Source organism: Hevea brasiliensis, chromosome 16 (genome assembly GCF_030052815.1).
Source record: "Hevea brasiliensis isolate MT/VB/25A 57/8 chromosome 16, ASM3005281v1, whole genome shotgun sequence".
Classification (NCBI taxonomy): Eukaryota; Viridiplantae; Streptophyta; class Magnoliopsida; order Malpighiales; family Euphorbiaceae; genus Hevea; species Hevea brasiliensis.
In genome coordinates this window covers 58,127,371-58,197,579 of record NC_079508.1, presented here as the reverse complement: position 1 = coordinate 58,197,579, position 70,209 = coordinate 58,127,371, and the positions used below count along the sequence as shown (strand labels likewise).

Below are 70,209 nucleotides of genomic sequence, written 5' to 3'. Positions count from 1 at the left end.
GTTCGACAACACCACATTTCTTGAATATATTGAGATCAGTAATTGCAATGATCTTGTATCTTTACCTGATGGCTTGCACAAGCTCATCAATCTCCATGAGATTAGTATAATCAACTTACCAGCTCTTGTTTTCTTCCCATGGGGAGGGTTGCCCACCACGTATTTGAAAAATTTTCGGGTCGAAGGCTGTGAGAAACTTCAGTCCCTTCCTGATAGTGTGCACAACCTCACAACTCTTCAAGAACTAGTTATTCATGATTGTCCATGCATTGAATCCCTTCCAGAAGAAGGCTTGCCTATCAAACTAAATTCACTTTGGGTTTGCAATCTCAAATTATCAAAGTCACTTTTTGCATGGGGTTTACACAGACTCACTTCTCTTAGATCACTCTGTATCGAAGGCGGTTGTCCGGATGTGGTGTCATTCCCAAATGATGAGACAGGAATGTTGCTGCCTTCCTCTCTGGTTGATTTGGCCATTAAAGACTTACCAAATCTGAAATACCTCTCCACCAATGGGTTTCAAAACCTTGCCACACTTCAAGTTCTGTGTGTTCGGAATTGCCCCAAGCTAGCGTTCTTTCCTAAGAAGGGTCTGCCTCTCTCACTTTTGCAGTTGTATATCTTTGATTGTCCTTTGCTAAAACAGAGGTGTCAAAAGGATAAAGGGCAAGAGTGGACCAAGATAGCCCACATTCCACGCGTTCAGATAGATTGGAGATCTGCCTTCGAGCCAGGTAAATCAATTTGAAAATAAACTCAAAGCAATTATCTACTGTTTATGGATTAATGAAGTTTCATATAATGTGTTTGTTATGCTATACATGTAGAGGATGAAGCCCGATCCTGAGCTCTAAAGAATAAAGGGACGCAAGAATGCCTGGCACAATTGTAGAACTAACTTTTCATTGAACCGCCTCTAAAATATGATGCATTGCAACTGACAAGCCAATCCAGTCCCAAAGCAGAGTTTCAAATTTTGTTTTGCTGATTGACTTTGTCTTTGAATACTTGTTTTTTATACAAGCAACAAGGGAAGGAAGGTTTGTTCGTTTTGAATAGTTTTCATTTTTTGCTTAATCATTTTAGATCCTACTTGTATCACTGGCTTGTGATGAATGGTCTGTTGTTTCTCTCAGACAATTTGATTTTTCTGGCCAGGTGACCTTTAAACGGAAAACTAAACGGGACAATGATTTTTCTGGATGTCTATTGACATTGGCATGCATAATCACTGGAAATCCACACTTCTTCCAATTGGTAAGTGAGAATGGTTAATTTCTCGGTTTTTTTTATCTGCGTTGCTTTACTTTTTATTTCTTTCAGTTCAGACTGTTAGACAATGCAAATCCTTTTGTTCACCTTAGCGCTCTGGTCTGCATTCTATGGAGAATAATTCATATCATCATAGTAACTTTTATGAAAATGAAGTATACACACTAGCATTCATTGAGGGAGATGGTGAGAACCACCCTTCCTTCCTTGTCATAGATGGGTTCATAAACTTAATATAAAGCTCAAAATCTTGGTTATGTTGTAAATAACTAGCGTACGGGTAGAACACTCAATAACCAATAGACAAGACATGAGATGCAATGTCCTTTCTGATACAATTGCAATATCGTCTGATGTAGATGCGATTTTAACTTTTTTGAACATTATTGTTATCACAATAAGATCTGAAATGATCCTGAATTCCAAATGTGTGTACTAAAACCTAATTATTTGTTTAATATTTTTCTTTTTAGGTAGTCCATAAGTGGTGGCTTGGCTGATGAATGAACCTAGATTAGAATTATCACCACATGTGTGTTGAGCCAGTGAGAAATGTATCACGTTGGTTTACTGAAGTAGAATTGCAGGTAAAAGCGTAATATAGTTCATTTTATTTTAGGCAAGCTGCAAGGTTATGATTACATGTCCTTAATATTTTCTGTCAGTATCAATTTAAGGGGGAGGTTGAGATGCCATCTAGCGCTTGCAGCAGAATGGTGTGGCAAAACTCTTTCACCTTCTTGTTGATGATTAAGACTTTCAAAGGTACATTGATTGATTGTCCAAGAACTGAAGATTTCATCCATATGGAAGATTTTATAACAGGATGAAAGGAACCCCATCTTAGCTCCTTGTCATCACACCGCATGTGAAATTTCAGAAGATGCAGTTAATGGTCCCATATTTTCTTTGCTTGAATCTCAAACTTGTCAATTATCTATTGCAGTGCCTGCATATTTTCTTTCTTTGAAATTTGTTGACAAGAAAATATTTGCTATGATGAGAAACATTTACCTTTCTAACTTTCTAAACTAATATTGAACTTTGCTGAGTTCAAAGCTATCATTTTATCTTCTTTGAATACTTCTGAATCAACTTGTCCTTTTACCCATTCAATAATCTATACATTTGGTGGAATGATTTTAATTTAACTTATTTTCTTGTCTTTCAGGAGGACTCTTGCAGTGACTATTATGTTAATAGAAGCAATATGAGAGAATTTCCCCAAGTCATCAACTTTTCAAGACATTCTAACAATCTTCCTTAACTCCATTAAGCAGCTCCTAGCTCAGATATGAATAGGTTTATCATATACAATTGGTTCATGCCACTCATTAGAGCTTAAGTCATTCAAATAGCAGGGCAGTCCATATATTGATTCATGATCAAGAAGAGATGTACTAGCAATAGTAAAAAGATGGTGGCAACAACACAATGTACCCCCGTATTATATGTACATGAGTTTGTTGTGTTGTCACATCCCCTGACCAAGATTTTTTTTTTTTTTTTATAAGAAGAACCCTGACCAAGATTTTGGCGATAACATGGAATTCTATGCATAATTGAGGAGTTGATGCATACATTGGTCCACTCACATTGTCATGGCCCGGGGGCCTGACTCGATCATGGTTCTAACCAATAATTGTTGTGCATGAGCAAAATAAACCATTCTTATGTGTATATATATACACTATTGCAGGCATCACAAATCTTTTAATAAAATATAAATAAATATTATAATTTTTTAAATCTTTTGATATTTTAAATAAGGATAAATTACAATTTAACACTGGAATTTTCATAAAAACTATAACTTAGTCTTTATATTTTTAAAATAAGCAATTTAATTCTTAAAATTTGACAAAACTTATAAATTAGTCTCTATTGTTAGAATTTCAATTAAATTACAGTTAATTCTAGCGAAAATGACTAAAATATTTTTTACTCTATTTTCAGTTTAATCTCTGAGATTTTATTTTATTGACAACTTAGTTCTTGAGATTTGGTTAAACCTACAAATTAGTCCCTGCACTTTTAAAATCAAATAATTTAATTCTTGACATTTTAATAAACTTACATGTTGATCCCTACTGTTATAATTATAATTAATTTCTTATTAAATTTAGTAAAAATATCAAAATATTTTTAACTTTATTTTCAATAAAAAATTTAGTCCTTAAAATTTTATTTTAATAATAATTTGGGTCTATATTTATATTTTTTTTTCTTTTGTTATATATAACAATAGAATATGAAAAGAACATAAATAAAATTTTATAAAATTATAAAGGTTTATTTATAAATAGTTAAAATATTTAAGAAAAAATTTATAAAATACATAGATTATTTTGTAATTAATTAAAATTTTTAAGGACCTTAAAGTAATTAATCCATATTTTAATAATTTAAATTTTAAATTTTATAATTTAATAGGACCCACATTTTAAAAATATAGGACTAAATTATTAATAAAAGAAAACTTTAGGAACAAAATTATTAAGAAAATAAAATTTTAAGAACTAAATTATTTTCTTATTAAAAATAAAGATAGGGACATTTTGATATTTTTACTAAAATTCATGGTAACTTAATAAAATTCTAACAGTGATGACTAAGTTATAGTTTTTTTTCAAATTTTAAAAATCATATTATTTAATTTTGAAAATATAAATAATAATTATAAGTTTTATCAACTCTAAAAAATAAATTATAATTTACTCTTTAAATAAATTAAAAATAAAACAGTATATTATATATATATATATATATATATATATATAATTCAAATTAAAAAAAAATATAGTGTCGTGAGAAAAGGTAACCTATGAATGGATATCTTGAGTGCTTTAATTTCACATACTTTATTCAATAAAAAAATTAATTACTAAATTCTAAATAACAACGAAACATATATATATATATATATATATATATATATATATATATATATATATATATACCTATGAATGGATATCTTGAGTGCTTTAATTTCACATACTTTATTCAATAAAAAAATTAATTACTAAATTCTAAATAACAACGAAACATATATATATATATATATATATATATATATATATATATATATATATATATATATATATATATATATACGCGCACATATATATATATATAATTATGATAAAAATGTCAAGCAATTAAAATTATATAGAGATATCACTATTTTTAGTATATATATGAGAACTATAACAAAAACAATAGCACTATATTTTTTACTTTTTGATTTTAATTATATGTTTGAATTTAACCTCTTTTCAAAAAGAAATTATATTTAGAAAATAATAGATAAAGCTAAACTTATATTTATAATGACAATAAAAATATTTATTTTATGCAAAAGCTTTTTTTTTTTTTTATGTTGTCTATAAAATTGATTCTCAAACATGTAGTTCATTCATTACTTAAATGAACAAAAATTTCACTTAATAAAATAAAAATATTTAGATGAGATATAATTCAAGAGTTTTTTATAATTTATATTAGTATTAACAAGAGTCATAATCTATTAAATAACTTTAATACAACAGAAAAACTAACATGACATAATTAATAAAAGAGAAGATGGGTTAAGTAACTTTTATATATATATATATATATATATATATATATATATATATATATATATATATATGGGCTAAAAAGAGTAGCCTGTTGGCTTGTTATATAAAAGAAAATGTTATTATTATTATTGTACATTGAGAAAACAAGAGATGCCAAAGGCCTGTTCTCGTGATGACCGAATCGAATAAGGACAAGAGAAAATTGTTCTTATAAAAAAAGAGAAAATTGTTTAACAGCTATCCACTTTAGATAGGACAAATCTATCGTTTTTATCGGGTTTAATCATTATCTGATTATCAACTGTCTAGTGCATAATTCTAACAAAAACCATAATTGACACAGATATGGAGGAAGGGGGCAAGGAAATGCAGCGAATTCTCAGTATGAAAGGAGGAGTAGGAGAGGAGAGCTACGCCAATAACTCGAAATCACAGGTCAGTTCAGTTCTAATGTATGCCCCTAGCTAGCCAGGAACCCTCAAGAATATCCCTCATTTGGAAGCCACTTTGTGCTCCAATTCCAAAGCATGCAGCTCTTTTCGCTTCTAGGATTAAAAGCCTGTAGGACTAGGATCTGCAATCCCCAGTCCCACATATAACAATAAACTAAGTCTGTCGTTTGGAACAAATTTCTTGGTGCACAAACTTATATAGTAAAGGAGGCATGATAGTAGTCTGCAGTTTGAATTCTGGGTTGTAAGTGTGTCGAGACTGCTGATAGATTTTAATATCTCCAACAATAAGAATTTCAAATGGTTTAACCTGGTTTTGTTTCAGGGATGTGAAATGAAATTCTATTATACTTTTCTTTTTGTTTTTCATCCCTTTTTTTTTTTTAGAACTAAGTGGAAATTTTCTTGATTGTTATGTAAATTTTCGTTTTTGGTAGAGTGCATATCTATCCAAGACAGTGCCGCTACTAGATCAAGCAGTGCTAGATTTCTGTGATGCCGACTTCACTGAGTGTGTTACTATAGCAGACCTCGGATGTTCTTCAGGGCCAAACAGTTTGTTTGCCATTTCTCAGATCACAAGCATCATCCACAAAAGGTTCTCTCAACTAGGTAGATCCCCGCCGGAATTTTGTGTGTTTTTGAATGATCTCCCAGGAAATGATTTCAACACTGTTTTCAAGTCCTTGCCAGTTTTCCATGAGAAAATGAGGGCAGAGAATGGGCAAGATTTTGGACCTTGTTATGTTTCTGGGACTCCGGGTTCTTTTTATGGGAGGCTTTTTCCTCCAGGTACCCTGCATTTTGTGCACTCTGCTTCTAGTCTTCATTGGCTTTCACAGGTTTGCTTCTAACCATTAAATTTCTCTTAGTTTTTTTGTTACTTTGTCAACCATATTTGCTAAATTTCTCATAAATTGCAAAACCTCAAATTAGAGACATGGTATCAATTGATATCAGTAGCTGAAAAGTAAGTTGTCTGCAAATAATCGGATTTGATTTCTTCATATTCAAACTGAATTCTATGAGAAGTGAGAATTAATGTGCCCACTCATTATACTAACTGCGGAAAATATCATCTGGTAAGGTCTGCTGATTCTGTTTTTATCCCTGATGATTCTTTAAGGTGCCTCCAGAATTGAGTGACAAAATGAATCCGCTAATAAATAAAGGAACGATATTCATTTCAAAGACAAGTCCTCCTGATGTGATAAACGCATATAAGGCACAATTTCAGAGGGATTTCTCTTCATTTCTCGAGGCACGATCAATAGAAGTAGTTCCAGGAGGACGTATGGTATTGATGTTCAGGGGAAGAAGACTTGCAGACCCCTCACCTGATGAAAGCTGTTTACTGTGGGATTATTTAGGACAGGCATTCCAAGATTTAGTTTCAAAGGTATGTGTTTAATTGTTGCCCCTCTCCCTTTCCTTATTTTCCAGGCAAAGTTACATAGATCAAGTTGATTAAGGCTGCAATGTTAGCCTATTTCAGGGAATTATTGAAGAAGAAAAATTGGACACATATAATACACCATACTATGAACCGTATACAGAAGATATCAAAGCTGAGATAGAAAAAGAAGGATCCTTTGCTCTTGATCGCCTTGCAACCATTATACTTCCTTGGGATGGGTGTAATGGAGGAGTGAAGTGTGACAGGGCAACAACAGCAAGAAACATGGGAAAGGCCATCAGAGCAGTGAATGAGTCGATGATTCGAAATCATTTCGGGGAAGAAATTGTGGATTGTTTATTTGAAAGGTTCACTGAAATAATGGCAAATGATACAAAGGAAGTAGAGCATGTCAGTGTTGTTGTTTCAGTAATCCGAAAAGCAATTTGATTATTGCAGCTTCTCCATGTAAAATCTTATGGTTTATTTGAAAAAGTTTAAAACAAGCATAAAGGGGAATTAATTAAAACAATATTTGAACCAGAAGTTGAAGTGTTGCCTAGATGTTTACTTAGCAGCCAGAACTTCTCTACAAGTTGAATTTTTGGTGACTCCATGTTTTAGTTTAGAAAATTAATCGGCAAAAATTTCGGTTAGTATCAAACCTTCAAACCCATTCTCTAGCCAGGATGCCTCTTTCAACCCAAGGCAAGTGGCAAGTCCACTGAAAAATCGTGGTCAAGTACTTAATTATAAAAACTCTTTTAGATTATATATATATACACACACACACCACACATAAATTTTCATTCTTATAGTTTAAAAAAAAACAAATTTACTCCATTTAATATGGTGGAAATTTCATATTTTAAGTAATAGATAAATAACTTGATTGAACCGGACTGCCCACAATTCATAATTGGGTTGAACCGGACCTATTGGTTGGATCAAGTAAACGTCATCGCCAACAGCCTTAGCTTCACCTAACCCACACCTCCCTTTCCTGTCTTTCTGCTTCCCCAACAAAAAGCGGTCTCAAAATGCTTACCAAACCACAATTTACAGACCACGCACACCAGAAGACCCCAGTTGCAATCGGAAGCCAACCCCATGGCTTCCACCGCAAACGCATTCTCTCGCTCTCTCTCCGCCACCAATTCTTCCATCTCCAAGCCTAAAGCTTTGTCCGACTACTATCTGCGTTTTAAAAACCCTAACGCTATATCTTTGCGTTCGAAAACGGTAGGGATCCCGGTGCTGAGTTTCGGCGGAATTAGGTCGCCGAGGATATCTGCCAGTTCTGCTCAGGTTATGGATCAGTCTGTTGGTGAAGCAAGTTCTATAGCGCCTACCGTTGTTGAAGTCGATTTGGGCAACCGGAGCTACCCGATCTACATCGGATCAGGACTTCTTGGTCAACCCGAACTACTCCAAAGGTATTGATTGTAAGGCTGTTTTTTTTTTCCGTCATTGTTTTAATTGTTCTGTTCATTTCTATTTGATCAGCCATGTCCATGGAAAGAGAGTACTTGTGGTAACTAACAACACAGTAGGACCATTATACTTGGATAAAGTGGTTGATGCATTAACAAGAGGGAACCCAAATGTTTCAGTGGATAGTGTGATTTTGCCTGATGGTGAGAAGTACAAGAATATGGTAGGTCTCATGAAAATTTAATTTCAGCTCTTTCCTTTTGGCCTTTTCTTGTGCAAAAATTATACAATTGATATTGTATGGCTCATGGTGATAGGAAACTCTTATGAAAGTCTTTGACAAAGCCATTGAATCAAGATTGGATAGACGGTGTACATTTGTTGCACTTGGAGGAGGTGTTATTGGTGACATGTGTGGATTTGCCGCTGCTGCTTTTCTTCGTGGTGTTAATTTCATTCAGATTCCTACCACTGTTATGGCACAGGTCCGTTTGCTACACAAAACCCATTGTTTTAAATTTGTGTGTTTTGATAAGTCTCTCGTGTTCTTTCTTCTTGTAAACTGTTTTCCTTCCAGGTGGATTCTTCTGTTGGAGGAAAGACTGGGATAAATCACACCCTTGGGAAGAACCTTATTGGAGCATTTTATCAGCCTCAGTGTGTACTCATAGACACTGACACACTAAACACACTGCCAGATAGGGAACTGGCATCAGGCCTTGCAGAGGTCATAAAGTATGGGCTTATACGAGATGCCAGTTTTTTTGAGTGGCAGGAAAAGAATATGCCAAAATTGATGGGAAGGTATTAGATATTCATCAAAAGAAACTTCATTAGTTTTTTCAAACCAAGCAAATTGGCATACTGTGCTTTCTAATTCAACAGTTATATAAGATCAAACAATCTTGTTAGATATGAAACCAAAGGAACAACTTGAAATGGAATTCATATTGTTGATTCTTATTTCTGCCTAGAGGAATATATATATATATATATATACACCCTTTTCTAATGTAATGATTTCCTCTTTAATAAAATTTTGAAACCATCTTAAAGAAAATTAACATAAAAATCTTGTTTTAATGTGACTCGACTCATGAATGGTGCCTTTTCTTAATTTTTCTGTTGGTACATTTCAGGGATCCAAGTGCAATGGCTTATGCTATAAAGCGTTCATGTGAAAATAAGGCCGAGGTTGTATCCTTGGATGAGAAGGAAAGCGGATTGAGGGCAACATTGAACTTAGGTCACACATTTGGCCATGTAAGTTGTGTACTTGTGGAGTTGGTATTGTTGTTGTTATTTTGTGTGTGTATATGTGTGTGCGTGCGCATGGGCACATATGTAGAGAGAGAAGGATGAAGAACCGTTTTCCTGGGTAATATCTGTCAGTATTATGGGATGCATCAAATAGCTTAGGTTGTTACTCCTTTATTATCATCTAAACAGCAAGGAATAGAGGAAGTACAATATTAGACAATAGCTTGGCAGTGTTTTTTGAATTTTGTTGCCAATTAGGGCACAAACCTAGCTAATAAAGTTATTCTGTCTCTCTCTCACTCACTCACTCACTCTCTTTTGAATTCATAAATACAACCCCCGTTCTCTCCCTCTCCTCTGCTTTTTATTATCCTCCTTTTTCTTGAGCTTAAATTTTGTTTGTGTGCATGCCGTGTATGGGGGTCTTGTGTTACCAAATTAATTCATTCATCATCTCGAAATAATTCAATGATTATTAATTTAATGTGTGGCATGTGTTTTTAGGCAATAGAAACTGGCTTTGGATATGGGCAGTGGCTTCATGGAGAAGCTGTTGCTGCTGGCACGGTATCATATTTGCTACAAATACAAATATCTTTTGTTAATCCTTTTACTGTATACCATCCTCCATGTGTTGATCTTGTTTGTGTGATGATGTGAAGGTCATGGCTGTTGATATGTCGTACCGCCTTGGTTGGATTGATGATTCTATCGTGAAACGAGTACACAACATTCTACAACAGGCTAAGTTACCCACCGCCCCACCAGAAACTATGACTGTGGAAATGTTCAAGTCTGTCATGGCGGTAAGAGAGATAAATGCTGCTGGTCTTTAAAGCTCAACTTGTTTTCTCTCATCATTGAGGTGTCTGTATTCTTCTCTTATGGCAGGTTGATAAGAAGGTAGCTGATGGGCTGCTAAGGCTTATCCTGCTGAAAGGTCCTCTTGGTACTTGTGTATTCACTGGTGATTATGATAGGAAGGCCCTCGATGATACGCTCCGTGCATTTTGCAAGTCATGATTCCTGTTCTGGATATTTTTGTTCCTAGCTCTATGCAATTGTTGTCTTTGTTGTGTGACTTTATATTTTGATGGTCTTACCAATATTCTTTACTTTGGACACTTTAGCTGGCAAAAGATGGTTATCGAGTTTGTAATTCAGGAATTATATCACAGTCAAAATTCTCTTCTTTTCATTAAATCGGCTGTCCATGGGGCCATGGGGATATTCATGTGGCCTCTTATTGCCCTAGAAATCATCCAAGGATATGGGTGTGCAATCGGTTTGGTTTGGAATTGAACCAAACTGACAAAACCGAAAATTAAAATTCAAGAAAAATTAAGACCAAATCAAATTGAAGCATATGTAAAATTGAATAGAATAAAATTGAAATTTTTTGATTTGGTTCATCAGTTTGCCCATTTCTCTCCCACGACAGACAGAAGCAACGTAATCCCTAACAATTCAAGGAAATTTGTTGCCCATTTACTCATCTCAACGACATAGAATAATTGATTCAAATAAATCAACATTAAGCCACAATTAACAAAATAAAACCTAATAATTTTAACAAAACAATACAAAACCCATCCAATCAAGCAAATTAACAAAACCTAATTATTCAAGCAAAATCCAATAAATTCAACAATCAACCACCAAGATTTCAACAATCAAATTTCATCCAAGCAAAATCTTCAACAATTAACCAATAATCATTCAAAAATCAACCAATAGTCAACCAAAACACATCCAAACAAGGCTTTCTTGTTCAATCAAAATCTTCAACAATTAACCATAACATTCAACACTCAAAGTCTCCAATTATCCCAGGTAAAAAAGAAATAGTAGGCAGAGAATGAAAGAAGTGGTGTTGAAGTATTGAACCTAGACCAGAGGTGAATCGCAGAAAGCACAATCTTGCTACCCGGAGGTGAATTGTAGAAGGAGAAGCAAAATCTCCAGAGCCCAGAGGCGAATCGCAGGAGCATACTCAAAAGCTAGAGGCAAACCCACAAAGTGAAGACCGAGAAAGCCATGTCAATGATAATGAAGCTTCGAGATGAACCTAAGCGGCGGCATCTCGTCTCTAGACTCTGGCTCTGCGTGACTTCGAAGGGAGTCCACTTCCACAGAGACAATGGCTTGGCTTCCAGCGATGAAGAGAGGATCGGTCTCTAAGGGTCTTATTGATTCATTGATTCATGATGCAAGAGGGCGGAATAAAACAATGCTGTGTGCTCAATGGGCGTGAAAGGAAATGATCAGGATGGGAGAGAGGCAACGCGGCGCTGTTGTACTGAGTAAAAAATGAAGTTAACGGTGCAGCTTCAAGGTTGTTTTCTTATTAATTTCGGTTAATTAACCGAACCAAACTTAAAATCAAAATTTTTTAAAATTAATAATCGAATCGAAGCAAATTTACCAATTAACCGAAATAAAATAACAGAATTAGTTTGATTTAGTTGAAACCGAAAACTGCTAACCCCAAACTCTAACAGCCTATTTCATAAACGAAACCTTGTGTTCCATTGCACGGTATTTCATGGCATCCTAAGTGTCAATACCTTATTTACATTGTAATTTTATCACTATTCAGCTAACTAAATAGAAAATCAAATATTTGATCGAGTTCAATTTCTTTTTAACCTTTCAAATTTATATTTAGCTAATTCTCTCTCCTCTTCCTTTTTGCACCTAGGGTCGCGGACCCTTTTCACTGTCATTTTTATTGGCCTTCCTGTGCTCCTCTGAGTAGGGAAAGGTCAATCTTCTTGCCTAGTTTGTGGGTTTACTCTTCCGACCACAAGATGGTTGTATACGGTTCTTTTGTTTGTGTGGTTAAGGCACATATGAGCTTTCGAGAAATTTTATTCTTTGATCTACTTGTTTCTGTTGTTGGTTTTTTTGTGGTTGTCTTTGTGCTTCCAGGTTATCTTTGCAAGTATGGCAACTCAAGGGATGCGTATTAGGCCATTTATAAGGCTTATGGTCCCTCACGGCTAGATGAGATTAAGACTTCCTCAAGCCCTGCCTATTGCTGCCTATCGCCTTTAGTCCTCTGGCTCCTTCTTGGCCTCTGCTCTTCAGTGCATTTGGAAGGGGTTCTTAATTCTTGCCTGGGAAGATTGTTTTTATTTGGAGTCTCTGCTTAGCTATGGTGGATCTGCTTGTTTCCATTAGGCAGTGACTTTCCCTGCATTTGAGCTTCTTAGTTGACAGAATGTCTTCCTCGGTCTTTTAGTGAATCAATGCTACTACAGCGTCTATGCTTTTACTTGGTAGGAACTCCTCTTTCGGGTCAAACACTCGTTTGTCTTAGGGTTTTGATGCGGCCTGTGGGCTTGCTCTTTTTTTTTTTTTTTTCCTTGCTATGTGTTTAGGCTTAGATTATTTATTTATTTATTTACCATGAACCTTGTACTGTGTTTTTGGACTTTATAATACATTGCTAGCTTTATCAATGAAACTCAATATTTTCCCGGGCCAGGGAATCGATTATGATTTATAAGATGTAATAGTAACCGACGTGTTCATTACCAATCTAGTTCTGAAAACAGTGACCATTGTTTTATGGAGAGAATCAACTTCTAGTGGCGAAATCATTTAATGGCGATCGTTTTTGCTTAGACGATATGTGGAGGTGGCTGGCTGCTGTGGCTTGCATCGCCACTGCACGCATTCTCATTTTCACGCTTGTCGCCTGCTCCTTGTTCGATTGTTTGGGTATATTTTGAAAATAAATTTACCAAAAAAAGGATTAATTTTAGAAAAATTATTAATAAAGGGTGAATTTTGCCGAGATGATACATACAGAATAAAATGCTACTTTTATGAATATTTTGAATCAGAACGCTGCTTATATTGATGTTTTTATTTATTTAATATTAAATTATTAATAAAATTTACGAAAAATGTAGTGATCAGTATTGTCTGCCAATAATATTTTAGTCTTTAGCATTTGGTACGCTATTATTAATAGCGTTTTGCATTGGCGCTTGGCATTGGACGTGAATAAAAATGGCGCGCTGCCATCACGCTCAATTCCCTCCATTTTTTTTTAATTTCCATTTATTATTATCATTATTAATATGTTTTTTTTTAACTGCAATTTCATTTATTATGATCAGTATTAAGTTTAATTGTAATTTTTTAAATTTTATTTTTTAAATATTAATTAATAATATGAAAATAAAAATAATAGTTTTATATTTTTAATTTTATTTAATTATAATTTTCTAATTTTAAATTAAAAAATGAAAATATAAAAATAATTTTTCTAATTTAAATAATTAAAATTAATTATAATAATTTTAATAAATTATATGAAAATATAAAAATAATTTTTAAAAATTTTTAGTTTAATTAATAATATTGAATAATAAAAAAATAATATTTTTGGTATTTTAATTTAATTAATTATATAATATAAAAATAATATTTTAATATTAAAAAATTAAAAAAAAAAAGGCATATGCAATCAAATGAGAGAATTTGGGCTGATTTGAGTTTAAATTAAAATTTATAAATTAAATTTATCAAAAATTAAAAATATGTTAAATTATACTTCTTAATAAGTATAGGGAGCAAATTGAGTTTTATTCTATAATTTTTATTTGATATTGATTTAGGTTATATTTATTATTTTTACTGTTAATAATAATTAAAAAAAATTTTATATATTTTTTGAAATGTGCTAGCTTATAGAATTTAAACATATTAATTTTTATAATTTTCACTAGCACAATATCAGAGTGACAATTAATTTGCTCTTATAATGAAATTGTCTAGAAATAATTAATTTGATATTTTTGGTTGTATACGATGAACTTACTAACTTGCATAGTCCTAAAAAATCAATTAGAAGACAATAATGTTTCCATAATTAAAAAACTTAGCATTAAGTTTAAAATATTTTATATAATAACAAAAAATAAAAGTATAACTATAATGAATATATAAACTAAAATACCTAATTTAATTAAGTTATGTTTCACAATCAAGTCTCTTTATGTATTATCTCGGTCGAAGAATTAAATATTGATCCAGGTATATAATTATTTTTTATTTTTTAATATTAAAATGTTATTTTATATTGTATAATTAATTAAATGTAAATATCAAAAATATTATTTTTTGATATTCAATATTATTAATTAAACTGAAAATATAAAAAATATTTTATATTTTTATATAATTAATTAAAAATAAAAATTATACTTAATTAAATTGAAAAACAATAAAAATATATCTTTTGTTATCATATAATTAATTAAAATTAAAATTATTATAATTAATTGTAATTATTTAAATTAGAAAAATTATTTTTGTATTTTCACGTTTTTAATTTAAAATTAGAAAATTATTTTTTATTTCCATATTATTAACTAATATTAAAAAATAAATTTTAAAAAATTGCAATTAAACTTAATACTGATCATAATAAATGAAATTGCTGTTAAAAAAAGCATATTAATAATGATAACAATAAATGGAAATTAAAAAAAAAAAAAACGTCCAATGCAAAACGCTATTAATAATGGTGTACCAAATGACAATAATATTTTCGTACAAAATTGATCATAACACTTTACGTAAAGTTTATAAATAATTTAATATTAAATAAATAAAAACATTAATATAAATAGCGTCCTATTTCAAAGCTTATAAAAGTAGCGCCTGCTAATCATCCTAACTCTATATTTTTTTTCTGCTTTTCAAAATATACCCATTCGGTAAAAATCTCTCGTTCGCAAGCGTTCACAATATTCCCATGTGCCATGTCATCTCGTCACACGCATGAGATCTTATTCCATTTCCTCCCTTTTTTTTCAAAAAAAAAAAAAAAAAAAATCCTCGATGATTTTATTTTAATTTCCTGATACAGCTAGTCAATCGGTTTTTTCCCTATAAATTGGGATGATATTCTCCATGAACCCATCATTGCAAGAGTTTGAGATTGAGAGATGGAAGCTGTAAGCACAACTTCAAGCCATTTTCTCACATTTGCTCTTACCTTTCTTCTGTTCATATCAAACCTGGAAAATTCCGATGCAGCCATCACCACCACCAAAACAACCAAAAACTCTAGCAGTACCTACAAAAACTACCTGAAAACGGCCTGCAATTCCACCACCTACCCAAAACTCTGTTATAGCTCTCTCTCCCACTACTACTCCACTATCTCAAACAATGACCTAACTTTGTGTATCAGCGCAGTGAACGTAAGCCTACAAGCTGCCACCAACGCAAATTCCTTAGTAACAGCTCTGTTAAAAGAAGGTGGATTAAACCATACTGAAGCTCAAGCTGTTCAAGATTGCCTTGAAGTAATCGGAGACAGCATCGACGAGCTGAATGAGTCATTGGATGCATTAGGCAGCCTTGACTTCAACAATCCTAAAGTGAAATTCCAGATTTCTAGCATAAAAACATGGGTTAGTGCTGCCATTACTGATGATGATACCTGCACTGATGGACTTAATGGTGCCAAGGTAAGCTCTTCAGTGAAGACAAAGATCACGAAGAGTGTATTGAATGTTGAAAGGCTCACTAGCAATGCTTTGGCTCTTATTAATAGTAAACTCCCCTAATATTACTAGTTGCTCTCGGAATACCATTCCAATGTGCACTTAATAAAGAGTTGGCTGTCTCCATAATGTTTATGTCTCTCTGTAGCTCGATCCGTTCTTTAAATATTGACAATTATTAAAGTGGAATTATATTTTCATTGTATAATCCAGATCCATTGTGCCTTACATGGGTGTTCATGGAGAAAGTAGTGTGATTGATCTCAGAAATCTTGGAAACTGTCTTTATCTTGATGCTTTCATTTTTCATATTAATGTATAAGCTCATTCTAACAAATTCTCTTCATAAAAAAGGAATTCACATGACTTCATTATTATTTAAAAAAAGATTAATTTTAAATATTATTTTTTAAATATTATTAAAAAATAATTTATTATTTTAAGTTTTTATGATTAATAAAAACATATATTAAATTTAATTTTAAGTTAATTTTTAATATACCTTCTCTAACTAACATATCTGAAGAGTTATTTTCATAACAACTTCAATAATAATACTAAATAGATACAAATATTTAGATTAATAATTTATTATATTTAAATTATATTTTTATATTCTCTATTTATATTTTAGTTATATTTAATGGTTTTTTTTTTTTTTTTTGTTATCCGATGATTAAAGTCATATAAACCACTCATCTATGAAATGTAAGTTTGAATACTCTTCCACTCCCGTATAAAAAAAATTTATTTAATGGATTTGGAATGCGTAACATATATATATATATATATATATATATATATATATATATATATATATATATATATATATATGTGAAGTAGCAAAATGATTTTTAGAGTTGCCACATAAACTTATTGTTAGTACTGTTGTTACGTGATGCTTACCATGTAAAGATAAAATATTAATTTTTTTATAATTAATAATTATTATTATTATTTATTAATTAATTATCAAAACTCAATGCTTCAATGATTTAATTTATTATATTATTTTTTTAATTTATGAAATATCTAATTATTATTTTTTAAATGTTCATAATATATATATGATAAAATTTTTCTTGGAGCTATCAAGTAATACCTATTTTTTTGGTGTTGTCACATGCCGATTATTATATAGAGATTAATTTCTTTATAATTAATAAATATTACTATTTATTTTAGAAATTTATTTTTTTAATTATTTTTATTATTTTCATAATCATTTTCATTATTTAAATAAATATATATTTTATTTATTAATTAATTACTAAAATTCAAAGCGTCAAAATTAAATTTATTATGTTACTTTGTTAGCATGTCAAAGATATAACTAATATTTTTTCTTTTAATGTTCACACGTGTATCTCATATTATTCATATATTTTTATAATGAATATATTTATCTATACATGGTATTTATTTTTGGTGTTATCGCATAATACTTTCTATATCAAGTTTAATTTCTTTATAATTAATATTTATTGTCATTTATAGTAGATATTTAATTTTCTTTCTATTTTTCTTTTTACTATCTTTATTATTGTGATTATTACCCCCAACAACATAATTTCGGTTATTATTTTATTTATTAATTGATTACCATAACTCGAGGCCAAAATATTTAAATTTATTATTTTATTTCCTTATTTTATTGAATATATAATTAATATTATTTTTCCTTTAATGTTCATGTATTGTTATCATAAATCTGTCTACCTATACATGGTAGTTAATTATCCTTAATATTGCCACATGATACTTATCATATCAAGTTTAATTTTTTTATAATTAATAATTATTACCATTTATAGTCCGTATTTAATTTTATTTGTATTTTTCTTTTTACTATCTTTATTATTGTGATTATTAATTCAATTATATAATTTAAATTATTATTTTATTTATTAATCGATTACCATAACTATGGCTAAAATAATTAAAATAATTATTTTATTTTTTTAGTTTTTTAGTTTATCAAAAATATAATTGATATTATTTTTTCTTTAATGATCATGCATATATCTCATAGTATTCATATATTTTTATCATAATTCTTTGATCCTATCTATCTATATATATTATATATAAAGTAATTAAAATTTTCTTTATAATTGCCACGTGATATTTATCATTAGTGTTGTTACATGACACTTACCATATTGAAATTAATTTATTTATAATTAATAGTAATTATCATTTATGTTGGGTATTTAATTTTTTTTTCTTTTTTTTAATTAACTTTATCATTATCATTATTACTTCAATTTTCATAATTTAATTGATTACCAAAACTCAAGGCGACAATAATGAAATTTATTATTTTACTTTTTTAATTCATCAAAAATATAATTAATATGATTTGTTAATTATTATAATCGAGAAAATTGCATTTACAATGTGATTAATTTTTATATATTAAAATTATTATTAGTCATATGCAAAATCATTGGCAATTCTCTAGTTTACATACAAGCTAAATTTTTTTAAAAAAACTGTCACGTGACACTTTCTAAGTAGAGTTTGGCTTATTAATTTTTATTATTTTTTAATATTATTATATTATATTAATATTTTATTTTTTTAACCAATTATGTCATATTTATGATTTAAAAATTAAATAATAAATTATATTTTGTGGTCATTGATTTATAATTTATGGCCATTGTTTTGTAATATATGATCATTAATGATCAAACTTTGAAATGCAAAAATTAATATTATAACATTTTTCAATTAAAATTGTTTAATGATAGAAATAAATTTGTTTTAATTTTTTCTTCATCATCTTGCTTGTAAATAATAAGTATGTTGTGCTATTTTAGAATTACTAAACTTTCTTCTATCATTGTTGGGAACTTGCAATCTGGCCAAAACTTTCTTCTTTAAGTGATTTTTGGACTTTGTTGTTTCATGCTTTGGATGGTGAGGCTATAGCAAAAGTGTGTTCTATCTTATGGAATATGTGGTACAGCAGAAATCTACTGCTTTGACAGGGAAAGAGTATTGTGGCCTAAGAGCTTGTTACCTTGGTGCTGAATTACCTCTGAGAATGGGAACAAGCACAGGTTTAGCATTCTGAAATGACACATGTTATGCAACAAGAGTGTGGGGTGAGATAGAATAAGCCACTTATTGGTCCACTTAAGTGACCTTACTTTTGATTTTGGCAAAACTTCATTTGGAGCACTAATTTGAGATGGATTCAAAAGTGGCTGTAAATGCAATTAGTTACTTGGAAGAAATTATTTATGAAATTGGCCATATTGTTTATGATTGTAAGCAGCTTCTTTTATAAGGGTCTAATTGGATTTTGGTTTAGATTCGACAACAAGTTAATATGGTAACTCATAATCTTACTAGGATAGTCATTTTATATGTTAGCCTCATGTTGTGGTATGAGTTTTCACGCTCTCTTAATATTATTTTATTTTCTACTACTGCATCAGGTTTTTTCACTTAACAAGGTGGATCCTTGGAATGGGTTTTACTAGCCTTAGTTGTGGTTTGAATATGACCTGTTAAATTTTTTATAGATTTTTAATAAAATTATAATTAAAAAAAACTTTTGCTGTCATCTAATGTTTTCAAATTATTCTATGATTTGCTCTATTTTCTATTGTTTCTATCCAACTTTTATTGATCTCAATTTTAAAAATTTATGTACATTTATTGATTTCTAACTCTCTATAGTATTAAGAAGAGGTCAATGAATTCAAAACAAAAAAATTAAGTAGCACCAACAAAAAAAAAAAATAGCAAGATTAATGTAACTATTTATGCATATATGCGAAGATGGTTTTATAATTTTATTTTTTTATTTGTCTTTATTATTTATCTAATGAATATTATAACAATATTTTTATATTTTTTAATATTTTCATTTGTTTATTTTTATGGGTAAGTTAACTAATTTGTTTTTTCATAAAAAATAATTTGTAAAAAGTGATAAAAAATATAATTTTATTAAAAATTTAAATTACATATTAAAAAGTAAAAATTAAAAATAAAGTATTAAATTGATGAGTATTATAATTACATTCTATAAATTTTAGTAATTAAATTACATAAAAAAAGTAAAAATAATGTTAATAAAAAATGAAATATTAAAATTAAAAAAATGAACTTTTTTTTTTCAATTTGTGTATAAGAGAAATATTTAGCTAGTTTAATATATTATCAAGTATAATTCTTTCTAGTGGCAACATCCTCTAAAGTCTTAATCATCTTTTCGGATTATAATGAGGCTTAACACACTGTAATATGATACGCGCTTAAAAACATCTCCTCCGGACTTACTTCCGTGTCTACCTTTTCAACCATCAAAACTAAGCAATCGTAAAATTATTTTTAAAATATAAAATATGTATAATTAGAAAAAGTCAAATTGGTGAAATTGATTGAGAATCAGATTGTAGCATGCCGATTAAAGTAATCAAATTGATAATGGTATAATATATTTTATTTTATTTTATTTTAATTTTGGTAAGCTATGATCTTTGAACTGAAAAATAAAAAATAAAAAATCTCCATAGCATTACAACTCGGCGGAACTCAAGAAAACTTATACAGCGAAATGCGCCTGGATGCAACCGAGCGCAGACACAGCGATGCATCTGAAAAAGCCGTTATCGAGCTCTGGTTTGAAGGATAGCTCAAGGGAAGCAGATCCTCAGGCACAAGCGTCGGCCACGGCGGTGGAGGAGTTGGTTAACTCTTTGAACAAGCAGAGATTGTACAGAGAAGTCACTCTCGCTATTCGTACCAGCATCCGAGACGCTCGCGCCGAATTCTCCTTCCTCCGCTTCCGTGGCCTTCGCTCCCTCCTTAACTTCCTCCGATCCGTCTCACAGTACGACTCCAAAATCAACCTTTTCTGCCAAACCCAATCTATACCTGAACTTCAAGGTTTGCTTCCTGCAAATTCAATTAAATATCTCTAATTTATTTGGGAGAAAAAGGAAATTTTCCATGATTGGGAATTTTTGAATGCCTATGATCAGTGGTTCCAGTTCTGTTTCGACATTCTCTCAAAGATTCTGAGGATGACAAAGTGGAAAGTTTGAATCATATCCTTGGGGTAGAGCCTATGAAGATTACTGGTCCTTCAACGGGTGCTGAGGTTGCGCTTGCACTTCGAGTTCTCGAAGGTTGCTGTCTTCTCCACAGCGAAAGGACGTTGTTGGCCCATCAACACAAGGCTATTGAGGTGCTACTATACATACATGAAACTTTTATCTCCTGTGTGTTTGCCTTCTTTGTTGCTTGGGAGGAAGTTTTTTCAAATTAAAGGAGGTTCTCATGGTTTAACTTGTGGTTTGGGAGTTTAGATGGTTTTTTAAGAGGCAAAGCCTTATTTGTTTAATTTTCGTGCATGACCTTGATTGTACTTAAAAAGGATTATTTATTCTCAAAATAGTAAAAGAGTTTACGTGATATATTTTTAAAATTCGAAGTGCTTAAATTTTTTTTTTTTAGAGCTAATACAGGCCTTTTGTCTTTTTAAAACACGGTTTTTCTCAACCCAAGAAGTTTTCCTCTTTTTAAAAAAAACTCTAAGTACCGTAAAAATTTATGAATGTTTGAAAAATATAAAAAACTCTGCCTGCTCCCATACAGAGTGGTAGTTGTATGAAATTCTTGATCTTAAACTTATATATTAAAATGACAAAATGAATCATGGACTTAGGATAGACTCACCTGGTCACGTTGTTTAGCAGTTTAGGTTGATAAAGGACTACCAGTTAATTGCTAGGTTATCACTAATCGACACTTCTGCTGATGAATAATGCTTTACTACACATAAATTTCATAAAGAATAATGCTTTTAAGTAAAGTACTGCCTGCTATATCTATTTTTGAGAAATCATCTTATCATCCTTACCTTTCTCATAGTTTCTTTGGCATTTAAAAAATATTGAATCTTAGTTATGTTTATCTCTATTGTATTTTCTTAGAATTACTCGTGCAAAAATCTGAGCACTTTGGTTGGCAATCTGTGAGTTGCAGATTTTGTTGCATATATTATCAACTAGAGGTGCATCGGAGCTAGGTTCCTGTTTAGATGCACTAATCTCAATAATGCTGGATTCATCATCCAATCAAATGGTATTTTACTTTTCTCTTGTTGAAGGTTATTCTTAATCAAGTAGATTCTCTATATACATATATTGGCCAATCAGTTTCTGCATTTTGCCCATATTTGCTGCAAAATATTAAGCACAATCTTGGCTCTTGTGATGGTTTAAGTTCATAGGTTTATGCACATTTATAATCTGTCCAATTGTTTAGAATTTTGGTTATGGTCACAGAAGTTGCTTATCCTAGTTGATATGAACCTAATCAGAGCTTAACCTGGACCCATTTCACAGACTAGATCACAAACTCTAACCTGTCCTGCTCTCCTGCACTAAAGATTCAAGTACAGCCTATGTCAACTTTAAATAAAATTCTGGACCTGCTTGATCTTTGTGCTTGTCATACCTTATCCCTCTGTAAGGCATAACATGATCCCCGTAGAATACCTAATGAACTACCGAATTTCACCTACCGATAACTCATTAAGTACCCTACAAAAGATTTTAAACAATTTTCTTACTTTTGACAATTGGTGAGCATTTTCTAATAGGTATTTAAAACATATGATTAAAAGTAAATCTAGTTAATATTTTTTGTCCATTTTATTTTTCCGCAAATTTTATAAAAATTTTGACAGAGTTCTGTCTGTATTTTAAGAAACCAGTTCTTCAAATATCTGTAAAAAGCACTTCTAAAAATGTTTTCTTAACAACTACTTCAATTTCATAATCAAACTCAATTTATTTCAACAACTCCACAATCATTTCAATCAATTTCTCAAGTTCAAAATTCAATAATCCTCAAAATACTAGCAATACATTTCATTCAAATTAAATAAAATAGTCCCACTCATATTTCATTAGAGACAACAATTTATATACATCCTTATAAAATTTACATCAAAAGAAATATAAACTAAACTTTATTAAAAACTTCATACAAATTTTGTACAAGCTGCTCAAGACCCATTTACATGTCCATACATCTATATGCAATACATACATCAAAAGAAATATTTACAATTAGGGTATAAATTATACCCGATAACTTCAAGCTAAATGATCTTTAATCCTTAACAGCTCAGTCTGCTGCTCTTCTAGTCTCTGTATCTGCGACAAAAATAGAAGCTATCACTGAGTACTAGGACTCAGTGGTGCACAACATACTAAACTAATCTTTATGCAAAATTTAAATCATATTTATTCAAAAATTTGACTGAACATGAGAATTAAATACAAATCATGTATTATGAGATTTTAATCCCAAACAATTTCATTTTGAAGTATCAAATCATATTTCATAAAACCCACAGTTAAATCATGCCATTCGAAACAAATAGAATCTCAATAGCCAGAGGCTAAAGAGAAATCACATCACAAGGCTAGCTAGCTCAAATATATGGATATCCATTCACATCCTGTTCTACTGACACACCTCAACACTTCTCCAGAGAAGGAATCAAAATTCGAAACTAATTACCCCCACTAGTCATACTAGTGAGGTGTTCAAATATATGGTCATGACACTGTGGTTGCAAAACTTATCTTAACAATTTGCTAAACATTGTCATTTCAAATATACACAATAACTTTCACAATTTAAATCAAAACATCATAAATAAGGTCACAATAAACTTTCAACAATTCAAAACAAAAGTAAAATGCATATTTCATTCACTTTATCAATGAATTTTAAAGCATAGTGATGTTGTACACAAACCTCAAGCGAGTCGCCTCTTGGCCTTGACTTGGTTCATCGGGTCCTTTCCCGGTATTCTTTTCAACTGAAACGCATAATTTTATAGTGTTTCAGTACCATAACTTAGCGTAAATCCAAAAATAAATTTAACTTCACTTTTACCTAGCTCTAACATGTTAAACTCGACGTTCTTGAAATTTTGTGTTTCGGGTTACTATTTACTACACTATTCAAATTGTTGACTTTCTAATACTTAATAGGTATGGAAATTCCAACTTCACCCACATGCCACATTTTGGTCACCAAACTTGTTGGTTTTGGTCATTTTCTCAACACTTAAGTTTTTTAGGCAAAATGGTCAATTTTCAATTTTTGGTGTCTAGGTTGCACTGTTCCATTGGTCACTTTTCTGTTGGAATTTGGCAAAACTTTCTTCATAGAAAATGTTCCCTATTGTCTTAAGTTTATTCTCCTTTTTGAATCACTCCAATTGGAGTTTTGTAGCTCAAGTTATGTCCAACATACGGTCACTGTTCATGCTGCAGATTTTGGTCCTGGCAGATTTATTAATCCAACTTCGTTTAGCAATTTGATCAAGTTAAGTCCATAATTTGGTCTAATTTTCTTCATATGAAATATTCTACTATGTCTTAGGTTTCCATCGGTTCAAGAATCACTTAAATCGAAGTTTTCTAGAGAGAGTTATAGCCATTGAAACTTTACTGTTCATATAGTAAATCTGCAGTTCTGCAGGTTCAGTGATCCAACTTTGATCAGTAATTTGATTGGGTTAATGGCATAATTTGGATTTGTGTTCTTCATGAAAGTTTTAGGTCTATATCTCATCTAAACACTGGTAAAATTTCAGGTCATTTAGACCTGCTTAGCTCGAGTTATAGCTAAATGAACAGACATTTGGTCAGTTGTATAGAGGTAGACTGTGATTTTTCAACTTTGATCAATTTGTTCACTAGGTTTTAGTCACTTTTTGGGCATGCTTCCTAAATGAAAATTGTGTCATTTAGTGTCTATTTTCATTTCCAATTGGTCCCATACCAATTGAACTTGTAAAATTTCATTTTTGGTCCCTCAAAGTTGACTTAGTCATGCTGCAGCAGCATGACCACACTCCCTCCGAATTTGGCTTTAATTCCAACACTTCTAACACACTTAATTAGGTCACAAATGACCATTTCTCACTTCACATTAGGTCAAAGACACCCTTTATATGTTTCTCACATTTTTGTCTCTAACCCTAAGTGTACCAAAACCCTAACTTACTAACTTGTTGCATTTAACTAATTCAAAACATTTAATCATGATCATTCAACACCAATAAGCTCACATACACCTTTAAATTCACCAAGTTCATGCATACACATCCCCAAACCCTAGTTGACCAAAATTTAGGTTTGGTCCTTCAACAATTTATTTCATTTCATTTTTCCACAATTTCTAGTGTAATTCAACTACTTAATTATGAATTTAAATATAATATTAAAAACTAACCACTAACATCTTTTGTTGAATTTCTCCCTCTTCAAATCTTCTTTCTTTCCTCTTCTTTTTGTTGTCAATAGTTTTACCAAGCTTCAAAAACAAAGTTTAATGAAAAAATTTGTGAAATTTATGGTTAGTTTTGGGGTTTAAGAAGCTTGAGAATAAGCTTCCATGGAGGTTTAACAATGGAGAGGGAGAGAGAAATGGGAGACGTCCACTTTGGGAAAAAGGACTTTTGTTTTTTTTTTTTTTTCCTTTTCTTTTCTTGTCTTTTTATGTCTTAGGAAGACCCAAAAATCCAATTAATTAAATTCACAAATTCTTATTTTTATGGCATCATGCATGATGTCATGCATGATGTCATCACCTTTTTAACTTTTTCATTTTCTCTTCTTTTTTTTTTTAGTTATTTAATTTAATTCTCGATTCCAAAATTTTCTTTTCTTCGATTTTATTTGACAGTTAGGTCAGAAGTCAGCTCTCGGGATTAATTGACCAAATTGCCCATTGCCGGTTCATCCCGGTTTGCAAATAATTCAATATTTCTTCCGGCTCCCTGACCTAATTATTTGACTAACTTAACAGTCATTTTTCATGATTTTCTCTTTTCTACTGTGTTCATAAGGGTCCTAAGGACCGCAGCGTCATATTTTACGGTTCGAAATTTGAGTTTAAATCGACTTCGCAGTCGTTCCCGAGAAGGTCGGCTCGTTTAACTTCTTATATTCTGTTTTTCTTATTTATACTTAACTAATTGAACATTACTAATTATTTGTTTTTATGGCTTATCTAGTTGTCTTAAGTATGGTTCTAATCTCCTTAATTGTCCGGATCGACACCGGTCACTAGAACAGTGAAATATACCAGGCTATACAACTAGAGGTGTTACAGTGCTTGGTTTTCCTTGAGAAGCATATGGACCAATTCTAGCCTCTCTGAGTAATGCACAATGAAACCTTACTATTGTATACTTCAGTTCATCATAAATCCATACAGAAGCTAGAAGGAGTTGTGTTGGCTGATAATATTTTTTGACCTTGGAAACTTAAGCACCCTAGTGGTGTGCAACTTTTGTAGCAAAAGTGAATGATGATCTTTAATTGATTAAAAAAATTGTTTTATCTACATATCATCTCTGTTTACTCTGTTAACGTGTATTCAGGATTTTGAGGTTTGCAATGGTATTTAGGAGGTGATAATGCTCATTAGGGACAAGAAGGTGGATGAAAATCTTAGGTATTCATTATTGTTCTTCAGCTCAACTCGCCTTTCCTTTATTTATTTTACTATTTGACATGATGATTATTATTTGTAATACCATGAATACCACTGAGGTAAAAGAGAAACCATGCATATACCCAATAAACTGTCTTAGTTGGCTACCACCATTAAACACAACATTGATTCCCAAAAACCCTCAAATGTTCTATTATCAATTAACAGCCTTAAAACTATATTTTCTTTCATCATCATCAGATTATGGGGTTTGCAACAAAGCCACTAATTGTAAGACCTTTACCTAAAAGCTCCAGATCTTGTATCATTATTAAATTCCATTGAAAATGTCTTCTTTGGACAAATGTAGAGGAGACCTCCAAATGTTTATCAAATGACACTATTAATTAGGGCACTATTGCCACAGCTTAATAATAAATTTAAACATATGTTGACTAAACTACCCTTGGTTAGTTGCTGTTAGAACACTTTACTTCCCCTTAGCAAACTCTTGGTACTTTTATTAATTTATGGGATTATGTCTCTCACTTTCTTGCTCACTCTCTCTCATAATTTGTTTGAATATATGAGACCAAAATCCTATCTTTGCCTATGACCTAAGTGAATTAATCTACAAGATATCCTTCATGATAGCCATGTTAAAAAAGATAACCCAAATTGTATTTCTCCACATTCATATGAATTCATGTTTCTCAACTCAATTTTTGCACCCAATATATATTTTTAAGCAAGATGTAAGAGATAAGGCATCTAAGAATCTTCAAAAATAATAATAGAAGAGAACACTCCTATGAAATTTAATTAAGAATAGGGAAGAAAAAAGGATAGGTTCTAGAACACCTAAGAGGTGAGAGGTATTTTTTTGTTTTGTTTTTTGGTTTCTTTTTTTCCTTTTTCCCTTTGGGTTGTTTCCTGGTAGTTCATCACTGGTGTATGCTGCTTTTTGAGGATTAATTTTAGTTGCTAATGTTGGTTTGGGTTGCTTTTCCTGTTTTGGACTTGTCGTCGGTTTTGAAATGGAGGTGAGTTAGCAAGTGTGCATTGTAGTCCTAATCTAAAGTTGAGCTATATCTTGCAAGTCCGAAATAACTGCTAAGGCAGCATGATTTTATCTCTAATTAGGTTAAAATGTGGGGAGTTCTTGCTGCTACTCATAGGCCATGTTAATGGGAGAGAAATGCCTCCAATGGTTACCATACATGAAGACATAAGGCGACTTCTTGGTGAGAAATCGGCTTCCTTGATATGGCCAGCCAGTCAATTTGGCTCAACCCCTGACCCAGAGCAGAGACTGACCGCCCTACATATCCAAGCTCGCAGGGTGCTCGAGTCGTTGGATCTGTACTAATATATCAAACATGAATTTATCTCTTGATATATATTTTTTTTCTTCTAGCAATTTGCAGTTGTTGATTAGAAGATGCAAATATGTTCTGTAGATAGGATCAACCAGACCTGGCCACATCTTTGAGAAAAAAACAAAACAAACAACCTGGCCACGGTTCAATTTGGGCCGGGAACTGGTATGTTCTACTTCTAACTCTAGACCAAAGCTTCATGGGTCCGAAGTGAACAGAACCATTTCCCCCCCTTTGAACCAGACAGGTTTCTTCAGTCTCGTCTGATTTGAATCAGTCTTTGTTAAAAAGTTGAAAGATAAATTAACCGTTTGATCGACTCAAAGTGGATTCGAACCTGAATGGGCCGAATCACGAGTCCAACCCAAATATCGAAACTGCCAAATTGCCGAAAAAAAACACACTATGTCTTAGTGTTTCAGCCAAATGTTTGTAGTAATTTAATTACATCTAAACATTTCAATTTTATCATAAATCCAAATATTTAAAAATTATAATCAAAACTCAAATTTGATTTAAAAAAAATTAAATTTTATTCACTAAACTTACAATTATAGTAAATAATTACTCAAATTCATATAAATTTATCTATATGTATTTTAAGTGTTGATTTTATTCTTTTAATTTATATGGTCATATTTTCTAAAACAATCAATCAACTTAAATTTAGTTACTAAAATTATAAGTTCCATGGATAAAATTTAAATTTTTCTAAATTAATTTTAGACTTTAGTTATAATTGTACTTAATCTCAAAGATTGGAATTAATTTTATCCAAAATGGAAAAGTTATATTTGGCTTTTATATCTCATTTCAAAATTAATTTTAGAAACTGAATACAATTATATCCAATATCAAACTATAAAATTCTAAAATTAAAAATTAAAACGTTACAATAAAATTATATATTGAAGAAATTGCAAAAAAAAAAAAAAAGTATCCTAATAGGAATTTTGGTATCCTCCGTCCAGAAATTTGCAAGTTTATTATTTTTTTTATCAAACTCTTAAGGATACAAAACAAGTGACAAATGGACAATTTATGCTAAATTTCAGAGAATTTTAGTAATTTATATCCAATAATATTTTTCTAACGGCAAGGTAGAACACAAAAATAATATAAATATTATCATTATCTTACTGTAAATTAAAATTTTTTAGAGAATAATAGATTAAAATTCATTACAATCCAAATGATTATATCAAAAATATTTAACTCTTCAAATACAATAAATTAATCCCTTTTCCCTTTACTATCGTTTAAAAAATATAAATTTTTTCCCATTTTCATTACTCACCAGCGTTGAAATGGTTGAAAGTTTAATTACACTTTTTATATTTATTAAAAAAAATATAATTTAATTTATTTTAATATTTTATTTAATTTAATTTAAAAATTTTAATTTAAATTTAATTTAATATACAAATTAAGAAATTAATTAAATTAAAATTTTAATTTCAAAATTAAAAAAATTAAACTTCTTATTTTTTATATAAATTAATAAATTTAATTCATTAGTTTTAACTCTTAAAATTATTACAACTTTTAAATTAATTTAAATAAAAAAATAAAATAAATTAAAATTTTTCAATAAATACAAAACCAGATTAGACATTTTGCCGCGTAGAAATGCAATCCGTGACCCGCGATCCGATTAATGGGTAAAAGGAAAAGAAAATACACAAACCAAAAAAAGAAAAAGGGTTCGAAAACTATAAAAAATAAAAATAAATATTTAAAGAGAGAGAAAAGAAAACAAAGGAATCGGAGAGTTTGTGGGCGAAAATCGGTTTTGCACAACGAACGATTCAACGGCATAATTTGCCGGCCAACAAAACCTCAAAAGACAAAAATGCTTCTTTCTCTTTTCCTTCTCTGTTCTCTTTCTATCTCACATTCTCAATTCCCTAACTTTTCTCCATTTTCAGTTACGATCCTCTCTCTTTTTTCCCTTTTTCCGTCAATGTTAGCCTTTTTCTCTCGTTTTAGGGTTTCCTTCAATTTTTTTCATTTTCTGTTTTTTGTTTTTTCTATTTTTTCGATGAACAGATGGCGTATTGAAGAAGAAGAAAGAAGAAATAGGAAGCACAAGAAGAAGAAGAAGTGTTGTTGGCATTGGTGGACGGGTTGTGTTTTGATCAGGAGGACGGTCCTCAGGTGAAAGATCTGAGGCTTTTTTTTTTTTTCTTCAATTCATCTTTTGTTAAAAAAAAAATCAGCAATCAACACATAAAGAAAAAAAGAAAATAAAATAAAATAAAAAGAAATGAGCGCTTCGAGGTTTATCAAGTGCGTCACTGTTGGTGATGGTGCCGTTGGTAAAACTTGCCTCTTGATATCTTACACCAGCAACACCTTCCCTACGGTAACTCTCTTTCTCTTAGTGTTGTTATTAGTATTATTATGGATTTTATGGAGAACATGGAATTTATGGTCGATTGTGCAATTGGGGTAATATCAGTGCCCATTTTGATTGATAAAGGGCCTTGGTTGATTTGGAAATGCTTGATATATGATTTTAAAGGACATGGGTTTTTATGCTTTTTAAATAAGAAGGTTAATTCATTGATGGAATTTGAATTTTGCTGATCTGTATTCAAATTTTATATTAATTTTTGATTTTTGAATACAAAATGGCTTAGTTGTAAAGCATTCCCGCCAGCCACTTGCCACCTTTTCTTCTTTTTCTACGGCTTCAGCTTTTGTTTTGTTTGCTCATAATTGGGATGAGATTAAGAACATGGCATTTGTTGTCGGATTTGTGTAATTAATGCTAAGCATTAGACGATCTTGTTTCTACAAAGCTTTTGAAGTGAAAACTTTGAAATATAATGCCATTGGTTTAATTCTATTTGCATTCTGTGTTGAACAGGATTATGTGCCAACTGTTTTCGACAATTTCAGTGCAAATGTGGTCGTCAATGGGAGCACTGTTAACCTGGGTTTGTGGGATACTGCTGGTAATATTCATGGGTTTTTTTCTTTGAATTCCAGTTCCTGCTAGGTACCTTGTTATAGAATTCTATTTCATTTTGGGTCTAATTATGTTACTACTTGAACAGGGCAAGAGGATTACAATAGATTAAGACCTCTAAGTTACCGTGGAGCTGATGTTTTCATACTGGCATTCTCTCTCATTAGCAAGGCCAGTTATGAAAATGTATCCAAGAAGGTTGATATGATATTATAACACAAGTCCAATGATTTTTCTTTTTGTTTGTAGATGATGAGAATTATAACGCTGATAAAATTCCTAATTTGGCTTCATTTCCAGTGGATTCCAGAGTTGAAACATTATGCGCCTGGGGTCCCAATTGTTCTCGTTGGAACAAAGCTTGGTAAAATTTTCTTTGTTGGTGTATCAAAATAAAGCATGCTATTTTCTTAGATTTGCTGATCTTTTCATGGAGTTTCAGGACAATATTCGTACGCTTATTTGTCATTTTCTTTTCCCTTTGTATATACTTTTTTCTTTTTTAAAACAATCTGCGATGATTTGGTGTTGTCAACTTCTTTTGTTCAAGATTCCTAATATCTGAAAATTTTTGAGTTTAATTGACTTTAGCATGATCATCTGATGGTTAAATAATCTGCTATGCATAATTTGCTTATATTTATTGTCTTTATATGCTCTTCAGGTAGTTCATTATTCCATATTAATGATTTTGATGCAGATGTGATTAGGAATGCATGTCATGCATGTTCTTGTTGAGCCACTTACACTGGACATTTTCATTCTTTCTTTCTTCTCCTTTTCTGTGTAATTGAGTAGATGAATTCTGATATCTATGCTTTTGCAATTTGCTTCATGGCCAATATTTTGAGGTCCAACTTATACAGACTTCTTGTTGAGTAATCAATTTTCTGATTCTTGGGTAAAAAGATTTAAGTTGCTCATCATAGCATAATATAACACAATTTTCATTGTGACTGACATTTGACAGCATGAGAAAAGGTCGCTTGGTAGAAATAATAAACAAAGGTTTTCATAGCTGATTAATTGGTGGATGTTATGGGTTTTAATAAGGGTCATTACCTTGTATTTTTGGATGTTGACATCGTGGAAAAGACAATTTCTAGTAGAGAATGATTACTGGTTTAGTGTGGAGAGTCATATTTTTAGGTATGACTATAGAAACATTGGGGATTATCATTTAGATGTATTGAGGGCAACTGTATATTTGATTACTCAAGCCTGACATGTTTGAAGTCCACTTTGATGGGGCATTACTAATGCCTTAAAAATTTTGATATTGTATAAGCTTAATTTTAGCTTATATCCTGGCCTAAACAAGGCTTGATCACTGAGTAATTTGTGGTGCCTTTATATGTACTATCAGCCTTGCTGACAGATTATTGAAGTAAACTTGTATAAAATTCTCTTTCATTATAATTTTACGTGTTTTTCCCTTCGTAAAGGTTTTACCTGATTATCTTTAATTTGCTATTTTCATTTTTATTACCTGTTTGTTTAGCCAGGGAGCATTCTATTCAGAATATTCATTTAGAGATGTTATTTTGAGTTGGTCCTCACTTTTTCTGTGTTTTTCCAATGAGCCAGATCTCCGGGATGATAAGCAGTTCTTTATAGACCACCCTGGTGCTGTACCCATTACTGCAGCTCAGGTAAAGGTTTATTCCCCATGTTCTGGCATGCTGTATTTGTACATGTATTGAGCATTAACCTGAAGTATTCCTTTTTTATTTCACAACCATTATCATCATTACCTTTTTCTTGAAAGGGAGAGGAACTGAGGAAGCTGATTGGTGCACCTGCTTACATTGAATGCAGTTCAAAAACACAGCAGGTATATAAATTTTCTTGAGGAAATTTTGTTGTAATTTATTTGATGACAGCCTTTTCAACCATATAAAATTTGTGATCTTCTTCCTGTAGAATGTCAAGGGAGTTTTCGATCAAGCTATCAGAGTTGTCCTTCAGCCACCCAAGCAGAAAAAAAAGAAGAATAAAGCGCAAAGGGCCTGTTCCATATTGTGATTGAAATGAGGAAGTTAACGGCCTCTTTGCATACCATATTCCACTTCTTCTCTTTCCATCGCTCTTAAAGAAGCTCAGTTATTGTCCCAACAGATTAATTAGGATCTTTGTGAAACATCAGGTGGTTTGGTATTGCTTTCTTGGACTATTGTGGATGTCTAATTGTTGAATTCAGTTGTGTAGTTGCCCACCTCCTTCTCTTCTGTCCCGGTTTTGATATGTTTTATGTATTAATAGACTGGAATATCCCAGTTAGGAAAACAACCTTGCCGCCTTGGATGGATTCTATCTATTAGCGTATCATTTCAAGGGCTGGGCTTGTGCTATCAATTTCATGCTCAGTTTATTAGCAACTTGCTAGTTTCTGATACAAATGGTAGGTTCCTTCTATCAGTATCTTCTATTCTTGTCATTATTCGTAATTTTTGCTGGGTGTCAAATAAATAGTTGAAGACTATTTGCTTGGATTTAACAAAACATGGTTCTTCGGTTGGAATTTTAATCGTATCATCAAATTGTGAATTTTCTGCCTTGTGAGATATGGGTGAAAATACGCCTAGTTAAGGTGGTTGAGCTGCGTTGGATTCAGATTATATAGCAGTTTAACAATATGTTGGATTTTATCAACTTGCACAGAATGCGTGAACAGAACATGTACGACTAAAAGGTACAAATCTCATACTTAATAATTCAGCATGCTGTAAATTGGAAACCTGACACATTTGCCAATCGAATATGGCAAAGATTACTCGCAGTCCCAGATGTTCTGCTCGTCTGCAGACTGCTTATTGGGGTTTATCAGATTGTCAATTCTATTCTTCCATTCGTGTGTTTTTATGTTTCCATTCATGTGTTTCAACTTCTTGTAGAAATTCGATAGGTGAAAATCGCCCCTGTTGATCTCGGCTGTTTATACCTCTAGAAAGCGTCTCTTCCGATCGCTTTGTAAACTCAAAATGTTCAAGTTAATTAAGAGACGAATGATGTCAGGAATCAATCTTGAAAGAGAGGGATCATAAAGAAGAAAAACCTTGCCCTCGATTTAAAAAATAGCAGACCCTATCCCTATCTTACACAGCTTCAGGGATCAAACTAGTCGTCGTCCTTGCATTACATTACGCCATTACCCTTGAAAAGACCTTGCAATTGCACAGTTATCTTACAGCACAAGAGGAAACGCATCATTTTACCGTTTCCTTATTCTACTTCGATTACACAGAAATCCAAGGTCCCAAATCTCACGAGGCACCACATGCAAGGCACAGTACCAAAATCAGCAGCTTCTCTTTTATATATATACATATTATTTAATATAAAATTATATATAAACAATAAAAATTGTTCAAAGATATCATTGACAACAGCAAAACTTTGAAAAATGTATGTCAGAAGTCTCACCTTGCCATTAAATGCAAGGAAAAGAACTGTGAATGCAAGCCAAAGAAGAAAGCACATTACAAGAAGCATCCCTCTGGGTTCAAACCCCCTTTCAAGCAAAAGAAAGGAAGAAGGTCAGTCAGATACTTTTGAAAGAAAAGAACGGGCTTCGTCCATCCTCACTGTCATCAGACGAGTCATCAGAAGAATCTTCTTCTGGTTCTGGCTCAGAGGGTATGGATACCATATGCTGAGGAGGAGGATCATGGTACATTTTGTCCTTCCCTTTATCAATTTTCCTTTTTGGAGGATGGGATTCTTCCGAGGAAGATGGACTCTTTGGCTCATATCTGGCAGGTGTTGATTCTGTGATCTGGATTGGTTGGGAGGTTGAATGAAGCCTTTCATAATTGGTTAACCAATCCTTTGGGATGAGCTGTTCAAGCTCATTTCTAGGCAGTTGCCTAGGTATCTGAACAATTGTTGGAGTTGTCTCAGTGTCTGCTTATATAGGCGAGGAGGCTCTTAACATTACAGGCAACCGGTTAGAAACTGGCTACCGACACTCTTAAAGCAACATAAAGGAAAGCAAAATAAAGACGGACACATTATTACATTATTGACTGACAAACTTTAACTTTTATCATGGAGTGGTGGACAGATTGAGGGTGTCAAAGTCGGAGTCATCAGAGTCGATTTCAAAAAAGTCCTTTGGCCACTGTCTGTGTGCAGGAGATGGTGGGTGGGCCTGTCTTCTATTCCATGGGTGTCTATGATGCGCTTCAGACTGTAGCGCCATGCTGAAATGGGCTTGAACCATTCCAGAAATCTGGACAGGAGAGTTCTGTTGGTGTTGTTCATAACATACTGATACAGGGCCATGAGCGGGAATTCTATCCCTGTAGAATAGAGAGTAACCATGCACCAGAGGAGCCATAGTTCTTCCAGGATGAGTTCTCTGCCAGGGTGGATACTGAAACAGGTGAGGAAAGGGTTGTCAGAGATAAAGACAGTCGAGGAGGGGAGTAATCCCCTTTGTATTATACATACTTCACTGGTGAGTAGGGGAGAAATCTTCAAACTCTGGTATTTCTCTTAATTTATGTATCACTGTTTTCTGCCATCTTCTCTTATCTTGGTATATCGGCTGAAAACTAGTAACTGCTTGATTCCTTCCTAAAAGGTAGAGCGATCTCTAGTCACAACGCCACGTACCAAACATGGCTTGTCAAAAACCTAACCCTGTTTCTGAAACTCATCTTCAGACCCCTTCTCCCTCTGAGATTGTTAATCTCACTTCTTCTCTTTCTTTTTCTTCACCACTTCGAAGAACATTATCCTTCAGAATTGATAATCTCGTGGAAATATCCACTTTACCTGAAGATGCTCAGGTTGGAGAATCTCTTCTTCCTCTTCTCAGTCCATACAACATTTACAGACGATCTGGATCTTTGACCAGATCTATCAGATCTCTCATTTCTTCCAGAAGATCTTTGTCAAAAGAATATGTTCAGGCCTCCAGAATGGATCAATGCTCTCTCCAGAGTTCATCTGCTGAACAGTACGTAACCTTAGAAATCCCTCCTCAGCTCATCCCCAGATGGAGACAAGAAGGGTTTTCTCACCTCCACTTTGGAGCTGTTCGACTTATCCTCAGTCTACATGGACGATGAGGACTTCCAGTAACAGCAAGAGTATCACTCCTTGATACGAGGTTTTTACAGTATGAACATGCAGTGATAGGGACATGTCTTACCCCTTTGCATGCAGGAAGTGTGGTATTGACGTTTTTTCCTAACTACAATCTTTCCCTTAGAGATCCACATCTCAGCATTGCTTTAAAAGTCCAAATCCAACTCATGGGTGCAACCCAAGTCAAATCTTCCATGATGGCTACGTTACACCACCAGATGATCTATAGGCTGCAAGATCATGCAGTAGATCTATCTCAGCCATCTGTATCAAATGATGCTCTGCTTGTGCTAGCAGACACTGAGACCACTCCAACAATTGTTCAGATACCTAGGCAACTGCCTAGAAATGAGCTTGAATAGCTCATCCCAAAGGATTGGTTAACCAATTATGAAAGGCTTCATTCAACCTCCCAACCAATCCAGATCACAGAATCTTCTTTCAGAAGGAATCCTGATGGAACAGTGCAGACTTCCTTCCAGCCACCACGGCATTCTACAGGATCCTTACCTGTATTCCAGATCATGATGGTCCAGCAATTAGAAAAAGAGCAAGACGACTATCCCATTGGAGCAGTAACACCACACAATCATTACATCTATTCTCAGAAAATAGATGGTCACTGCCCCTGGGATCTCCCAGGTTCTGGAGCATGCGACGAAGATTGTGACTGTCGTGACAATTACTGGGAAAATGAATATGACCATCCTCTGTCTGACAAAAATTGGAGGAAGCTCACTAAACAAACAAGAAGAGCCTCTTGCAAGCCATAACAAGTTCTCAGAAGAGACTATCCAGATAGTAGCCCATGGATTGGTATCCATGAGGAAACCAAGCAGAAGAAGCCTCTTCCCATCTATGAGCTTGCCCTTGAGATCATCAGAAAGGAAGGAAAGAAACTAACCCCTCTCAAACCAGTTTCTTCCCCTCCAACTTCACTTCCTTTGGTGCAACCCTGCATGATGTTCTCACCTACCTCTTATGAAGCAGATTTTCCTCCATTAGCACAACAGACCGACCAGCAGACCAAAATCTCCACTAGACCTTTCATTCACTCAACTAAGGTTGATAGTGAAGGTCAGACAACCCCGATCACTCAAGCAGAAGAAGTTTTGAACTGGCAGACCAAGAATGCTGCTGTCCAAAATAAGGCACTACAGCGTATTGATTCCAAGATTGACCAGGTCCTCACCAAGACTCAGCATGTTGATCAAAAGATTGACTCCTTCACTGCTTTTGCTCAAAACATGTACAAGGACTTACAAAGCAGAATTACCCAGCTTGATAGAGATCTGAATGCTTTGATCCAACAACGGAGATTTGGTGTAGAATTCAACCACAAGGAACAAGAGATAAGAAGGCTAAAAAAACAGTTGGCCCAAGTTGAGGCAGACTTGCATAAGCCCATAGAAGCTCCGGTATCTTACAGCCCATTCAGCCATTTCTCTGCTCAAACAACTCCTAATCCTTTTCTTCCTACTCTTGAACCTGCTTACTCCCCTTTTAAACCTTTTAACTATTCATATGAACCACCTCCAACATACCACCCGTCTCATTTGTTCAAACCTACTCCAACACCTACCAGATATGAGCCAAATAGTCCATCTTCCTCGGAAGAATCTCATCCTCCAAAAAGGAAAATTGATAAAGGGAAGGACAAAATGTATCCTGATCCTCCTCCTCAGCATATGGTCTCCATACCCTCTGAGCCAGAACCAGAAGAAGATTCTTCTGATGACTCATCTGATGACAGTGAGGACGGATGAATGGATATCACGACACTGCTCATGGCTAATCCTCAGCCAACAGCCTCCCAAACAGGTAGAATCTGTGGTTGGTGAAGGACCTGTTTGGGAGGCTGTTGGCTGAGGATCAGCCATGAGCAGTGTCGTGATATCCATTCGTCCGTCCTCACTGTCATCAGATGAGTCATCAGAAGAATCTTCTTTTGGTTCTGGCTCAGAGGGTATGGACACCATATGCTGAGGAGGAGGATCAGGATACATTTTGTCCTTCCCTTTATCAATTTTCCTTTTTGGAGGATGGGATTCTTCCGAGGAAGATGGACTCTTTGGCTCATATCTGGTAGGTGTTGGAGTAGGTTTGAACAAAGGAGACGGGTGGTATGTTGGAGGTGGTTCATATGAATAGTTAAAAGGTCCAAAAGGGGAGTAAGCAAGTTCAGGAGTAGGAAGAAAAGGATTAGGAGTTGTTTGAGCAGAGAAAGGGCTGAATGGGCTGTAAGAGACCGGAGCTTCTATGGGCTTATGCAAGTCTGCCTCAACTTGGGCCAACTGTTTTTTCAGCCTTCTTATCTCCTGTTCCTTTTGGTTGAATTCTACACCAAATCTCCGTTGTTGGATCAAAGCCTTCAGATCTCTATCAAGCTGAGTAATTCTGCTTTGTAAGTCCTTGTACATGTTTTGGGCAAAAGCAGTGAAGGAGTCAATCTTTTGATCAACATGCTGAGTCCTGGTGAGGACCTGGTCAATCTTGGAATCAATACGCTGTAGTGCCTTATTTTGGATAGCAGCATTCTTGGTCTGCCAGTTCTTCAGCTTGAGTGATCGGGGTTGTCTGACCTTCACTATCAACCTTAGTTGAGTGAATGAAAGGTCTAGTGGAGATTTTGGTCTGCTGGTCGGTCTGTTGTGCTAATGGAGGAAAATCTGCTTCATAAGAGGTAGGTGAGAACATCATGCAGGGTTGCACCAAAGGAAGTGAAGTCGGAGGGGAAGAAACTTGTTTGAGAGGGGGTAGTTTCTTTCCTTCCTTTCTGATGATCTCAAGGGCAAGCTCATAGATGGGAAGAGGCTTCTTCTGCTTGGTTTCCTCATGGATACCAATCCATGGGCTACTATCTGGATAGTCTCTTCTGAGAACTTGTTGTGGCTTGCATCTTGTTTGTTTGGTGAGCTGCCTCCAATTTTTGTCAGACAGAGGATGGTCATATTCATTTTCCCAGTAATTGTCATGACAGTCACAATCTTCGTCGCATGCTCCAGAACCTGGGAGATCCTAAGGGCAGTGACCATCTATTTTCTGAGGATAGATGTAATGATTGTGTGGTGTTACTGCTCCAATGGGATAGTCGTCTTGCTCTTTTTCTAATGGCTGGATCATCATGGTCTGGAATACATGAAAGGATCCTGTAGAATGCCGTGGTGGCTGGAAGGAAGTCTGCACTGTTCCATCAGGATTCCTTCTGAAAGAAGATTCTGTGATCTGGATTGGTTGGGAGGTTGAATGAAGCCTTTCATAATTGGTTAACCAATCCTTTGGGATGAGCTGTTCAAGCTCATTTCTAGGCAGTTGCCTAGGTATCTGAACAATTGTTGGAGTGGTCTCAGTGTCTGCTAGCACAAGCAGAGCATCATTTGATACAGATGGCTGAGATAGATCTACTGCATGATCTTGCAGCCTATAGATAATCTAGTGGTGTAACGTAGCCATCATGGAAGATGTGACTTGGGCTGCACCCGTGAGTTGGATTTGAACTTTTAAAGCAGTGCTGAGATGTGGATCTCTAAGGGAAAGATTGTAGTTAGGAAAAAACGTCAATACCACACTTCCTGCATGCAAAGGGGTAAGACATGTTCCTATCACTGCATGTTCATACTGTAAAAACCTCGTATCAAGGAGTGATACTCTTGTTGTTACTGGAAGTCCTCGTCGTCCATGTAGACTGAGGATAAGTCGAACAGCTCCAAAGTGGAGATGAGAAAACCCTTCTTGTCTCCATCTGGGGATGAGTTGAGGAGAGATTTCTAAGGTTACGTACTGTTCAGTAGATGAACTCTAGAGAGAGCATTGATCCATTCTGGAGGCCTGAACATATTCTTTTGACAAAGATCTTCTGGAAGAAATGAGAGATCTGATAGATCTGGTCAAAGATCCAGATCGTCTGTAAATGTTGTATGGACTGAGAAGAGGAAGAAGAGATTCTCCAACCTGAGCATCTTCAGGTAAAGTGGATATTTCCACGAGATTATCAATTCTGGAGGATAATGTTCTTCGAAGTGGTGAAGAAAACGAAAGAGAAGAAGTGAGATTAACAATCTCAGAGGGAGAAGGGGTCTGAAGATGAGTTTCAGAAACAGGGTTAGGTGTTTGACAAGCCATGTTTGGTACGTGGCGTTGTGACTAGAGATCGCTCTACCTTCTAGGAAGGAATCAAGCAGTTACTAGTTTCCAGCCGATATACCAAGATAAGAGAAGATGGCAGAAAACAGTGATACAAAAATTAAGAGAAATACCAGAGTTTAAAGATTTCTCCCCTACTCACTAGTGAAGTATGTATAATACAAACATAACCAGGCTCTGATACCAGGTTAGTACTGGGGGACCGACCTTATGAGGAATTTGGTGCGCTGACTGGGCAGGATATCCTTTTTGTGTTCAAGTGGTATCAGAGCCTCGTAACGGTCTGGGTTTACCCTTAAGGTCCCGGGTTCGAATGCCTGCGTTGTAAGTCTGCGCGCTAGCGTAGCATAGTGGGTTAGTACTGGGGGACCGACCTTATGAGGAATTTGGTGCGCTGACTGGGCAGGATATCCTACTCACCAGTGAAGCCTTGTTCACTCAACTACACGAAGCCCATATTTTCTCCAAGTTTGATCTTAAGGCTGGTTTTTGGCAATTGGGTATTAACCCCTCTGATAGGCCCAAGATTGCTTTCTGCATTCCCACGGCCCAATATCAATGAACAGTCCTTCCATTCGGCCTTAAGACGACATTCTACAGGATCCTTGCCTGTATTCCAGACCATGATGGTCCAGCCATTAGAAAAAGAGCAAGACGACTATCCCATTGGAGCAGTAACACCAGACAATCATTACATCTATCCTCAGAAAATAGATGGTCATTGCTCTTGGGATCTCCCAGGTTCTGGAGCATGCGACGAAGATTGTGACTGTCGTGACAATTACTGGGAAAATGAATATGACTATCCTCTGTCTGACAAAAATTGGAGGAAGCTCACCAAACAAACAAGAAGAGCCTCTTGCAAGCCACAACAAGTTCTCAGAAGAGACTATCCAGCTAGTAGCCCATGGATTGGTATCCATGAGGAAACCAAGCAGAAGAAGCCTCTTCCCATCTATGAGCTTGCCCTTGAGATCCCTGATGATGAACCAAGTCTAGATTTTGGACTACCAGGAGCTCCTCTTAAGGTCATGTGCTGACTCTCATGCACATTTTCACCATCACCACCCCCTATGGAAGAACCCGGAATTCTTTGTCAGTCTTCCATTCAAACTCAATCAAGATATCAATCCGACAAAAGCATCACACCCGGGAATGAATCCTATAGACTTGGTTCCCTTTCAATAATATTCTCTGAAGTTCTCTTCTATGGCTTTCTAAATTCTTCTCCTTCTCTCCGAAAACCTTTGAATGTATATCATACTCTTATAATCAGAGATACGTATGCTCTACACTTGCCTCTTTAAGAGGATCCTCTGTATCAGAAATATCTTTGTTTTGATATTAAGGTGCGACGGTCCCGTTATCACATGTATAATGAACAAAATGGCACAGCCAGAGAGTACCTATGGAGAGGGAAGAGGCATAGCATGAGTTCATTATATGTGTGGTAAGGGCTCCCGGCATATCTTTGTTAGTACTGGGGGCCCGACCTTATGAGGAATTTGGTGCGCTGACTGGACAGGATATCCTTTTTAGTTCAAGTGGTATCAGAGCCTCGTAACGGCCTGGGTTTGCCCTTGAGGTCCCGGGTTCGAATGCCTGCCCTGTGAATGTTAAGCACTGCGCGCTAGCGTACCGTGGTGGGTTAGTACTGGGGGATCGACCTTATGAGGAATTTGGTGCGATGACTCGCCTGGTAGTCCAAAATCTAGAATTGGTTCATCACCAAGACTTAACATGTTGATCAAAAGAATATGTTCAGGCCTCCAGAATGGATCAATGCTCTCTCCAGAGTTCATCTGCTGAACATTACGTAACCTTAGAAATCCCTCCTCAGCTTATCCCCAGATGGAGACAAGAAGGGTTTTCTCATCTCCACTTTGGAGCTGTTCGACTTATCCTCAGTCTACATGGACGACGAGGACTTCCAGTAACAACAAGAGTATCACTCCTTGATACGAGGTTTTTACAGTATGAACATGCAGTGATAGGGACATGTCTTACCCCTTTTCATGCAGGAAGTGTGGTATTGACGTTTTTTCCTAACTACAATCTTTCCCTTAGAGATCCACATCTCAGAACTGCTTTAAAAGTTCAAATCCAACTCACGGGTGCAGCCCAGTCACATCTTCCATGATGGCTACGTTACACCACCAGATTATCTATAGGCTGCAAGATCATGCAGTAGATCTATCTCAGCCATCTGTATCAAATGATGCTCTGCTTGTGCTAGCAGACACTGAGACCACTCCAACAATTGTTCAGATACCTAGGCAACTGCCTAGAAATGAGCTTGAACAGCTCATCCCAAAGGATTGGTTAACCAATTATGAAAGGCTTCATTCAACCTCCCAACCAATCCAGATCACAGAATCTTCTTTCAGAAGGAATCCTGATGGAACCGTGCAGACTTCCTTCCAGCCACCACGGCATTCTACAGAATCCTTGCCTGTATTCCAGACCATGATGGTCCAGCCATTAGAAAAAGAGCAAGACGACTATCCCATTGGAGCAGTAACACCAGACAATCATTACATCTATCCTCAGAAAATAGATGGTCACTGCCCCTGGGATCTCCCAGGTTCTGGAGCATGCGACGAAGATTGTGACTGTCGTGACAATTACTGGGAAAATGAATATGACCATTCTCTGTCTGACAAAAATTGGAGGAAGCTCACCAAACAAACAAGAAGAGCCTCTTGCAAGCCACAACAAGTTCTCAGAAGAGACTATCCAGATAGTAGCCCATGGATTGGTATCCATGAGGAAACCAAGCAGAAGAAGCCTCTTCCCATCTATAAGCTTGCCCTTGAGATCATCAGAAAGGAAGGAAAGAAACTACCCCCCTCTTAAACCAGTTTCTTCCCCTCAGACTTCACTTCCTTTGGTGCAACCCTGCATGATGTTCTCACCTTCCTCTTATGAAGCAGATTTTCCTTCATTAGCACAACAGACCGACCAGCAAACCAAAATCTCCACTAGACCTTTCATTCACTCAACTAAGGTTGATAGTGAAGGTCAGACAACCCCGATCACTCAAGCTGAAGAAGTTTTGAACTGGCAGACCAAGAATGCTGCTGTCCAGAATAAGGCACTACAGCGTATTAATTCCAAGATTGACCAGGTCCTTCACCAACCACAGATTCTACCAGTGGCACTACAGGCCCTACAGGGCCTCCTCAAGACCCCCATGTTGAGATCCCTGATGATGAACCAATTCTAGATTTTGGACTACCAGGCGCTCCATAACAAACCAGGCCCATGGTTCACCTTAGATAATGTTCCCCCATCAAAGTGGAGAGATCGCCTTGCAAAATTTAAAGCTTGGCTTAATGTCCAAATGCTCCGGGAAGGTGCTGACTCCCACACTATACTCAGAGAATTCATCTCTCGAACTGTTGGCACATTGCAAGATTGGTTTTCCTCCATTGGAGAATATCAGAAAGCTCAATTTTGCCACCTGACTCCCTTACAAGCAGTCAATGCTCTCTTTGCTGAGTTTCTCGGAGATGCATCCTTATACAGCAAGCAGTTAAGACAAGATTTCTTTGATATGCACTGCTGTTCTTTAAAAAGATCAGACATTGAAAAACACTACCAGCGCATGACTCAACGTTATTATCTGCTTAATGGTTACAATGATGTCAACCTCAGGCATACCTATATTGCCTCCCTACCAGAAGCATTACAACCAGAACTCCACAGAAGTATTGCTGCTACCAGAAGAGCAATGAATGCTATCACTATAGGGGAAATCCATCAAATGACTCTGGCCTGTCTGGACAACATGTGCGAACAACAAAAATTGTTCGAAGATATCATTGACAACAGCAAAGCTTTGAAGAATGTATGCCAGAAGTCTCACCTTGCCATTAAATGAAAGGAAAAGAACTGTGAATGCAAGCCAAAGAAGAAAACACATTACAAGAAGCATCCCTCTGGGTTCAAACCCCCTTTCAAGCAAAAGAAAGGAAGAAGGTTAGTCAGATACTTTCGAAACGGGTACAAAGAAGTCTGACAAGTGCTATGTCTGTGGCAATCGAGGTCATTATGCCAAGAACTGCCCAAAAAACCCCAATAAGGAAGGCAAGTTATTACAACACATACAGCAGGCTTCTCACATCTCCCTGGAGCATGATGATGTTGAATCCCTGTTCTCTGAACAGGATGAGCCCGATGAAGATACAGTCTTTGCCCTTGGAGTAGACACTGGATTAGAAGAAGATTACTCACTCACTTCAGAAGAATCCAGTTCAGATACTGAAGCCCATTACCCGTCTTACCTGGCCCAACATATCCAATCCTCCCAATCTACTAATGGCCCAGACACTATTCCAGTTCCTTTAGTCCCGATTCATATTCTTCCCAGCAAGTATGAACGGCCCATTAGTGTCATTGGCTTCCTGGATACTGGGGCTCACAAAAGCATGATGAACCCAGCCATCTTACCCTCAGAATACTGGTTCCCTCATGAAGAATACTTTAAGGCTGCAGATGGAAATGTTTTCAAAACTAGCCTCATCACTAAGCATCCAATTGGAATCTAGTTCTTCCCCACTTGTATCCTCTGGACTAGGGTCATCGGGTCGGATCTTCCTGACAAGGATCTGCTGATAGGCTTTGACTTCTATCAACAGGCGAAGCATTTGAAGATCCTCCCCACAGGATTGAAATATAAGAGGAATTTTCAGCCATTTACTTCTGTTCCAAGGTTATATTCTCTGGCTGATGCCTCAGCTGAATTCCAAGAGCACAAGGAGCTCCTCTTAAGGTCCTGTGCTGACTCTCATGCGCATTTTCACCATCACCACCCCCTATAGAAGAACCCAGAATTCTTTATCAGTCTTCCATGCAAACTCAATGAAGATATCAATCCGACAAAGGCATCACACCCGGGAATGAATCCTACAGACTTGGCTCTAGCCCAAGAAGAGTGCAAACAGCTTCTCTAACAAGGCCTCATAGAACCCACTTCCTCCCAATGGGCCTGCCAGGCCTTTTATGTTTAAAAAATATCGGAACGACTAAGAGGGAAGAAAAGACTTATCATAGATTACAAGCCTCTGAATCATTTCCTCCAAAATGACAAGTTCCCATTACCAAAGCCTGAAGCCTTGTTCACTCAACTACACGAAGCCCATATTTTCTCCAAGTTTGATCTTAAGGCTGGTTTTTGGCAATTGGGTATTAACCCCTCTGATAGGCCCAAGACTGCTTTCTGCATTCCCACGGCCCAATATCAATGGACAGTCCTTCCATTCGGCCTTAAGACGGCCCCATCAGTTTTCCAAAAGGCCATGACAAGGATATTCGAGCCCATACTACATAGTGCTCTTATTTATATAGACGATATCCTTCTCTTCTTCAAAGATGTTACGGCCCAAAGCACACTCCTCTCTACATTTCAACAATTGGTGGATTCCTATGGAATTATGCTATCAGAAAAGAAGAGCTCACTGGCCCAAACTGATATCGACTTCCTTGGAATGAAATTCAAGGATGGAAAATACCAACCGGGACCTCACATTGCAGAAGAATTACTGAAGTTTCCTGATAAGGACTTGACAGTAAAACAAATACAACAGTTCCTTGGTATTATCAATTACATCAGGAAGTTTATCCCGCATGTGGCCGCCCACACTTGCCAGCTGTCAAAGATGCTTAAAAAGGATGCCCCACCATGGAGGGAAGAACAGACATGTGCAGTCAAAAAATTAAAAGAAGTGGCTTTAAACCCGCCACCACTAAAGATTCCTAGCATTGGACACCGTATCCTTCAGACTGATGCTAGTGACACCCACTGGGGTGCAGTCCTCATCGAAGAGATTCAAGGAGAAAAGCATATCTGCGAACATGCTAGTGGAGAATTCCCAGAGCCTCAGAAACATTATCATTCAGTCTATAAAGAGATATTAGCTGTCAAAAATGGAATAAAGAAATTCGAATTTCATTTGATTGGCCACCATTTCACTGTGGTCATGGACAGCTCATCCTTCCCAAAGGTTCTAGACTTCAAAAACAAATCTCTTCCTGAATTACAATTACTGAGGCTTAAGGACTGGTTCGCCAAGTATAAATTCACAGTCCAGCATATCAGAGGGAAGCACAACTTGTTTCCTGATCTCCTATCCAGGCCAAAAACCCTCCACCTGATCCAATCTTCCTCTACACTCCCCTTGATCCTCATGGCATCGTCTTCATCCTCTCCACATACTCCTTCTCCAATGCATAATTTCCTGGTTCCTACTCCAGACAGTTTCCCTCCCGGATGCTCACCAAACCAGCCTATCACAAAAATGGCTAAGTTCGCAAGGGATCATCTATTTCACTACCTGAGTGCAAGAAACACACTAAAGGGATTACTCCCCTCCTCGACTGTCTTTATCCCTGACAACCCTTTCCTCACCTGTTTCAGTATCCACCCTGGCAGAGAACTCATCCTGGAAGAACTATGGCTCCTCTGGTGCATGGTTACTCTCTATTCTACAGGGATAGAATTCCCGCTCATGGCCCTGTATCAGTATGTTATGAACAACACCAACAGAACTCTCCTGTTTAGATTTCTGAAATGGTTCAAGCCCATTTCAGCATGGCGCTACAGTCTAAAGCGCATCATAGACACCAATGGAATAGAAGACAGGCCCATCGCTACTCAGCCCAACATCAGAACCATGTTCATTTTTCACAGGCCTTTCTCTAGAAGGCCCGATGGACTCCTCTGAACCCAAAACACTGAATACGAGTGGAGGACTTACGTGGTATCAATTATTGACAAAGAGGCCATGGGACCCTTGAGGAAACAACTAGCTGAATATCTTTGTGAAATCAACGGCTATTATTGTCTGGTACCTCCCCATGTGAATTGTACATCACTTGGTCCCATCCAGTCTCTCACTGATGAGCCTATTGACTGGACCCATCCCATGTGGCAAGATTCCCAGGATCCAATGGACACAGAGTCAAGAGATGCCATTCAAAGCGCTAACCCACCATCTCCTGCACACAGACAGTGGCCAAAGGACTTTTTTGGAATCGACTCTGATGACTCCGACTTTGACACCCTCAATCTGTTCACCACTCCATGATAAAAGTTTAAGTTTGTCAGTCAATAATGTAATAATGTGTCCATCTTCATTTTGCTTTCCTTTATGTTGCTTTAAGAGTGTCGGTAGCCAGTTTCTAACCGGTTGCCTGTAATGTTAAGAGCCTCCTCGCCTATATAAGGAGTTGCTCTCTTCAGTTGTAATCAGACTTGGTTCCCTTTCAATAAAATTCTCTGAAGTTCTCTTCTATGGCTTTCTAAATTCTTCTCCTTCTCTCCGAAAACCTTTGAATGTGTATCATACTCTTATAATCAGAGATACGTATGCTCTACACTTGCCTCTTTAAGAGGATCCTGTGTATCAGAAATATCTTTATTTTGATATTAAGGTACGACGGTCCCGTTATCACATGTATAATGAACAAAAGGGCACAGCCAAAGAGTACCTATGGAGAGGGAAGAGGCATAGCATGAGTTCATTATATGTTTGGTAAGGGCTCCTGGCATATCTTTGGTATCAGAGCCTCGTAGCGGCCTGGGTTTGCCCTTGAGGTCCCGGGTTCGAATGCCTGCCCTGTGAATGTTAAGCACTGCGCACTAGCGTAGCGTGGTGGGTTAGTACTGGAGGACCGACCTTATGAGGAATTTGGTGCGCTGACTGGACATGATATCCTTTTGTTCCCTCTTAGTCGCAAAGTGGTAAGACATGTCCCTATCACTGCATGTTCATACTGTAAAAACCTCGTATCAAGGAGTGATACTCTTGCTGTTACTGGAAGTCCTCGTTGTCCATGTAGACTGAGGATAAGTCGAACAGCTCCAAAGTGGAGATAAGAAAACAGGTTGGAGAATCTCTTCTTCCTCTTCTTAGTCCATACAACATTTACAGACGATCTGGATCTTTGACCAGATCTATCAGATCTCTTATTTCTTCCAGAAGATCTTTGTCAAAAGAATATGTTCAGGCCTCCAGAATGGATCAATGCTCTCTCCAGAGTTCATCTGCTGAAATCATGCAGGGTTGCACCAAAGGAAGTGAAGTCGGAGGGGAAGAAACTGGTTTGAGAGGGGGTAGTTTCTTTCCTTCCTTTCTGATGATCTCAAGGGCAAGCTTATAGATGGGAAGAGGCTTCTTCTGCTTGGTTTCCTCATGGATACCAATCCATGGGCTACTATCTGGATAGTCTCTTCTGAGAACTTGTTGTGGCTTGCAAGAGGCTCTTCTTGTTTGTTTGGTGAGCTTCCTCCAATATTTATATATTTATATATAATTTTATATTAAATAATATGTATATTATACAAGTATGAAAAATTACCGAGCGCACTCGCAACATTAAATTTTAAAATACTCCATACACTCGCATATTATACTACCAGTGTATTTTATATGTAGCCATCATCGTGTAGAAATTGGGGTGACCACGATCCATTTTCAAATCGGAGCCAAATCGAAATTAGTTCGATTAAAATCGAATCGAAGCCAGTTAAAATTGAAATCCATTTTGAACCAGATCAAAATCATCTATCTATAGTTTGATTCAAATTCATATTTTTCAGGAACTGTGAACTGGCGATTCCAAATCAAACTGAACCGATGATTTCGAACTGGATCAAATAAGCAATTTAAACACAATAAATTCAATAAATATCTCACCCCACTTATAATTCATTTATATAAATCTTAAATTCTCTACACAATTATTCTCTACACTTTTTTTTAATTCTTAATACTCTCAATTTCTCTTAAATTCTCCAAATAATTATTTTTTTCTCTTTTCAATTCATAATACTCTCTCAATTTCCTTTGCTTACTGAAATTTTCAATATTATCTGAATTACTTTGTCATTATTTTATATTCTCAATAAAATTTTCAATACCTCCTATTTTATATATATATATATATATTTTTTTTATTTATAAGGACAAGCAATAAAACTGAATTTCTCTCTCTAAATCCTAAAGAAATACATTGACAAAATTACACTTATACACATTTTTTAATTTCTTAAAAAAAAATTCATCTCCTCTTCTTTAAGAAATTTAATTCTTTTTATTATTAAATTTTTCTTAAAGATAAATTATTTTCATTTTCTTAAAAAATTTTTAAAAAAAATTAAAAATATTTTTACAAATATAACTTAAATTTTAAACCAATAAAATTTTCATCTAAATCACCCTTAAATTGCTCTCAAATCTTAAATCGTCTTTTTTTAAACTGCCCTTCAAATAATTTTAAACCAAAGCTCAAACCGAAACCAGCAATTCAGAAAACATCAAGTTTGACTCAAATTTATAATTTCATTAAACCCAAACCAGTGATTCAAATTTCATTAAATCCAAACTAGTTATTCAAAAATCATAACCGATAATTCTTAAACCGTGACCACCCCCACATAAAAATAATATATTATAAGATATGCAACGAAAATTGTCAAATACTTTGATGTGATATGAATTTAATTTAACAAATAAAAAGTTATAAATATTCATAAAATACATCCATTATATAAGGCCTACAGAAATCGATTAACTTGTAATTCCAATTATCAAACTGATGCAAAGATTGAGGGTCTTTTTGCCGACAAATTAAAACACAAGCAGTAAAGCACCACCATATCGCAACTCTTCAACTACGAATCTCATCTTTTATTTGATCAAGGCACACCCATTTTCATATTTCCTTAGCAACTGTAGTTCAGCAATTCGAGATCAGACAACCCAGAAATAAGAGAAAACATTAATTAAGGACGGTTGGTATCATGTTACCAAAACCTCAAAAAAATAGACAAACTTGAACTTTGTACTTGGTTAATTTCCTAAACCATCAATAATTTGTGGTGAATGACTTTGTAGTAAACCAATAAGCAGATAGGTTTTCAACATTGCGCTTACCCAAGAACATAAGCACATAAGCCCTGCTCCACAGGACTAGTCAATGGCAGCAATTATATTTGAATCAATAACATGAAAGGCATTTGTCATCCAATCATCCCATCACATCTTGATGGCCTCATACCTTTCACCAATTGCTCCTCCTTTCTGTTTCTGGAACTGGATGTACCGCAGTGTGCTGGCAAAGAAAGCATCAGCAGCAGGGTCTGGTGTACTAGAGTCACTTTGCATCTCAGTGTTAATCAATTCAATCAGGCTCTGTATTGCAGCAGCAGTTACCTGTGGGTTCCCCTTCTCGAAGAAATAGAGATACCTTCAAATACAACAGAATGTTAGGATTTCTATATTCAGAGTTCTAAAGTCAAAACAAAATTAAACAAATTGAACCAGTAATAATCCAGTAGATTCAGATAAGGAACAATTACTTGCTCAGAATCTCAACAAAGAGTGTGACTGATCCAGTGCTACCTCGTGTTGCATTGGACATTTGTTGAGCAGCATTTGCAATTCTTAGAGCACGCTTTAGGCAAATTAGAACCCTGGCACAAATAAATATATTGCAAATTAATAATGATACATAAGTAAACAGAATTCTTGCCTCACCCCCTTCCCCAAAATAAATAAATAAATAAAGAAGAGGGGGGAGGGGGGGGAAGGGAGAGCCAAAATAACGGTCTCCTGGTATCCTCTTTTACTGAGAAAAATGTCACTGTGATGCAAGGCCCAATAGAACATCACATCGAGGCACTAGTTGATTAGATGCTGCTATCAAAGTAAAATTGCAAACGTCTGACCATGGTGATCATTTTTGGCCTTTATCAATGCTTAATGCTTGTTACCCACCTCTCTCCATCTTTCATGTTATCTTGATCATCAACCCAAAAAAGATGTGCACAACTATATACAGCTCTGCACTGATCAGGCTTCTTTAAAAGCTTAGCAGAATACTGCACCATGCAAAGGTCTCATATCAGTACAAAATGCCCTGAATGTATAGTAGGCTAAAAATTAAGATAAATTACTAAATGCTGCTATGATTACCCCCGTGGCTTTGTGTGTCAATGTATCTCTATTCTCAATACCAAAGACATGCATCCTTCGTAGAGTCCCTATTATTAAATGCAGCGCAGTCACCTGTGCTTTGGAATCCTGTTATAGCAAGGGTGAATTAATTAGTTAAATGAAAGAGTAGACGTTAATGTATTTGAGCCAGAATCCATGAAGGTTGATCATTTACAAAGGTGGGGAACAACATACTGAGACTTCTTCTTCATATAGAATATATGCTTGGGTAAAAAATTCATATGCAACAGGTTCTAAATCAGAGTCATTGGCAGCCTGACCAAAAAACAACCCCAAAAAAAAAAAAAAAAATAAAATAAAATAGAACATCAGGATTCGACATGAAGGATTGTAAAATGGACCCTCAAGTATTGATGCGCTGTGTATCAGTATACCTCTGCACATTGTAAGTACAGCTGTAATGCTAGTTCAGGTGCTGGGACAGTTGACAGCACCTCAATTGTCTGAAACAAAAAGGTTTGCATCACCAAATATACAGGAAAGATATTAACATGCCTTTATATGAGACACGAAGACAGCATAAAATAAAATATACCTGATTCAAAAGCTGAAAAATTTTCTTTGGCGTAGTCAATGACTCATCTCCAAAAGGATTTTCATCTTGGCCTTCATCTTGGCCTTGCAGTCGCCTAACCAACTGCTCACACAAACAACATACTGACGATATGTTGTAAACCAGAAATTGCACTGCTAAAAGATGAAACAGCATGCCACTATAGCCTTCAGTCAATAAAGCTTTAATAAGGATTATCACAAACAGAGTTATCGATGCGGACAGAAAAGATTGAGGAACTTGTTTTTCCTTGGGAGGGGATTGGAGATAACCTTAATTGGCAGATGTCAAAGGAAATATTTTTCAGTTATTTTATCATGAAAAACAGCACGATTCACAACAAGTAATTGGCTATTATGCATGCTGCCAATGCAGAAGATGAAGTGGTTGTCCCTATTCTAGGACTTGCAACTGGAATTTTATCATTTAAAACACATTGGCATTAGGCAGAGAAGCAAACCTTAAGAGAAGAAAAGACAAGAGGAGGAATAGTGAAGGGTAAACGCTTTGGTCCCCCAGTCATGAACTGCCTCCTTACTGTACATATGATCTGCAATATTAAGCAGAAGATAAGAAAACTGAAATAAAGTAGGCAACAATTCAAATCCAACCATATGAAATATCGTAAGTGATAAAACAATAATACCAAAATAAAAATGTTCAAAATTAGAAGTTACAAAAATAAGTTAGAAGTCATAGAAAATGTTGAAGATACCAATTTAACCTTTAGAAAGATAAATGATGTTCATATTGCAATAAATCATGTACCTTGTACATTTCCACTGGATCATCATTATGCAGCATCTGAATAAGACGTGCAACGGAATTCTGCTCCTCTTTGAAATCATCTTCATCAACCTAAAGGTGGAGAAACAAAATACTTTACATTGAAAAACACTAATAGGTGTGATGGCTGAGTTTCAATAAGCATACCAGAAGAAAGAAGAAAAATAGTCATTAAATGCAACCAGCATCAACAAACCACAGCATGCATTGATGGAAAATTCAAACAGGCTATAAAGATCCATTTCTCATGATCATGCAACATATTATGTAACAGCAAATAACCTCTTCATGATTTCCATCCAAATCCTTGATAAGCCCTGTTATTAATTCAAATAATGCCTCAACCTACATAAAAATAAATAAATAAATAAATAAATAACATGAGCAAAGTATGATTATGAACAGAGTTTTGAAGGCAAAGAAGAGAAAGGGAGAGAAAAATACCTTGTCGGCAGTAGAAATTCGTGTGTTGTTTTTCATAATACTTTGAATTATGACAGTTGCCATGATTTTATTCGTTTCATTGTCAAGGTATTCCATGACATGGTGGTAGTTTGAAAGCTTCAATGCAGTGACAACATCATTATATTTCTCCAATGGAGCACTTAAAAGTGCTACAATTTGTTTCGTGGCTCTGCTGTCTTCAAGCTTTCCTTTGCTTGATAATTTCTTAACACATGCTCCCTGATCAATTGAGACAAGAAATCACTTTAATACACAAAAAAATTTAAACGAGACACGCAGATCACTGCAACCATAAGTTGGTTTCCATAATATCACCATGACAGCAAGTGAACAGTAACAATAACACTTACAAGGATCTTGATAAAACTGAGGTTAGATAGTCACACAAATTTGCTAAGGGATATAGGTTAAAACATATTTGCTATGAAATATAACACCAAGCACATATTTGTTACTTCAATGACTTTTTCACCTAGATCCAATTCCATTCCCAACCACAATGTCCCACACTAAGCATGATTCACACTTCCCCTGTCAGCATGCCATCAAACCAATTGAAACTCAAAATTTTGAAGCAATAACCATGTGAACAGGTCATTCAAGGAGAAAAAGTCAGGAAACATCTAGATTATGAACACCCTATGCAATAGCAGTAACAAAGTGAAAACTAGCTTTTCTTTTGAATACGTTTTTTTAAAGGAATAAAATAGTTAAATTTTACTCAAAATCTAAACTACAGTCAATCTCTGCAATGCAGGTTCCTAATTTCTTACAAAAAGAAAAATAGTTCCTATTTTTCTGAACCAAACTGACAGTTCAACACAAATGCGCAAGTGAGATCATCCATGAAATGTTTGGAAAAGCACAATAATCATTTACAATATCTTATATCAAGCTTGTTTTGTAAATTAATTTTCTTCACAGTATTTGCAATAGTTTTCACTTCATAATTCTCAGGAAAAACAAATTTGAAAATGCAAAAATAGTTGAGTGACACATACCAACACTTGATCTGCATAATCCAGCCGGTCAGGATGAACATGGAGAGTAAATGTAAGGAGAGATGAATATAAGGTCACGGCTCCGAAGATAGGCATATCAACCTGTGCTTCTATGACCTGCACCAATACGTAATATATTTCCAGGTTTAAGTATATATTCAATAATTTAATAATAAAAAAATTGTTATCACCGACATGCCATTAAATGCCCTTTACCACAGAAAATGAAAACAAACATGGGTGCCTAAATAATGCAAAAATTTCAATATTATCATTTATTTAATCTTACCTTCCCTATGACATTGTTCAATTTTGAAAAAGCTTCTACTTGCAAGAACTCGGGTAAAACTTCTGCACTTGAAGCTGCATAATTTGAGAGTCTCTCCATCAATCTAGAGAGCACTGTCTTGATATCAACAGATGGCTGTAAAACATAAAAACACAACGAGGAGCAGACTAAGTTGCTGTAGTTGTCGCATCAGACCAAAGAACAGATATCATTGAAAAGCCAATGTAGGACCATGTCAACAAATGCATCAAACAAATAACAAAAACTAACAAGAAGTTCATACCTGAAGCTGAGGACAGGCACCCAACAACACTTCAAGAGTTTGCAAGTGATACTCATCTGGAAAGACCTGAATAATGCAATCCATCAAATAGAACTGAGCAAGTTCATCTTTACAATTGACAACCTGTCAAATAATTGAGATCCAATATTTAGTCCAAGATATGGCAACTATACATCATGTAGAAAAAACACAACTTTAGAAACACATACTATCAATGAAGAAATAAAGGATCAAACCTGTTCAAGGACTCTTGGAAGTACAGTATCTTTGTACATATCAAGGTCAACACCTTCTATCTGACTGAGGACATGCAGATTCTTCCCAACCTATTAAAGATCAGGGACCAAACACTTAGCTGTCCATGTGTACAGCACAAACTACACAGTTGCATTGTGGAAATTAACCATTTACAGGTTTTTGGTATTACAAGATCACGTAGCTCGCTCCTTCCTTTCTCCCGCTTCTCCTTTTCCCGGGCAGGTCCCTGCAGACCAGAAAGCCCGACAGCAAGCCTCAACTCAGGGATCAGCTAAGAGTATGAATGATTCACAAGCAGTATAAGACCTGCATGACCAGAAATCATGCCCCCATGATACATGTTACCTTTACGACATGCAAGTATTGAGATGCATGCCAAACATGAGAGCAAGTAGTCATAGATATTTCAACCAACCTGATGTTGCATCCGCACCCACAGCTTGTTCATCTCAGTGAAATTTTGCAGCACAAACTCCACAGCATCCATGACTGTGTCAGCATCCCTGAAGGGATTCAAGGAATCAATACACCTGTCAGTTCCAATCACAATCCACAACAGGAGTACAAATGAAGGAATGAAACAATGGCTATATTATTATTCTATCAGCTTGGTGCTATAACATGAGTTGAAGGGTCCAGACTCCAAATGCTATTGCACTAACGAGCACAAAAAGCACTTCAAAGCTATCAAAGCTATTTGCATTTCTTAATACAACTACAAAGATCGTTTTGCCTTCTTGTTCTGCCACACATGACGCAACACATAAATTATCTGGGGTTATTATAATCATATGATTCTGAATGCAAGTCAATTTCCCAAACTAGCGATTTGAATCTAGAGGGCAAATCACAAATACGCCTGAATTGATGCCGTCTTGAATAAATTAATTGGTTGATTCACTTAATTCTTTCCTTATCAGGTTTGTGCAACTAGGACCCACATTTCTTGCTTTCCAAGCACATTTTCAGTTGCCATATGATCACTCCGTATTTGTGTGTACATATATGATTAGATTCTTGATTCGGACCTCGATTTGACAAGATCTACCTCAAGTCATCTAAACATGGCCTGACCAAGACTGGAGCCACTCAACTCAACCGGTGGCAAGACCACTAAATTCTCTCTCCAAAACCACAGAAATAAACAACTTTCACCTAAAAGGTTAAAGAAACCAATAACAACCATATAATATCCTTAGTCCTTACCCTTCATACTCAGAACCAATGTCAGGTAACTTATCCCTACTGACTTGAGAAAGATAACTCCTTAAGAAGAGCCCGCGTACAGGATGCTGAATGCCACGACACATTTCCACAAGATCCTTAAGAACATCCTTTGCAGGAGCTTCTTTAGACTTTATGTATACAGACCCTACAGTACAGAGGAGATACCTGAAAGATGGACCAGCATAGAGTAAAATAAAAATAGTGTTAGCACTTGGGACAAATACCATTTATTAAATTGACCGAAATCTCTTGACTTATGCTCCTTACAAAAAGTATGCATATACACATGCATGCATGTATTTATATTCTTTACAAAATATATTATTTAGATGTAGATTCTTGACTAAGCAGAATAGTTAATTCTATAAACATATAAGCATAATAGTTAATTCTATACACATTATCTTCTAAATTACAAAATATTTTTGCTATATCCCAACAAAATGAAATCAAACCACACATGCATGCATGTATTTATATTCTTTACAAAATATATTGTTTAGATTTAGATTTTTGACTAAGCAAAATAATAGTTAATTCTATGAACATTTCATGTGTTCCAACTTGCAAAATAATTTTGCTACTCCCAACCAAATGAAATGAAACTAGAAGTGTGATACAAACAGCCCAGATTGTCTTTGCCTATTAATGTCAATATAGCAGTTATTTTTGAATTAACACATAATTGCCTTAGAATGACCAAATTTATCAAGATTGTTGACTCCTAAGAACTTTTGATACCTACCTAAATTAATATATACCAGTGGTGCCTACAACTTTTCAAATTTTCATGCCCCTATGCTTGGTCAGTGTACTTTATAAAGAGAATTTGGCTCATAGAACAGAAAACTTTAATATCATACGACAATATATTTTAGGAGTCAATTGCCTTGTTTGCAAGAGCATGATCAACTAATCATGAGCCAAGAGCGTAAGCAACCAATCATTAGGATCTAACATAACAGGTGAGTCTGGATAAAAATAATCTAAATAAAAAAAGGGTTAGAGGTAATTGCTTGCTTAGACTTTATGTGAGCATAGGTCTTTAGGTGTTATCTTCATATTTTCTGCTAACACATATGAAGGAATTCAAGCCATATGCTAACAGTATGAAGAAGATTGAAGAAAAAACTTGAAAATGAGAATGGACTTACAATCTAGGCAATATGTTACCAGCATGCTGTACAAGTTCATACAAATCAATAATCGAGCAACCACGCCGCGTCTCTTCCTTGAAGAACAGCTCCAGCTTCCTCAATTCATCAAATGCTCGCATGTCTATGGCATCAAAGCACATATCACAAACCAAAATTTCTACACCATCCTCCTTCAAATCAAGTATCAATCGAACAAGATCGAAAAAAAAAATCTAGAAATTAGATCTCGAAGGACGAGCCCTTACAAAGTTCATAGTACTTGTGAGGGGAGAGCTTCGAAGTCCGCAGTTCTGAGAGCATCTGTGCTGAATACTTCAAAGCGTCTCTAAGGTTGTTCGAGTCCTGAACAAATTAGGGTTTTCGATAAGTGAATTCACTCTCCTCGGAGATATGTAGCGAATTTTCAGTAGTTTTCTCGATAAACTAACAATAAAGTGGAAAAATGGGTTTACCAAAGCCCGATGCATATAGAAGGCGTTCTGTTGAAGGCCGGCAATTCCTGCCGCTAGCCACTTCTCTTCGTCTTCCACTCCGTCAGCGATCATCTTCTCTCTGTCTCTTTCTCCCTCTCCCTAACAAGATCTTAATTGTAATCGAGGTTGCGTTTTGACTTGCTTGTTAGTTTGTATCCGACGAACCCCGAGCTCAAGGTCCTCAACCGCCCGTCAATTACTTACAGCCTGGATCGCTGTGATCCTGTGCTCTTCAGGTCTATTGTTGGCCTTGGTCTCCACCGCTCGCTCAATTGCGGAAAGAGATAACTGAGCTGATCGAATCTAAGCCGTCCATTCTGTTGAATCTAGCGGAACTGTTGTTCTACCTTCTAGGCGTTCCATCCTTTGTCACCTGGCCACGGTCTCGGGTAAATTTTACCCTTCATGCGTGCTGACCTTAAGCCATGTAAAATATTAATGTAAATCTTCCCCACCTATTTTAGTCACTGTTGAAATTATTGTTAATAAAAAATATTTTTTAAATGCATTAGTTAATATATTAAAATTTGATTTAAAATTAAATGTAATGTATTGTAATTATAAAAATTTTAAAATAATAAAATAATTTTCCTTAAACCACATTTAAAATTAAACTTTTTAAAATACACTTTTTTATTTAAAATTTTGATGTTAAATAGGACTTGATTTATTTTAAATTTACGCTAAGATTCTATTTATTTTATAAAAAATAATTTATATGAAAAAAATATTTTTTATGAAAATTATTTTTTCAAAAAAATATTCTCTATAAAAATATTTTTTATTATTTAATTATAAAATTAAAATAATAATATATATTTATATTTTGTACAAAAATATTTCCATTCACTTGTTTTTTAATCCCTAAACATTAAAAAAAATTGCAAAAAATTAGAAAATATTTTCTAAAAACAAATAGTCTTAACTTAATCAACCCTTTCTTCATCTAGGCAATCTTGTAGGCCATACATTGTTAAAAGAAAATCACTTGAAGAAATATTTGACACTATTCTAATCATTCCTTACTCCGAATAAATAAAATAAGTCATTCTTTGACTTAAAAAAAAAATCACTACTTTACTCAATAGTCAAATTTTTTTAATAAAAATTTGATAATTTATTAATAAGAATCATTGTATAAATATAATATGATTTTTTTATAAAATAAAAAAAAATACAAACGTCACAATTAAAATCTTTTATTTTATAATAATTTGAATATAGCATAATAATTTTTTGAGTTATATATAGTTATTTTTTATTTTGAAAAAATAAAAAAATATTATGCAACATTTTTTTTTTAAACTTATTGTCTCCGTAGCTGCCAAATGTCAATGGGTGAGTCTCTATTAATAAAAATAAGCATGCCTAAATATTCACAATCTCAAACCGAAAGAAGCCAAATGATTTTATATTGTATTTTAAACAACAAAAATAATCTATTTAAATATTAAAATAAATAAATAAAATATCGTTAATAAATAAAAAAAGCTCAATAATGAGGAGAATAATAATCAATATTAGATAGAACTTCCTATCTATTTTTAATTAATACAAATTTAAAAAAATAAATACAAATCTGTTTCAAATATATATAATTATGAAAGTTTATTTAATAAATAAATAAATGATTCAGAGATTGTTGTCTTTGAAAAAGATTTTATAGACAACTAAAAAAAGGAGAGGAGAAAGAAGAAAAATATGAGAAGGGGTGCGTAATATTTAAAACTTTGCTTAACAGTGAAATTTAAAAATAAGGTTCTTTGCTTTATTATATTTTTTTAAGGATTTGATGTAAATTAGATTTGGATTCTGTTAACTTTATAACACTGAATGTTTCAATTTATGGTATATTTTTTATTGACACATTGTATTTTATTATTTTTATTAAAAGGCACATGGATACATTTAATAATACCTTAAATTATATTTATGTTTGTTAATAATATGTTAAATAAATCCTATTTAGTGTATTATTTTGATTTCTTAATTAGTTTTATGGTCAAACCTATAAATAGGGTTCCCTCTATTTACTGTAATACAATTATCAATTGATTTTTTAAATATCAATAAAATTAAGAATATTTTTTATACTGCGTTATATGTTCCTGCTAGAAGATTTTAATAATTATGACTCAACTAAATCATAAGAATGACCTATTAAAATGATAATTTAACTGTGTAAAATTTCAAGTAATCACATTTAGTTTAGGGACTGATCTTTTAAGATTTTATATCAATTATGAATAATGTATTTGCATGATTTATATAAAAATAAAAATTTTATTAAAATTATTAACAAGTGAAATTGTCATAATATGTATATCTATTAATTAAAAAAAATCAACTAAAAAAATTAGTTGATTGATAATGTGCATTAAAATAACGAGAGAATTTAATTTATTACCTAACACGATTTAAAATAATATTTTTCATCAACCAATTCTCGTGGAAACCTCAAATACCAAAAAAAAAAAAAAAAAAAAGTGGAAAATATTCAAAATATTTTCCTTAATCAAACAGAGCTAGCATAATCGCTTGTAAAATGTGAGGGAGAGTGAGGGGGGAAAAACAGGCGCGAGAATCAAAATTCCCAAAGAAAACCATAGGAAGGACTTAAAGAGAAAGACACACGGCTCGTGGGCCGTGGCTTACATTTGCAGCGACGCTTTTAATTCTAGGGCAAATTATCCTCGTTTTGGATTTTGATTGAGATAATGGTCACCAATCCAAATTCCTAGGGGAGAGAAAGTGTTGCAAGAGAGAGGGACGCTTCCTAACTCGGTGCTGTGCTCTAGCTACCCAATATTGCATTTGAGGTAATTATTGTGTCAATTTTGGGTTTATTTCCGTGTACTTTGGTAACCATAGAATTGAGTTGCAATGTTGAATCTGTGCAACTAGGATTTGTTTCTTTGGCGCAACGGATTTCAATTCGATTCTATTGTGGTTTTGATGCACAGTTAATTGGTTGCTTGTGATTTATTAGTATTATGTCAATAGAGGAATTAAATGCGATAGCTTGGTTTGCTTATGTGTTTAAATCGACAATATCCTGCTTTTGAGTTTCTAAACAAATGAGAATGATTAAGAGCGAAACTTGACAAAAATTAATTTGAATATATTTTTTAGTTTATTTTGCAGTTCTGATTTTATAATTATAAAGAAGAGATTGACATATATGTACCTGGAGAACTTGAGTAAGCTTAAGGATTAACTGGAGGGGAACTATTAGGAATAGTTTTAGTTACTGTTACAATCCGTTATAGTTGGTTAGAATTGCTAGGTAGCTAAATCAGTTACTGAATTATATTATTTACTTACTATTGATGATGTAATCGAGACTAAAACAACATATCTAGGTAATTTTGTATGAGAATTTGAGTAAATAAAGAATTGAGTTCTCTATTTCTCCTTCTCTCTTATCCTTTCTATGCTTTTTTCTCTCTGAATTTCCCTCTCTGAATTTCATTTTCTAGGCTGCAAATTACAATGTAAATTCTACTTGTATCAGAGATTGATTAAGAGAGAGGGGGGAGGGAGAGATAAAGCAAGCAATGTATAAAAGGGATGGATTTTACTTGGGACAGAGCAAATTTAAGTCCTTAGTCCAGTGGAGAAAAAAAGGGAGAGAAGAGTTTAAAGCAAAAAATAATAACGTAGAATAGGGAAATGTGAAGTGAAGAGAATTTTTTAATTCAGATATCACATGTTTTAGACTCTTGAAGGTTCAAGATCTCCTTTTCCAGTTGTGTTCCAGGGGTGTGTGTGTGTGTGTATTTAGTAAAACTAAGACTAATAAAAGGAATTGAAGTTTTGCTCAAACTTTTTTGGAGTCAAGATTGCTAGAGATAGTATTACTTTCAGTCTTCTCTCAAAATTTATTTATTTGTTCACCATGCATTTTCATTTTTATTTTTGCATAAATCCTTTCGCAAGCTCTTAGCATCTTGCAATGTGACTTAATTTTTATTTATATGCACCTTCACCTTGAGTAGTAGTGTTTTGTGTGTGCAAAATAGCAAGCTCTGTTCTGTTATGTTAATGGCATATTTGATAACTCTTATGGCTTTTTTTCTTTTTATTAGTTGTAGTTTTTGAGATATTATTGCTGGGAGTTTTTTGTGTTCTTCAGCAAATTATGGAGATGAAGCATGGTGAGTTTAACACATTAGCAGAGTGGAAATAAGAGATTGTCTGGATGATTGAATGGAAAATATGTGGTTTGAGCTAACAGCAAGGAAGGAGGTTGGGATGATGTTGGGTTGCAGATCTAAATTGGTGTTCTTGTGTTGTTGGAACCATCTTATTTTATTTCTTGCAAACGTGAAAAAATTTTTAATTTTAAATTATTGGTTGAAAGTAGTTTGTGATTATTCAGAAATTCAGAAATGTTCCATTACTAAGCTGGATGAGGTTGTTAATTATATATTCATTATGTTAATAACAGATGCAATTTTATTTTGGATTGTCTTTGAATCTCAAGTTATCTCTAAATGCATGCCAAAAGGAAATAATTGATTAACACATCATGTCATGTGTGCAGGTTTGGAAATACAATATCTAAGAGACTTGCATTAAGGTAAGAACATGAGCTCATCAGGGATAGAGCCAGAGGCGCCTGATCTGGTGTGCCAGCTTGACAATGTCCAAGGCATGGTCGATGCCTTCTCTGCAGTTCGATGGAAACGCCAGCAGGTCTGGACCAACAGAACCTAATAGAGTCTATTCAGGAGTCTTTTCCCCTCTCTTCTCAATGTCCCCTTCACATTTCCGGTAACTAGTTCTCTAGGTTTTTTAGCAGTTCCATATGGACATTTTTATCCATCTTTATTGTTACATTTAGGATGCAGTAGTGGAATTATCAGAGCATGGCATTGTTTTGATAGTTGAGGAGATTGGTTGTCTTCAAGCTAAAGTTTATCTCCAAAAAGAGGTACCAAAACCAAACCATTGATTTTCCACTTTCCATTTTTTGGTTGACTATAACTCCTTACTCCTTAACCTTTTCTTTGACTGCTGAGAAAATGAAGGAAAACCAAAGAAATGAACCTTTTTAGTAAAAAAAGTAGGCATGGGATTAGCATTATGGATGTTCATTTTTAGTTTCTTTTACCTCATCTATTCTTTTGATAATTTTGTTCTATTTGTTATCCCACTCAAGTGTTTTTTTTTTTTTTTTTCTCCCTGAGAAAATTAGAGCAACTCTCTTTCCCTCTCTCCTTTTTCCCCTTTTCTATAAGTGTTTAATGAATCTGGAAAATTTGATGTCTATTCGTAGCTTTTTGTCCAATATGAATATAATGCTCAAGGGCGGCCTAGGTTTGGAGTGAGCTTGGGGCTTTTTGTTGATTGCTTGAACACATTTTCAGTTCCCGGACATTCAACTGCAATTGAAATTCGATATCCTGGACCAGACATGCAGCTTCTTCTGAAGTATGGTGATGTTATCAATTGTCCCTCTTTCCTAAATGGAAATTTTCGGACTTACAATGCTTGATCAGTAAATTTTTTTTAGGTCTAAAAATCTGACTATTCATTGTTGTTTTTGGTTTCTTAGAATACTTAGGATAAGGGATTTGAATTATTTGAGGTGGAGTTTCTTAATGTGGGACTTGAAGGAAATAAAACACCCACTTTGGTGTTATAGCAATTATTTTGCAGAGTTTTTTTTTTTTTTTTTTTTTCTGATGAACTATTTTGCACAGTTTTTTTTTTTTTTTTGTGGAAAACCAAGAAAAGTTACCAGCTTTTGAAATTCTCTTGTTTTTCTTTTATCTGCATTCTGAGCAACCAAAAAAATCATTTCTACTTGTCCCTTGCTGCAAGAATGTCCAACAATAATATGCAATTCACATGATGCTTACGATGATTATGGTGGATGTGATTCTTTGCACTTAAGACGTTATGTGAATATCAAATTCTGTGTGTTGACTTGTAGTATAAAATATTTGAATAATTATGGATTGAAATGCAAGAGATGCAAATTTAAAATTGTAAATTGTCTTGAATGGAACATATGTTTTTCCTCTTATGCTTTTTTTTTCCTCATTGAAATAAATTTTATTTTTCAAAATCATGAAAATCTGTTTGGTTAAGCATAATGGTTTGTCATTTGTGTTTAAAATGCCTAGTGTTTGAGAGATTGATGGGTTTCTTTATTGATTTCAGTCAGAAAATGCCCATTTGTGTGACAACAACGTCTTCACAATCAAGTGATATCCTGTATTTGGTTTTGGAGTCCATGAATTCTGCTATAACCCATATCATCCATAAATGTTTTAGGTCTGTTGATTCACTAGATGCCTGTATTTATGCGGAAATCAGGACAAGAATTCCAGATACAATTTCATGGGACTACAACTTTGAACCTGCGGGAACTACACCATTAAGTTTTACTGTTAAGGTATTACTCTGATATATGCATTTACATGTAAGGGGAGCACCAATTTTGTCTCTCTTTTGTCCTTGGTCTCTGAATTGTTCGCAACATGCACATTTTGCTAAATTTACCATTGTATTTAGTACCTCTTACATTCTGTGCTCTCAGATAGTAATATTTAGAAATATAGCTTCTGATGTATAATTGTCTTTACTAGCCTTCTTGCTCCAGCAATTCAATCTAATTCTGGAATACATGCATAATATTATTGTCTACTGGAAGCCTTTGATATGCTTTAATTCAAAAATCTACTAATTAATGTTAATAGCAGAATTTAGCATGCATGTTTGTTGAAGAAATAGTCAATAGTGAGATAGGGTTTTCAGTGCCTCCCAACTCCCAAGTAATTGGGACGGATGCTTTCTTGAGGTTTTGAGAGTAAATAAATTCAATAATTACATTGTCAGAATGCGATATAGGATTATAACGTTATCGTAACTTTTGTTTACTGTCTTTCTTTCATTTCTTTTCGTTTTGAAAATCAGATGGACCCCTATAAATAAATTCAAATGATATGCGTTGAATGATATCAAAAAAATATAGCGCGTGGGGCATCCTCTCTACTAACTGCGCGCCGGTATGGGGGTATAGATAAAAATGATAGGGTGTAGCTGCACATGGCGACATATGGCCAGCGCCGGGGTGCGTGTGCAGTGTGGTGTAGGGGTGGTAAATGGTGGTGGGTGTGGGTAAGAAGTTGATAAGTTAGTCCATAATAGAACAAATGAGTAGACGAGTGAATAAGAACACAATAGAGATATAGAAGATAATAGAAGATGAGAATGAAGAGGAATAATTAGGAATAGGAGGAGGATAGAGGAGGGTACTTGGAGGGGTTGAGGAGGATGGGGAAAATTAATGGAGCTTGTGGATGGAATGGGAAAGGGAGAAGGGAAGAATTGGAAATGTGAAGGAGAGGAAAGGAAAAGTGGTAGGAGAGGAAGAGAAAGAGTGGAAGTGGGTGTGGGTAATTTGAGGTGGAAAATGAAAGGAAAGAAACAAGAGAGGAGTGAAAGAAAGAATAGAATAATATAAAGTAGGCATTAGAAGAAAGAAAAAGAGAGTAGTAAGAGAGTAGGAGATAAGAAGCATATAGTAAAGCTAAGTAAAAAAAATATAATAGTAAATATAGTATAGTTAATAGAAACAGAAAGATGAGGTAATTAAACAAAAAAAAAAGATATAGATGGATATGGAGAAACAAATGGAGGTTTTGGACAGAATGGAGAGAAATATTTTTGAATTGATTGAGATGATGATATGGAAAAGGTTGGCAGGATTTGAATGGAGATGGTGGAGTTTTGGTTTTAAGATGAAATGATGAGGAAAAAAAAAGGTTTTTTTTTTTCTTTATCGACATAGAGAAACTACAAATACCTAAAAAAAAAAAAGAGAGATTTATTTACTTTTCAAAGTCTGCAACATAAAAGACAAAACATTGACTCTTAAAAAAAAAGACAAACAGAGGTCCAAGTAAGGAACATTTACAAGTAGTGAGGAGGTGATAAACAAATAAAAGGTTGGTTGGGTGATGAGGTAAATATTAAAGGCTCAAAGTCAGTCAAGAAATGAAGAAAAAGGAGAAAAAGAAGAAAGAAGTGTGGAGAGAAAAAGAGAGTGAGTGAAGAAAAGAAAAAAAGTTGGGGATGAAAAAGGAGATAAGTAAGAATCATGAGATGGATGATAATGATATGTGGATGGGGAGTGAAAAAGAGAAAAGAGAAGAAAGCAAAAAAAAGCACATGTGGAAGGACAAGGAAGAAGAAAGTGGTGGAATGAGGAAGTACAAGGAAAAAAAAAGAAGAAGAGAAAAAATGAAAAGTAAGAAAAATTAAATAAAAAAGATAAAAATGGCAAAAAAAGCAATAAAAGAAAAAGAAAGAAAAAAAAAAGGCAAAAAAGCTAGAAAAGAAAAAGCAAAAGAAAAGTTAAATGAAAAAAAGAAAGGGGAGAAAAGAAAAGATAGAAAGAAAGGAGGAAGAGAAGAAGAAAAAAAGAGAAAGAAAAAGAAGAAGTTAGAAGCAAGGAGGATAAAAGAAAAGAAAAGGAAAAGTAAAGAAAAAAAGATTTAGAAAAAAAAGAAAATAAAAAATTATTGAATTATAATTAATAATAAAAAAAAATATAATATATAGATAAATAGAAAATTATAGAAAGAAAGAAAAAAAGAAAAGAGAGAAAGAATAGAGAGAAATTTAGATAGAAAGAATAAAAAAGAGAGAAAAGTAAGCACTTAAGGTGGATAATGATGAATAACCAATTGAATTGTGAGTTATTGGAATGAAAAAGAAATGAAGATTTAAATGATTTATTAAAAAAGAAATTATTTAAAAAATGAAATAAAAAGAAGAAAATGAAATAGAAAAAATTTTTAAATTTAAGTATATATTTTTAAAAAAGATAAAAAATGAGGGAGTAAACTATATTACAAAACTCATATGGAGCCTATGAGAGAGTTGGAGGAGTTGGTTACATTCATTATCTCTCTATCATCTCTCTTCTATCTTTTTTTCAATTCTCAATTATTTCCGAGAGAGATCTTTCTTATTAGAGTGGGAGATTATTGATGAGAGAGGAAAGAGAAGGATGGAGAGTTGGAAGATTTATTTTGATTGATTTGAGTGGAATTAGTGGATGAATTAGAGAAGTTATTTAGAGTTAGAACAAGAAGTAAGTATTAGAAGTATATATTGAAAGAAAAGATAAGAGTAAGCTACAATTTGGGACACACGTGAGAGATGGAGAGGAGACATTGATTACACCAGATACCTTTAAGATTACACCAGATTTGCCACACTTTTTTATTTTTTTACATTTTTTTTAGTTTTTAGATGAAGAGAGATACACTATTGTTAGATGATATATGGATGATGGATGATATTGATGATATTAGATGAGGGAGAAGGAGGAGGAGAGAAGGGGAGAGAACTAAGGAGAAGAGAGTAAGGAAAGTTTTAAAGTTAAGTAGAGTAAAAGGCCATGAGGTGATGTGGAAAGAGTTAGTGAAATAGAGAAGGCCAGTGAGGGGGAAGGAATAGTTTTAAATATCCTAATTAAAATCAATAAGTACTAAATATTGAGGAAGATGGGAGGGATGGGGATCAAGGAGGATGAGGATGGGAAGTTGGATAGTTGAAGGGAAGGCCGGGGTTTTGTTATGATCGTGGGAAGGGAAATAAATTAAAAAAAAAAATATTAAAAAAAAAAAATTTTGACCATAGCTATACTATATGCTATATAGTATAGGTAGTATAAAAGAGTAAAAAGAAAAAGCAAAGAAGATGCAGAGAAGAGAGAGAAGAGAGATATGTGGGTGGGTGAGTGAGTGGTCATACTAGAATAAAGAGAAGTAATGAAAGTATTAGAAGAGAGTGGAGTGGTGAGAAGAGAGAAAGAGAAGAGAGAAGAGTGGGAGGTGTGGGGTGTTGGTGATCATGGAGAGCGGAGGCTAGACAAGTAGACAGTAGAGCACATAGAGGAGAGAAGAAAAAGAAAAAAAAAAAAATTGAATTTTGACTTGGAGGAGTAGAGTAGTCATGCACTTAGAATACACACACATTATTTATTTTAACCCAAAATCGTTCAGAGTGGAAAAAGCGAATCTATATAGCCGACCCCAAATTTTTGGGATAAAGGCTTAGTTGAGTTGAGTTGAGCTTCTGTCAGTTTTCACTACAATATTCTATTCTTTCTTTCATTTGAATGTAATGTATGTTTTTAAGCTTCCTACTGAGAAATGAATGTCTAATCCAGTGGAGCTTTAAGCTTCAACCTTCAAGGGATGTTTTTGCATGTGAGTGTCATGCTTAGCAAGCCTTTTGAGCTCTTGACCAGTCCATCTATGTTCTTGGAATCAGATCAAAAAGTTTCGATAGCTACTTTAACCATGAATTGCTTTTTGTATCTGATGATGAGACTAGTGGATTCATCAATGCGCTTTTTGTATCTGACAATGAGACTTGTGAATTCATCAATGCACTGTCACTATTCTATGTAGAGAGATGCTTATTGTCTTCTTCTCCTTTTTTTAATTTTCGTTGGGTCAATCTTGCATCTCTTCTATTTGTAAAAATGTCTGAAACCATGATGCTTGCAATGCAGTCTGCAGCACTGAAGGAAGCTATTGATGATCTTGAATGGCCAGGATCCAGCATCCAGATTATTCTAAAACCGGTGCCCCCATCTGTAACCTTTAGAGGTGAAGGCCATGGAGACTTGCAGGTGAATTTCATATAGAAGCAAGTGCTTGTTTCGAGACTCGACTACGTCCACAAGCCTAAACCTTTTATCTTTTGCAGATAGACTTCATGTATTATATAAATACTGATCTGTTAATTGCATTCCATTGTGATCACGAAGTTTCTTACAGGTATCTTCAATTGTTTTTTATTAGTTACATCAAAGGCACCGTTCCTTTGCCACTAAATTAAAACTTTCTGGTTGTCTTATTTGTGTGGGCAGGTACAAATACAAGTTCCTTCGAGCAACCACTTCTAATATACCCAGCAGTGTTATTAAAGACAACCGAGGAAGCAAGTTGACCATTGGGAGAGGTGGAATGTTGAAAGTTCAGCACCTGGTTTTGGTTGGAAGATCATCTATTTCACATCCGCACGTTGATTCTGCTGGATATCAACAGCCTAGTCGAATAGCTTTTATTGAGTTCTTTGTGAGGCCGGAGGAAAATGAAGGCCCCATACATGATTGACAGGTTTTCTATATTATTTTTCATTTTATATATATATATAACAATCCTCATACGTTAACGGTTCAATAGATGTTATCTGCCCACGGGCCTTTTACCGCCAGTTTCTGTTGTACTTCTGTTTTATTCTGGTCTGTCTAGAGGTTCTAAATGATAACCAGGAACAGACCCAATCACTTGCTCTTCTCTAGCAACTAGACAAATACCATCCTCAAATCGTTTCATTTTGTGTGATGTATGGATTAGGAAGCGCCATTATTATTGATTGATTTGTTCGGCGCTAACGGTAATTCAAACTCAATCTGAATTTCAAAACCCACTACAATAACATTAAGATAATAGGGGAAGAGCAACAGTTCTGTACGTGTTTAACGATTCACTGTAGCATGTAACATCGTTGAATTGAGACCACCATGATTTAAAGCCCTTGACAGCAACTAATGTTTCTTTGTACTACAGTATAATTTGGCCCATTACAATGGGCTAGCTGTTCTTAGTTTTCTTTCGTATTCAAATCTTTCCGTCGGTAGACCCAAGTGTATTGGGCTATCAAATGAGACATGCTCTTCCTCCTTTACTGGCCCTATTAATTTTAATAATTTCAACAATTTGTATTTATAATTTATATAAAATTATAAATAAAAGACAACTAAAATTATTAAAAGACTCTTTATATGTTAATTAACTTCTACTTTCTACATATTTATATTCAATTTATTTATTATACTATTTAATTAATTTTTTTATGTAATTATAATCATTACATTCTTTTTTTTTTTTTAACCTTTAAGAGTTTTGGTAATTTTAAAATTTTTAATTTAAATTTCGTAAATACTTATATTCTTTTGCATATAATGTCCTATTGTTTTCTTTTCAGTTTCATTTTAATCAGTTTTGTTTTGTTTTCGTTCCTCGTTTAGCGAATCAGGTTGCACATCATATTTGTCATTTTTGTTAGGAGCTTGATCAAAAGTGTTTTGGGTTGAAGATGCTCTAGCTAGGTGACATTATGACTCTTGTCCAGAATGATGTAACCTTGCTTTCAGCTTGATTTCAATATATTTACTTCTCATCTTGAAAAAGTTATGAGGAAAAAGATTTTTAATCCCTCAATTTTAATTCTTTTCAATTTAATTTTTAAATTTTGTAAATTTAATCTATTAGATCCTAAATTTTCAATTAAAGTCATATCAACAACGAATGGTTCGAACTATGAAGCACACAAATTCTTCAAAACGTCACAGGCATTTGAAATCACCAAATCTATAGCCCTGGAAAAGGAGTGGAAATAAAGACTCGTGGAGGGGAGGAAAATGCAATTTCAGGAGATCACCACGTTCCATGGAAAAATTTTACAATAAAACCTTTTTTAAAGGCATCCCCGTGAGTTCCACTGTTATTAATGGTTTTGATGAATCCCTTGAATATTCAAGGGATGCACCAAATATTCTTGATGACATTCACTGGCATACGTGCCCCTGTTGGAGCTCCACTGCCTACAGTTTTCAAGTTGTCCAAAGTTAGCATGGCTAAATTCCCT

At 34.4% G+C, this 70,209-nt stretch overlaps 7 protein-coding genes and 1 pseudogene across 24 annotated transcripts in view; 7 read left to right on the top strand and 1 right to left on the bottom strand.

Annotated features, from left to right (window-relative positions):
- LOC110664881 (putative disease resistance RPP13-like protein 1) overlaps positions 1 to 2,818 on the top strand; it is a 6,547-nt gene extending 3,729 nt beyond the window's left edge. The window contains exons 1-6 of one of the 12 annotated variants that reach the window (XM_058138534.1): positions 1 to 737; positions 831 to 1,043; positions 1,140 to 1,260; positions 1,753 to 1,862; positions 1,941 to 2,163; positions 2,447 to 2,818. The exon at positions 1 to 737 is cut by the window's left edge and continues 3,729 nt beyond it. In XM_058138534.1, the coding sequence (XP_057994517.1) occupies positions 1 to 737; positions 831 to 850 (757 nt within the window). In that variant the 3' untranslated portion in view covers positions 851 to 1,043; positions 1,140 to 1,260; positions 1,753 to 1,862; positions 1,941 to 2,163; positions 2,447 to 2,818. Of the gene's footprint in view, positions 738 to 830; positions 1,044 to 1,139; positions 1,261 to 1,748; positions 2,164 to 2,446 lie in introns of all 12 variants that reach the window. The other 11 variants (XM_058138532.1, XM_058138531.1, XM_021824756.2 and 8 more) reach the window with 11 other exon arrangements.
- Positions 2,819 to 5,038: 2,220 nt separating this feature from the next.
- On the top strand, positions 5,039 to 7,250 carry LOC110664880 (probable methyltransferase TCM_000168). Its single transcript, XM_021824753.2, has 4 exons — positions 5,039 to 5,291; positions 5,746 to 6,150; positions 6,435 to 6,707; positions 6,804 to 7,250. The coding sequence occupies exons 1-4, from the start codon at positions 5,202 to 5,204 to the stop codon at positions 7,152 to 7,154; spliced, it is 1,119 nt and encodes a 372-aa protein (XP_021680445.2). The 5' UTR covers positions 5,039 to 5,201; the 3' UTR covers positions 7,155 to 7,250.
- A 434-nt stretch (positions 7,251 to 7,684) lies between these two features.
- On the top strand, positions 7,685 to 10,601 carry LOC110664879 (3-dehydroquinate synthase, chloroplastic). Its single transcript, XM_021824752.2, has 8 exons — positions 7,685 to 8,140; positions 8,211 to 8,361; positions 8,456 to 8,623; positions 8,716 to 8,942; positions 9,278 to 9,401; positions 9,903 to 9,965; positions 10,061 to 10,204; positions 10,290 to 10,601. The coding sequence occupies exons 1-8, from the start codon at positions 7,815 to 7,817 to the stop codon at positions 10,419 to 10,421; spliced, it is 1,335 nt and encodes a 444-aa protein (XP_021680444.2). The 5' UTR covers positions 7,685 to 7,814; the 3' UTR covers positions 10,422 to 10,601.
- Positions 10,602 to 15,364: 4,763 nt separating this feature from the next.
- Positions 15,365 to 16,058, top strand: LOC110664873 (pectinesterase inhibitor 10-like). Its single transcript, XM_021824743.2, has one exon. The coding sequence runs from the start codon at positions 15,365 to 15,367 to the stop codon at positions 15,989 to 15,991; it is 627 nt and encodes a 208-aa protein (XP_021680435.2). The 3' UTR covers positions 15,992 to 16,058.
- Positions 16,059 to 20,409: 4,351 nt separating this feature from the next.
- On the top strand, positions 20,410 to 27,835 carry LOC110664877 (uncharacterized; annotated as a pseudogene).
- Positions 27,836 to 29,489: 1,654 nt separating this feature from the next.
- LOC110664878 (rac-like GTP-binding protein ARAC1) lies at positions 29,490 to 33,150 on the top strand. Its single transcript, XM_058137959.1, has 8 exons — positions 29,490 to 29,725; positions 29,848 to 30,163; positions 30,671 to 30,758; positions 30,861 to 30,970; positions 31,073 to 31,136; positions 32,360 to 32,424; positions 32,541 to 32,606; positions 32,696 to 33,150. The coding sequence occupies exons 2-8, from the start codon at positions 30,065 to 30,067 to the stop codon at positions 32,795 to 32,797; spliced, it is 594 nt and encodes a 197-aa protein (XP_057993942.1). The 5' UTR covers positions 29,490 to 29,725; positions 29,848 to 30,064; the 3' UTR covers positions 32,798 to 33,150.
- Positions 33,151 to 49,680: 16,530 nt separating this feature from the next.
- LOC110637303 (vacuolar protein sorting-associated protein 35A) lies at positions 49,681 to 57,805 on the bottom strand. Of its 2 annotated transcripts, XR_002491492.2 has the most exons (22): positions 57,502 to 57,805; positions 57,295 to 57,391; positions 57,047 to 57,170; positions 55,872 to 56,057; positions 55,081 to 55,168; positions 54,835 to 54,891; positions 54,644 to 54,733; positions 54,408 to 54,530; positions 54,125 to 54,259; positions 53,836 to 53,952; positions 52,814 to 53,053; positions 52,652 to 52,714; positions 52,352 to 52,441; positions 52,044 to 52,133; positions 51,566 to 51,667; positions 51,405 to 51,473; positions 51,205 to 51,285; positions 50,989 to 51,096; positions 50,791 to 50,894; positions 50,373 to 50,486; positions 49,948 to 50,260; positions 49,681 to 49,743 (listed from the first exon to the last, which is right to left on the bottom strand). XR_002491492.2 is itself a non-coding variant. In XM_021787337.2 (21 exons), exons 1-21 carry the CDS (start codon positions 57,592 to 57,594, stop codon positions 50,050 to 50,052), a joined length of 2,382 nt encoding a protein of 793 aa, XP_021643029.1. In that variant the 5' UTR covers positions 57,595 to 57,805; the 3' UTR covers positions 49,681 to 50,049. The 2 variants fall into 2 exon arrangements, 1 of the variants encoding a protein (XP_021643029.1); XM_021787337.2 differs by having other exon boundaries at positions 49,681 to 50,260.
- Positions 57,806 to 60,057: 2,252 nt separating this feature from the next.
- LOC110637305 (uncharacterized) lies at positions 60,058 to 68,772 on the top strand. 6 transcript variants are annotated; one of them, XM_058138328.1, is made up of 9 exons: positions 60,060 to 60,341; positions 61,617 to 61,679; positions 62,069 to 62,220; positions 62,369 to 62,458; positions 62,804 to 62,958; positions 63,694 to 63,928; positions 68,066 to 68,185; positions 68,263 to 68,333; positions 68,426 to 68,772. In XM_058138328.1, the coding sequence occupies exons 3-9, from the start codon at positions 62,113 to 62,115 to the stop codon at positions 68,670 to 68,672; spliced, it is 1,026 nt and encodes a 341-aa protein (XP_057994311.1). In that variant the 5' UTR covers positions 60,060 to 60,341; positions 61,617 to 61,679; positions 62,069 to 62,112; the 3' UTR covers positions 68,673 to 68,772. The 6 variants fall into 6 exon arrangements, with proteins under 6 accessions (XP_057994314.1, XP_057994312.1, XP_057994313.1 ...); XM_058138332.1 differs by having other exon boundaries at positions 60,062 to 60,341; positions 63,850 to 63,928; XM_058138331.1 differs by lacking the exon at positions 61,617 to 61,679 and having other exon boundaries at positions 60,058 to 60,341; positions 63,808 to 63,928.
- The last annotated feature ends 1,437 nt before the right edge of the window (positions 68,773 to 70,209 follow it).

Excerpts from the sequence above, each read along its gene's own strand:
- LOC110664880 (XM_021824753.2), top strand. The coding sequence starts at position 5,202 with ATGGAGGAAGGGGGCAAGGAAATGCAGCGAATTCTCAGTATGAAAGGA. Across the intron at positions 5,292-5,745 it reads CCAATAACTCGAAATCACAG|AGTGCATATCTATCCAAGAC; the intron begins GTCAGTTCAGTT and ends CGTTTTTGGTAG. Across the intron at positions 6,151-6,434 it reads GTCTTCATTGGCTTTCACAG|GTGCCTCCAGAATTGAGTGA; the intron begins GTTTGCTTCTAA and ends TGATTCTTTAAG.
- LOC110664879 (XM_021824752.2), top strand. The coding sequence starts at position 7,815 with ATGGCTTCCACCGCAAACGCATTCTCTCGCTCTCTCTCCGCCACCAAT. Across the intron at positions 8,943-9,277 it reads ATGCCAAAATTGATGGGAAG|GGATCCAAGTGCAATGGCTT; the intron begins GTATTAGATATT and ends GGTACATTTCAG. Across the intron at positions 10,205-10,289 it reads TGTTCAAGTCTGTCATGGCG|GTTGATAAGAAGGTAGCTGA; the intron begins GTAAGAGAGATA and ends CTCTTATGGCAG.
- LOC110664873 (XM_021824743.2), top strand. The coding sequence starts at position 15,365 with ATGGAAGCTGTAAGCACAACTTCAAGCCATTTTCTCACATTTGCTCTT.
- LOC110664878 (XM_058137959.1), top strand. The coding sequence starts at position 30,065 with ATGAGCGCTTCGAGGTTTATCAAGTGCGTCACTGTTGGTGATGGTGCC. Across the intron at positions 30,971-31,072 it reads ATGAAAATGTATCCAAGAAG|TGGATTCCAGAGTTGAAACA; the intron begins GTTGATATGATA and ends CTTCATTTCCAG. Across the intron at positions 32,607-32,695 it reads GCAGTTCAAAAACACAGCAG|AATGTCAAGGGAGTTTTCGA; the intron begins GTATATAAATTT and ends TTCTTCCTGTAG.
- LOC110637303 (XM_021787337.2), bottom strand. The coding sequence starts at position 57,594 with ATGATCGCTGACGGAGTGGAAGACGAAGAGAAGTGGCTAGCGGCAGGA. Across the intron at positions 54,892-55,080 it reads GGGTGCGGATGCAACATCAG|GGACCTGCCCGGGAAAAGGA; the intron begins GTTGGTTGAAAT and ends TCTGGTCTGCAG. Across the intron at positions 54,531-54,643 it reads TTCCAAGAGTCCTTGAACAG|GTTGTCAATTGTAAAGATGA; the intron begins GTTTGATCCTTT and ends ATTATTTGACAG.
- LOC110637305 (XM_058138329.1), top strand. The coding sequence starts at position 62,113 with ATGAGCTCATCAGGGATAGAGCCAGAGGCGCCTGATCTGGTGTGCCAG. Across the intron at positions 62,459-62,803 it reads AAGTTTATCTCCAAAAAGAG|CTTTTTGTCCAATATGAATA; the intron begins GTACCAAAACCA and ends GTCTATTCGTAG. Across the intron at positions 62,959-63,693 it reads GACATGCAGCTTCTTCTGAA|TCAGAAAATGCCCATTTGTG; the intron begins GTATGGTGATGT and ends TATTGATTTCAG.